This window comes from Arachis hypogaea, chromosome 16 (assembly GCF_003086295.3).
Source record: "Arachis hypogaea cultivar Tifrunner chromosome 16, arahy.Tifrunner.gnm2.J5K5, whole genome shotgun sequence".
NCBI lineage: Eukaryota > Viridiplantae > Streptophyta > Magnoliopsida > Fabales > Fabaceae > Arachis > Arachis hypogaea.
In genome coordinates, this window is record NC_092051.1 from 11,514,077 (window position 1) to 11,585,960 (window position 71,884).

General features: G+C 36.1%; 3 protein-coding genes and 1 long non-coding RNA gene across 4 annotated transcripts; 1 reads left to right on the forward strand and 3 right to left on the reverse strand.

Moving 5' to 3' along the window:
- Positions 1–4,079: 4,079 nt before the first annotated feature.
- On the reverse strand, positions 4,080–6,568 carry LOC112756400 (NADH dehydrogenase [ubiquinone] iron-sulfur protein 5-B). Its single transcript, XM_025804992.3, has 2 exons — positions 6,259–6,568; positions 4,080–4,357 (listed from the first exon to the last, which is right to left on the reverse strand). The coding sequence occupies exons 1-2, from the start codon at positions 6,406–6,408 to the stop codon at positions 4,259–4,261; spliced, it is 249 nt and encodes an 82-aa protein (XP_025660777.1). The 5' UTR covers positions 6,409–6,568; the 3' UTR covers positions 4,080–4,258.
- A 9,430-nt stretch (positions 6,569–15,998) lies between these two features.
- Positions 15,999–19,526, reverse strand: LOC140179980 (uncharacterized). The gene is made up of 3 exons (XM_072220355.1): positions 19,237–19,526; positions 16,906–19,119; positions 15,999–16,797 (listed from the first exon to the last, which is right to left on the reverse strand). Exons 1-3 carry the CDS (start codon positions 19,524–19,526, stop codon positions 15,999–16,001), a joined length of 3,303 nt encoding a protein of 1,100 aa, XP_072076456.1.
- A 26,790-nt stretch (positions 19,527–46,316) lies between these two features.
- Positions 46,317–47,441, forward strand: LOC112758809 (pectinesterase inhibitor 6). Its single transcript, XM_025807580.3, has one exon. It carries the CDS (start codon positions 46,427–46,429, stop codon positions 47,081–47,083), a length of 657 nt encoding a protein of 218 aa, XP_025663365.1. The 5' UTR covers positions 46,317–46,426; the 3' UTR covers positions 47,084–47,441.
- Positions 47,442–58,799: 11,358 nt separating this feature from the next.
- Positions 58,800–60,489, reverse strand: LOC112754146 (uncharacterized). The gene is made up of 2 exons (XR_011873459.1): positions 59,985–60,489; positions 58,800–59,216 (listed from the first exon to the last, which is right to left on the reverse strand). It is a non-coding gene; the product is annotated as an uncharacterized lncRNA (long non-coding RNA).
- Between the last annotated feature and the right edge of the window lie 11,395 nt (positions 60,490–71,884).

A 71,884-nucleotide genomic window follows, 5' to 3' on the forward strand; every position in this document is an offset into this window, starting at 1 on the left:
GTAGCTAAAATCAGACAAAGTCGGTAAAAGAAATTGCAAGTCGGAAATAAGCGAGAAACGCAAAAAGCTACCTAATTGTGACTGGACAAAGGTCGGCGACCCCTGGAGAAATTTTTTAGTATCCAAGTATGGGGCCCTCCCCCACGCTTCTCGGAGGAACCCCACAATGGCTGCTTCTACCTCATTTAAGTCATCCAGACCATATTTCTCGCAAGGGGAGGCCTCCAGCCAATATAAAGGAAATCGAGGAGAAGAATGATCATCCAGGAAAAAGGGATGGTGACCCTCTACAGCTTGCACTTTGAAAAAGTAGTTCTTGAAGTCATGAAAGGACTCGTCAAAAAGGGTAAAAAGTCTCCGACCTTGTATGGCTCGGAACGACACCCACTGTTGTTTATTGTTTAGCCCACTGAAGGGTTTTGTCATATGAAAAAGATGGAAAAAAAATCTTTAAAGAAGTCGGGAACTCTAAAGCCTGGCTGATAAATTGATAAATTTTCAAAAAACCCCAAGAGTTGGGGTGAAGCTGGGTGGGAGCGACTCGACAGTGATGCAAAACAGATATCTCAAAATTTGAAAAAGGAAGAAAAACACCCAAACGGGTGATCATGCATTCATACATAAAGAAAAAATGAGGGGCCGCCTCATCGACTCTTCCAAAACAAACCCGGTCTTCAGGACCCGGGACTACCAATTCATATTTTGGTTCGTCATCCTCAGAAGTACAAATTCTGTGATGAGTGCGAAGGTTGGTAATGAACTCAGAATCGACTGAGGGCTCCTCCCCTAGGACCGTGACATCAACCCAGTGAGAGAGAGCATCTACAGAAGCCATTTCTTTTTATAAAAAAAGGGGGGTAACAAAACCTACAAGGGGAAAAGAAAAATCACCAACACGGTCTCTAAAGGGAGGAGGATGCGAAACTAAAGTCTATAAATCAAATTTATCTACTAAGGCATATTAAAGAACTAACCTTTATCCGGAAATAAGGGTTGGAAGCAAAAAGCCTTCGAAGACGCAAGAACGCAGCACGAACGAATGCAAGAAAAATTTGAAAGATCGCAGAAACGAAACAACGAAAGAGAGGGAAATTATTTATAAGAACGTTAGGGGCATAACGGTAAAATCGGGGCAATCATTAATGAAGATGCACCATTACCAAGGCTATTAAATCCCTACGCACACCTCTAACGGACACGACGCTTGATTGGACGTAACTGTCAGAACCAAAAGGTCACGAAAAATCACGTCGGTTTTCAAACCATCACGTCGGTCCTCTCACAAATCGGCTATGACCCCGAGTTGAATACTCGAACCCAACTCTTAAAAATAAATTGGGCTCGAGTAGGGGCACTGTTCATACCCTGGCCCAATAAATAGGGCCCTGGATCCAAGTAAAGAAGCCCAACCCAAAGGGATTGGCCCTCCCCCAGTACCAGCCTTCATCCCCAGAAGTCGGTACTGAACACGACCTGCTCCAAAGAAGTCGGATACGAGGGTTAGCTGGCAGATAACACTCATTCGAATGAGTAACTGCCCCTAGAAACTCTCTAACCACTTCATAGAGCCATATCTTAACCTCCCTAAGATATGGGAACGGTTATCCACCTAAAAAGGTGGCACTACTTCAGCGGTGGTTATTGGTTCACCACTATAAATACCCTGACATCCCTCAGGTATCACTAAGTCCCAATACATTCTCAACTTGCTCACACTCTTGCTAACTTAAGCATTTGAGTGTCTTTGCAGGTACCACCCCCCATTCTTCCACACACACAAGTCGGACGGAGGAACACCGGGTTTCAGGATCGCTCGATAGTCACCTCCCTCGCGCGTTTGGGCCAACCAACGTCATCCGGCCCACGAATCTCTGGTTACCCACCGTAACACTATACTTTTTTTTATTTTATATATATTTAGCTAATATTTATTTTTAAAGTCATCAATGAAAAAAATTTATATAAAAAATTATAAGATTTATTTTTTTAATACATATGTTATATATTTATTAAAAGAAATTTTTTTAAAATGTATTAGTAACAAAACATTTTTCTTTAATACAATGGAAATTAATTTTTAAAGTTTAATTGATTCCATATCGACCAAAAATTGATAATATAAGAAAGTAAAAATGTAATCATCCTTACTCCTTAGATTATAAAAACACGTGATCGGATTTTTTATTACTTTTACGAAAAATAATATTTTTAAAATTTATTAGGTGTTATTAAGTTGTTTAAAAAAAGAATTTTTTTTTATTTTTTAGGTGTTTGACAAAATTTTAATAGTAAAAATAAAAATTTTAAAAATAAAAAAATATTTTTAAAAGCTATAATTATATATATTTTTTAAATTTATTTATAAAATTAATAATGGATAAAATATTAAATTGGTTTCCTACGTTTGGACGTAATTCTATTTTGGTCCTTAAGGTTTAAATGTCCTATTTGAATCCAAAAAAGTTTTATTTAGTTTTAATGTAGTCTCACCGTGAGGTTAAAGTTAAATAATTAACGGAATGTCCTACATGACAGCAGTACAAGAATAAGGTTGATAATCGGAAGTACAAGTACAAGCTCCAGAGGCGGTCGATAATCTGATTGACCTTGTTCTTATAATGCTAATTATTTAACTTTGACATCACAATAAGACTACATTAAAGCTAAATAAAACTTTCTTTTAGATTCAAATATGACTTTTTAAACCTTAAGGACTAAAATAGGATTACCCTCAAACGTAGGAGACCAATTTAATATTTTTTTTACCCAATAATAAAATATTTTTAACATAATAAAAAAACAAAAAATATTTTTATATTTGTTTTGTCGATTTTTTAGCAAATCGATGGTGGTTCGATTCTAATAGTATAGGAGCGAAATCTACCCCTCTTTTGCGTACCAGTTTTCTAGAAGTGCATCAAAGACCCTCGAATTAGACAGAATTAGAGAAAATGACTGAAGAAACAACAAGTAAATAAAAGGTTTTGAAAATAAGAATGACTGAAATCGAAATGGTTTGCATTGAATTTAAATAAAGCAATAACAATGCGAGAATGTAAATTTGAACAAGGAAATTAACTGTTGTTTGAAAGATAAATTTGCAAGTAAAGTAAAGTTTGCAGAAAATATAAATGAAAAATGAAAACAAGTGGAAGGAACCCTACAGAAATTTGACTCGAAGCAGACTCAGAAAGTCACTAAGAGTGAGATGTGAGTGTGCGTGACTAATTTTTGAAACGAAGTTCCAACCTCGGTATCTTCAAACCTTATAGTATTTATAACCATTTCCGTAACCGATCAATTCGAAGTGACACTCCCGCATGTGCAAAAATGTGGGTAACCTGTTCCCACTCTTTCCCTGATCTGACGATTACAGAATAATCTTCGATTTCCAAAAATCTTCGATCTTCTTTACTCGAGTAACTCCTCGATTTGCTGAACTAATCAAACTCTTACTTAATGTCCCTAAAATACGTCTCCTTCAACACCAACTTCTCTTCCAAAAACTTACTTAATAATTTGAACTTCTCCTTCGAATTCAATAATTTTTTACCAACAGTATTATTTGTATCCAATTATAATTGTTAGATAAAAAATATTTTTACTTACGATATCCAAAACATAAAATTTTTGTTTTTCTAAAAAATCTTTTTAAGAGATCAGTAAAAAAATTTCTTTTTGTAAAAACTCACCTAAATAAACCCTTAATATGAAGTTAAAATAATTTAAATTTTGATATAAATAATCTTGATAAGTTTTAGAATAATTTACATCTTTTTAAATAGTTGATTATTTAAGAAGCATTAGTTAGTTTGTTATTTCAATCATGTTGGTGGCATCCAACTTAATCAAAATACTGTTGTTGGTGATGTTTCTCTTCTCTCTGTTTTTCTTTTTGGTAGAGCCCAGGCAACAAGAAAAAGAAAATGTAAGACTTCATGTAACTGTCTCACTCAACACTTAAAAAGAGCTCAATATCTCGATAAAAGAATTTGATCTTTTAATCCGTTGATTTTCTCCGTTAATGGGATTATAATCCATTTAAGCATTTTGTCCGCAGCTCAAAAGATGCACGCTCATAATTTAATTTGCAGTCCGAAGTCGACCTTTCAATTATTCCACACAAAAACGATGCCCACAATGTTGAAGGGATAAAAAGGAGCGCACACTGAACTTGCAGGAACACCGATCCAAGAAAAAATTACACTGTTTTATCATAATATTTATTCAAAAGCTTAAATTGATAACTGATTGAGTGCTAATGATGTCCTTTAACAGCCTCATCTTCCTTATCTTTCCTAGCAGCAGCTCTTATTTTGCGCTGTTCTTCCTTGTAAATCCTGTTTCTTCGTCGAAACTGCAGGAAACAATAAAAACCAAAATAAGTGATCACACATGTCATAACTCATCACACAAATTTACTTCAGAGTGGCACTGAAAACAAGCCTTGTATCCAACCCAATACACTTATGTTACATTATTTTCACGAATTTAAATCCTCTAAATTTTGAATTTTTACTTTAGAGGGTAAAGTGTGATCTCTCACCCTTGAACAGTTTCTCTCTCATATTTTTTTTTGGTCTCACCTATGAAATAAATGGTGAGAGATCACACTTTACCAACGTAAAATTCAAATTTAGAGGATCCAAATCCGATTTTCACAATGCTGAGGCAAAGTAAATTCACAGCTTTTTCATTTTGTTAAGACTTGGCATTCTCAATTGATATTAATACCTCAACCAAAATGCCAGAAATACATTTTCCACCAAAGTAAGCTTCAAGAGAAAATATTTTAAGGATAAGGTTATAATTACAGTACTGTTATATGCTTAAAATTAGATACTCGATCCTTATTATCATTATTATTTTTTAAAATCCCAAATGAGCTAACAATTTTCAATTTCCACCCATATTTTGGTTCTTCCCAAAAGCACACCTCTTCTGTTCACCACTCCCGATGTATGGGATATTTTATTTTTAAAAAATGAAAGAAGCACTCAAAAGACTAACACTAAAAGTATACATCTAGTTCAAGAGCTACGTTTGAAGCAATTTAACTAGAGACGGAAAACAAGGAATTGACGATAATGGAGCCATGGTACCTGATTATAAGTTTAAAACATTCACAATGATAAGCATGAATGGATTGCTTTAAACAGTTCATGAATGCAAGAGAAGAACAACTTCAAACATCACTCAACGCAATGTCTATATACTATTTCTGTCATTCATAAACCAAGTATATTTGTTTTATGTCAGCAATACTCATCATATGTACCATATGTGAAATTTTCACAAGCTTGGGATTCACGAGGCATACTAGAATGAAAATAAGTCCGATAATCCTTAAGCATCTAATCAAATAGCTAAACAGCACTGTATGATAAATTCAATTAACACAACAAATCTCTGAAATCATCCTATAATCATCAGCATTATACATCCTAGAGTAGTGTGTTGAAGTAAAACTATAAGAGAACTAAATATGATCCTTTAATAATTTTAAGCCATTCAGTTTAGCCTAATAGCTAGCAGAGGATAAGCCATTATCCATTGTTAATGGAATATAAGCAACTTGATATAAGCCATTATCCATTGTTAATGGAGTATAAGCAACTTGATATATATTATGTAAAAGAACTTTACTCTAAAATAAACCTACAGCAAACCCAAGGAAATCCACTGTCCCTGGCCAAATCAAGAATAAAATGGAAGGCAACAAAATGAAGCACGAAAGAAATCAGAGAAGCCGAAGAGATCAGCACAACTCTGCTGTGTCGATATCAACTCAAAGACTGATATGGAATGTATGATTGCTAAAGGGAAAAGACATAATTACAGTTATACCAATATCCCAATACAACATAAATGTGGAAACAGGGCAAAAACACAGGATTTGAAGTGCAATATAGAAATATCATAGTATCGCTTTATTCACCATGTCTAAATGGATTGGAAACTCATGACCATGAGAATTGATAACATTACGAAGAGTAGCATAATTTATCGGGCATGCTCTGATTTTGTGCCCCATAGTACCTGCCTTGGGCGATTTATGAAACCGCTACTTAACAAAATGACCAAAACATGAAGATAACAGATAATATAAAGGCTTAAAGATCTGAAAGCGCAGCACGAATGAAAGTGGAATTGAATAGAGTAATTGGGAATTAGGGTTTTGGAGAATGAAAGAGGAAGGAAGGAAGCAATGAAGAACGAAACAGAAGAACAATAATAATAATAAGAAAGAAAGAAGACCTCTTTGGAGTGATGGAGGCACTCGAGGTAGTCCTCGCGGAGGAGCTCGCAGTCCTTGGGCTCACGGCAGCGAGACATGCATTCGCTGAAGTCAATCCAGAAATCATAGCAACGACCTTTGTTCCCATTGATTCCCCACCCTGACGCCATCCTCACTCAGATCTCTCCTTCACTCTCCTCCTCTGCTTTGCTTTCTTTCTTCTCGCTACTCAACAATGCCTCTGATCTCCTTCACTCTCCTGCTTCAAACCACCATCACCATTACCTCACCCTAAATTACCAAAATGCCACAACCGTTTTCCCCTTCTTCAGTTCTTCTCCCTTTTATCCTCGCCTTATTTATTTATTTATTTATGGGTTAACGAACAAAAATACTCCCAAATTACTTAAATGCTTACAAAAATATACTTAAATTTTATTATCAACAAAAATATTTTTAAATAATTTTAAAATACAATAAAAATATTCATCAGTAAATATATATTTTTAAAATATATTTTGAAGATTGAATTTTAATGTAATTTTTTACAAATATAATTATAAAAATAAGATATTATACTTAAAATTTGGTAATTTTTCGTTAAGTGTATTTTTTTTGTTAACAACTAATAATACTTTTAAAAAATCACAAAACAATATATACTTAATAAAAAATTATCAAATTTTAAAAATAATAATATCTCATTTTTCTAATCATGTTTATAAAAAATCGCATCAAAATTCAATCTCTAATGTATGTTTTGAGAAATATATATTTAATATTAGTTTTTTTCAATGTTCTGAAAACCGGTTCGAACCGGCCGGTCGAACCGGTCGAACCGGGAACCGTTAACAAATACGGTTCGGACAGAAGGCAAAATCGCTAAATTTAAGAACCGAAATTGAACCGCCGAACCGGCCGGGAACCGGTCGGCCGAACCGAACCGTGACCCGGCCGGTTTTTTAAATTTTGTCAAAAACGATGCGTTTTGATCCAGAAACCAACCCTAGCCTTCAGTCTTCGGTCTCCTCACTCTTCAGTTCACTCCCCTGCAGCCCTCCACTCTCGAGCCTCCACCCTGCAGCCCTCCACTCTCGCCTCTCGCACTCAGTGGCCACGTATGCAGTCTCTACCTCGAGCCACCGCCGCCGTCGCAACACCTCCATCGAAGTCACTCACCGTCGCAAGTTCGTGGAGCCAGCTTGGAGATTCGCGCAGCCCTTTCCGTCGAAGTTAGCCGTGGAAATCGCAGCCACCGCCACCACTCCTTGTCGTTGCGCAGTGTCGTCCTGAGTGACCTGAAGCCCTTGCCCCTGTCTCGAGCCCCATTCCTGATTCCTCAGTCTCATACATACTCTCATTATTTCTCCCCAAAACACAACCCTAGCCTCCATCGCGCCCCCGTTGGTCGCACTGTCGCCGCCTGGTTCGTCGTGATCGTTCTTCAATCCTCCTATTTCGTGGTGTTCGAAGGCCCTTCCATTCCCCCAACGCCAATCCTCCTACTGATTAATGATAAATTGATACTGGTTTGTACATGCTTTTATTTTTTTCTGCTGTTAAATTTTGTTAAAGTTTCTTGATTGTACTCATTGCCTAAAGGAATACTTGTATCACATAGCTCACTACTAGTGCCTGCTGTTCGTGTTTATTTTTTTGTTCATAAATTATCAAATTATATTGATTATTGAATGGCTTTTCTCACTACTGCTATGCTGTGTTGTACCCTGGTTTGTGTCTTCTTCGCTGCTGCTGTGCTATGCTTTTTTGGCTCTCTGTTGTTCATTGCTGATTGCCGAGCATTTTTGTGTTTAATTAAGTCAATTAAAACTATGCTTTGGGCTTTATTGTGCTTAGATTGTTAAGTTAGTTAATTCAGCATATGTTCTGCTCTGCTGATGTTGTGTTTTGTGATTTCTTTGCATAGTGATGTGCTGCTGGAAACTGAAGTTGCTGCTGTTTTGTGTGTGTTTGTGGTTGTTTTACTGTTTTGTGATTTAATTATGCTTAAATGGTGACTGTCTTCATGATTTTTTATTTTAGTTATGTAGGATTTTGTGATTTCTTTGCCTAGTGATATGCTGCTGGAGATTGAATTACTGCTGTTAAATTTTTGAAACTTGACAAGTTTGAGGTCTTTGTGGATTCACTGGATTGTAATTTCCCTTTTGTGGATGATAAATTACAAAACTGGTGAACAGGTATATATTATGGAATCAATAAGCAAACTGAAAGCCGGATGATATATATTATTCCATTCCTTAATTTATGACTCCATCCAGAATTAATGGCATGCAGCATTAGTATCAATAACATTGTGATTTATAGTGGATTTTCATGATTGATGATAAGTTTGGATGTTGGAATTTTATGTTTGGTTGTCTTATTTTGTTATTTGACTTTTGAGTTTGTACTTGAATAAGATCATAACATTCTCGTTTATGTAATACTTTAATTTGGATAATATTTTAAGGTTTATATTAGACTATAATTATGTTTTAATGTGTTTATTTATATTTTATTTATTATTTTATTATAAAACGGTTTTTTCGGTTCAACCACGGTTGAATCGGTTGAACCTATGAACCAGTGAACCAGTAACTAGAGCGATTCGATGACCGGTTCGGTTTTCAGAACCTTGGTTTTTTTTGAAAGATTATCTAACATTAAATATGTATTTCTAAAAAAATACATTAGATATTAAATTTTGATACAATTTTTTGCAAGCATTATTTAAAAAAATAAAATATTATTATCCTTAAAATTTGGTAATTTTTCGTTAGGTATATAATTTTTTTGTAATTTTGTTGTTAACAACTAATAATACTTTTAAAAAATCACAAAAAAATATATATACTTAGAAAAAATCACCAAATTTTAAGAATGATAATGTCTCATTTTTTAATTATGCTTGCAAAAAATTACATCAAAATTCAATCTCTAAGACAGTTTTTGAAAATATATATTTACTGTTGGACATTTTTGTCATATTTTTAAATTATTTAAAAACATTTTTATCGATAGTAAAATTCGGATGCATTTTTATCGGCATTTAAATAATTTGAAAGTATTTTTTGTGGTTAACCCTTTATTTATTTATTAAGAGTTTATATTTTGTACTCCCTTTTACTTTTATCGCATGAATAATAAAGATTAAAAATATTTACTTTGTATTTCTTTTATGAAAAGTGCTAAGGATCAGCAAATTTTGTTATTTGTAACTATCAATTAGTCATTATTAATATTTTTAATGGTGTGAAATTTTATTCAATAATATGAAATTACTTACTTTTCTTTTGATAATTAAGTGTTGACCAAATTTTAATAAAAATATTAATTTCCTATACTTTCTCTTCTTGTACTTTATCAATGAAATAAAAAAAAAATCTTAGTAAAAAACTTTATATTAATCCGTCATTGTAAAATGGCTTTACTTTTTTAATGTTATAACTTATAAGTCAATTACTCATAGGGTTATTGTTCTTGTTATGACTATTTATATTATGGGTTTAGTTAATATTAATTTTTAGGGTATATAATACATTTATTATTAATGAAAAGTTTTAAATATTTTTATTTAATAAATATAAAATAAATATATTAAAATTTTAAATTTTTTATATTTTTAATAAAAAAATTAATTTATAAACTTAATATATACTCTTAAGATACAACATAGATAAATTCTTATATTATTTATAAAAAAAATCTTAAATTTCAAATGACGATTTTTTAGTATTTTATTATTATTATTAAAATATTCACTTATATATTACAAAAAATATTTTAGATATAGAAAAAAAAAGTGGTATTTTTGTTAAATATTAGTGTTTGAGATACTTTACAAAAATGTGGAAGTATCAGAAATATTGTTCAACACACAGGTTCTGTGTTAGCTTTTTAGAAAATAAAAGCAGCTTTATCGTATATTCACAAAAGAGATTTGTCACTTGTCGTGTTACCAGGCAACACGCAGGTTGTGTGTTATTTGGGGAATGCTATGGTGCTGAAGAAGAAATTTTTCAGCAAATGCTGAAAGTAGGTGGCGCATTCCAGGAGTTGACGCGTGTGCAGGTTGCTTTGATGATCTCCAACAACTCCTGTAGCATGTTCAATGAGTGATGGAGGTAGACAATAATATAGATGTAGTAATCTTTTGTTAATGATGATTAATTTATTGTTGGGCTTTTTTTGAAGGGTCTAAAATAGATGTTGTATGAAATTTTTGGGAATCCAACAAATGTTGGGTGTTGACATAAAGAAAGATAAAATCCGAAAAAGTAAATAATGATAATAATAATAATAGTAAGAATAGTTATAATTTTTTTTAAAAAAATAAAGTCTGAAATCATAGATTCACTAAATAATAATAATAATAATAATAATAATAATAATAATAATAATAATAATAATAATAATAATAATAAAAATAAAGAAGTTAAATTAAGCCTCATTTATATACAAGAATTCAGGTTTTTAGATTCACTAGTGAGTGAACTTGTTCGATTCGTTATATGAACGATGTTGTTAAAAAGAATTTATGATGGGTTTATATTTATAAAATATGGGGACACACACATATATATATGTTCGGTAGGTCGGTTACCAGACGGTTCGGGTCAGGATCTGGGGTGAAGGAAGGGGGTCGTCTGGTTACGGTCTTCCAGTCCGGGAGATGCGAGGTCCCGAGCACTTCGTGTGAGAAAAAGGGGGGATGCCACCTGCAAAGACACTCCGACGCTCTTGTCAGAATATGTGCAGGCGGAATGAGGGTGGTGTAGGGATGTGACGTACCTTGGGGGAAGAGCCAGTCTTTCCCTTATATACATGTCAGTATTGGGCCCCTCTGGAGGGCAGGCCCATATTCTCAAGGACGCTGTTTCATAGCTGCGGGAGAGCCGTACGGGACGCGTGTCCGGGTCGATTGAGAGGCGCGTAGTCGGGCTGGGTGGAGCTCGGGTCATGTTGACCCGCGGGAATCCAGGGCCGTAACAGTGCCCCCGACGCGCCAGTGATGGTCGTGAGGCGATCGGTGGCGCGTAATGCCCTCGTTCGTGCGTTGTCGCCGAGTCGGCTGACCGTGGGAGAGGCGCGTCTCTTGTGCGCGTGTCTCTTGGTCTGCTGAGGCGTTCGTTCGTCGCTTCGTTCTTCGCGCTGAGCATTAAATGCTCATAATGAGTTTAAAAAAACCCCGCGCGCAAAGACCATTTTGTCCCTGTCTCTTTCCGCGCTCCTTGTGGTGGTTTTTAAACAGTTTCTTTCTCTTTTCCTCTTACCCTTGCTATTTTCACCTTCCTCTCTCCCTGATATCCAAAATTTCCTGTTCGAGCCCTCTCGTGCCTCATTTTTCCTCTCAAGTTCCTGCAACCAATTCAGGTAATTTTTGCTTCCTATTCCCTTGTGTATACGCTATGTTTTACTGCTGCGTAGTTGTTGTTTGCGATTGTTGCATGCTTAGTTTACTTTTGCCGAATGACTTTCCAATGGTGGGGTAGATGAATTAAGGGAGGGGTACCATTCCTGGGTAGGTTTTAGGTGATTTGTGTGATAGGCGTAGCTTTTAACCGTATTCGGCCATGATTTGAGTTTGAAAAGGTGTAGTTTCTGGGTTTCTATGGACTCCCGACCTCATAGTCTAACGGAGTGGTACCCCGCTGTAGGTATGCCTCGCATCGTTTCCCGGTCTTCTGGATCTGGCGCGGCCTACGACTCGTACGCCTGGGTGACTGACGATATAAGGAGCTCGCCCAACCAAATGGATTTGGAGGAGTTGACCGAGTTCCGGCGAGTCGGCTACTTATGTGGGGGGACGGACGAGGAGGCCAACTATGAGACCGTTGTTCCCGCCCCCCACGAGCGTATTTATGAGCTCAACTTCCACTCTCCTTGTGTCCCCGATTGGATTTGATTTTACAAGTCCATGTTCACACAAGTTGGCGTTCGGATACCGTTCTCTGATTTTCAAATGGCGCTGCTGAACCGGATATCCGTCTCCCCCTCTCAACTTCATCCGAACAGCTGGGCCTCGATCCGCTGCTTCGAAATGGTTTGCGAGCACCTAGAGCTGCCGGTGTCAGTGGACGTCTTCCTCTTCTACTTCAGCCTTACCAACCCTTCCAAACAGGGGAAGGCGAGGAAAGGGTTTCTCTCTTTCTGTTCTGCCCAGGGTAGGAGAATTTTTGGCCTTTTTGAGGACTCCTACCATGGTTTTAAAGACAAGTATTTCAAAGTTCGTCCTGTCAAAGGTCGTCACCCCTTCTGGTTGTCGTTGGAGGGGGAGCGCCTTATCCAGACTTATTGGAGTTTTGGGGCGGAGTCGAATCCCTTCATCAAGGTGACGTACAAGAGGTTGGCCAAATAGCTGACGTACTTTTTGCCATTTTTGAAAAGAACCCCGTGAACCCTCATCTTCTTATGGGTGAACGGGAGGCCGCCAGGAGCTATATCCGTGAGTTGTCTTCTTTGTTTGCTTACGTTTGTTTATTGTTATTTTCTTTTCCCGATCTAACGACTAATGTGCCTGTTGTTTGCTGTAGTGGAAATGTCTGCCACCGTGACTGGTCTTGAGAATCTGATGAAGACCTTTTTTGAAGCGAGTGACGACGAGAATGCCGAAGAAAATGATGCCGGTAAGTCGGGGGGTCCTTCTGGGGAGAAGGAGAATCAGGCTGTGCCTTCTCCCCAGGATACCGGCGTGTCGGAGAAACAGACTGCAGGGGTCCAGGCTTCCCCTATTCGTGAGGAGGGGCCCGCTGAAGGGCACGCGTCCTTCACCCCCAAGCCGGATAGCGACGTGGAGCTCATCCATACTCCCAAGAGGCAGAGGATGTCTTCCAGCCCGGAAGGGGCCCTTACTATAATGGAAAGGAACTTTGATGCTACCAAATTTATTGACTCACAGCTGATACCCGGGACGGAGGAGCATTTTCATGGGACCGATTTGTCCGGGCAGGCGAGGTGGATGTACCGGACCTTGCTTCGTGGAGCCGTGATAGCTCGGAAGGCTGAATTCGAGTTATCGGGGATGGAGGCGCTCCGGAGGAAGCTTGAATCCTCTGTTAAAGCGAACAATGACTTCAAGGCCCAAGTTGAACTCCTCCAGGGTCAGCTGTCCGAGATGGGGGAAAGCTTAGTGCTTCTGAGGAGAAAGCGTCATTCGTTGCGGAGAGGTTGAAGGCATCCGATGAGACCGTGGCCCGGCTGCTTGAGCGTGAGATGACCTTGGAGGGTCAGCTGAATGCCGCTCAGGGTCGGGTTGCCGTCTTGGAGAAAGAGCGGGAGCAGGCCGTCTCAGAGGCAAAAACCGCTAAAGTCGAAGCCGCAGAGCTTAAGAAGAAGCTCAAAGTGACCAAGGAGCAAGGGAAGAACGCCATCTCAATGACCGAAGATGCCCTGAAGGCTCAGCTAAAGATCGCAGCTCCTGATTTCGACACATCGTCAATTGGCGTTTTCAAGACTATCCAGGACGGAAAGATTGTTGACATGCCGAGGAAGTGAGATCTTGTAACTTGGGATATTTTGTAACGCATTTGCTGAACAACTTATTGCTCGTTTTTTGTTTTGACTCTTTATAAGTTATACTTATTCAGTCGTTCGGCCGGGTTGCCGTTTACTATATTTGTTGTCGTTATTTCTCTCGGGGGTGGGCTCGCGCCCGTTTTCCCGTTTTATGTTTGTTATGGCTTGGATCGCCGTGGTCGTGTTGTCGTCGTAGTTGGCTCTGGCCATAAGGAAGATGGCCCCCGGGGTGATCAGTCCCGGTCTGCCGTTTTACGGCGCGCTCGTGCGCGGTGCACGTAGGAAAGTGGTAGACAAGTACGAAAATTTTTGACAAGTATGAGTTAATCGTTAGCTAAGCAAATTAATCAATATGGCGAGTATTTGATAAAATAAAAAGGTAGATCATCATGCGAACAAAGCGAGTATTTACTATTTGTTTGGGTTCTCAGGTCGGCGAGTCGTCTGGTCATGAGTAGAACCTTCTTAGGCTACCCGCATTCCATGTTCTGGGTATTTCCTTGCCGTCGAGTCTTTCGAGCTTGTAAGCACCTTTGCCGAGTACCTCCCTTACCCTGTAGGGACCTTTCCAGTTTACCGCCAGCTTGCCTTCCCCTGTGGTCGTCGTTGCGTCGCAGGACGAGGTCCCTTTCCTCGAAATCTCGTTTGAGGACTTTAGCGTTGTAACGCAGGGCTATTCTTTGTTTCAACGCTGTTTCTGATAAGTGAGCCATCTCCCTTGTTTCCTCGACCAGGTCCTTTTCGACCGCTTCGCTCATTCCCGCGAGTAGTAGTCGGGGGCTCGGTTCGCCGATTTCGACGGGTATCACTGCATCGACCCCGTATGTTAGGCGAAAAGGAGTTTCCCCCGTGGCGCTTTGTTCGGTTGTCTGGTAGGACCATAGGACGGAGGCGAGTTCGTCAACCCATGTTCCTTTCTTATTGTCTAGGCGCTTCTTTAGACCAAGAAGGATGACTTTGTTTGCAGCTTCTACCTGCCCGTTTGTTTGGGGATGTTCTACCGAAGAGAACCTCTGTTTTATCCCTAGGCCAGAGAGGAACTCCATGAACTTCTTGTCTGTGAATTGGGTCCCATTATCTGAGATAACGACCTCCGGGATACCGAAACGGGTTATTATCTGCCTCCACATGAACTTCCGGCAGTTGGAGGACGATATCGTAGCCAGCGGTTCAGCCTCCACCCATTTGGTGTAGTAGTCAATGGCGACAATGAGGTATTTGACTTGTCTTGGGCCGATCGGGAAAGGCCCCAGGAGGTCGACTCCCCATTGTGCGAAAGGTCGAGTAGTCGTCAGAGAGCTTAGCTCGGAGGCTGGTGCCTTGTGGAAGTTGGCGTTTTGTTGACACTTTATGCACCTTTTGACAAATTCCCTTGAGTCTTTCATCATTGTTGGCCAATAGTACCCGGCTCGGATGAGCTTCCTTGCTAGGGCTTTGCCCCCGATGTGGTGCCCGCAACACCCCTCATGGACTTCTCTAAGCACGTAGTCCGTTTGGTCGGGGTGCAAGCACTTCAATAGGGGCTGGTTGAGTCCCTTTTTGAATAGTTGTCCCTGTATGATTGCGTATCTGGCCGCCTCCCTTCTTAAAACTTTGGCCGCTTTCTCATCTTCAAGCAACTTGCCGAGTTCCAGGAAGTTAGTGATGGGGTCTAGCCATGAGGGGCTCAACTTCGTCAAGTGGAGGGCGACCGTTGGTTCCTTCACCATGCCTTGGATGAGGGACCGGTTACCCGATCCTGGTTTTGTGCTCGCCAGCTTGGACAGGAGGTCCGCGCGTGTGTTCTTTTCTCTTGGGACGTGTTGGACGATGACTTCCTGGAACTGACTTGTTATTTCTTTAACCTTTTCCAAGTATTTTTGTAGGAGGGGGTCCCGGGCCTGGTAGCTTCCGTTTACCTGCGAGGTGACAACTTGTGAGTCGCTGCATACTTCGACCTTTGTCGCCCCGACTTCCCGAGCTAATATCAGTCCGCCCAAGAGAGCCTCATATTCTGCTTGGTTGTTCGATACTGGGAACTCGAACTTAGTCGATTGCTCATAGATGACTCCTGTTGGGCTTTCTAGGATTACCCTGCTCCCCCAGACGTTTGGTTGGAGGCCCCGTCGACGTAGAGCCTCCATCGTGTGCCTGTTTCCTCTGGGGGGTCTCCCGTCACCTCAACCAGAAAGTCTGCCATTGCCTGGGCTTTGATTGCGTGTCGGGGTTCATACTGTAGGTCATATTGGGAGAGCTCGATGGCCTAGGTCATCATCCTACCAGCCAAGTCAGGTTTTTGTAGTACTTGGCGAATCGCCTGATCCGTCCTCACGACTATACGATGGCTCTGGAAGTATTGTCTTAACCTTCGGGAGGAGATTAGGAGTGCCAGCGCCAGCTTTTCCAGCTTGCTGTACCTCAGCTCTGGTCCTTGGAAAACCCTGCTCACGAAGTAAACGGGTTGTTGGGTCTTCCCCTCTTCTCTAACGAGCACTGCGGCAAGCGCTTCCTCGGTTACTGATAGGTAGAGATAGAGCGGTTCTCCGGCCCGGGGTTTCCCGAGAACTGGTGGTGCCGCTAAGATCTCCTTGAAGTGGTTGAATGCCTCTTCGCACGCTGGGGTCCATTCGAACGTCATTCCCTTTCTCATTAGGTTGAAGAAAGGTAGGGCTCTTGCTGCCGACGCTCCGAGGAATCGGGATAAAGCCGTTAGCCTCCCGGCAAGTCGTTGGACGTCCTTAATACAACCCGGGCTCTTCATCTGGATAACTGCTTGGCACTTCTCGGGGTTGGCTTCCACTCCTCTTTGAGTGATCATGAATCCCAGGAACTTTCCGGCCTCCATGGCAAACGCGCACTTGAGCGGATTAAGCCTCATGCCGTGCTGCCTTAGTGACGAAAAAACGCCATCAAGGTCGCTCAGGAGGTCGTCGGGTCGCGCGGTCTTCGCGAGTATGTCATCCACGTAGACTTCTACTGTTTTGCCTATGAGTTCACTGAATATCTTGTTCATCAGCCTTTGGTACGTGGCCCCCTCATTTTTCAAACCGAAAGGCATTACCCTGTAACAATAGATTCCCCCTGGCGTTATAAACGCCGTTTTCAACTCGTCGGGTCGGTGCATCGGTATCTGATTGTATCCTGAGTAGGCGTCCATGAAGCTCAGATACCGGTACCCCGCCGCTGCGTCGACGAGTGCGTCAATGTTAGGCAGGGGGTAGCAATCCTTGGGGCACGCCTTGTTGAGGTCAGAGTAGTCTACGCACATTCTCCATCTCCCATTGTGTTTTTTAACCAGGACCATGTTCGACAACCAAGTCGAGTAGTCCAGTTCCCGGATGAACCCTGCTTCGAGGAGGCTGGCCGTCTGCCTGGCTACCTCTTCTGCCCTTTCCTGCGACATCTTTCTCCTCCTCTGGGCCACTGGCTTGGTTCCCGCTTTGACGGCCAGATGATGCGATACAAGCCGGGGATCTATCCCGGGCATATCGGCAGGCGTCCAGGCAAAGAGGTCGGCATTAGCCCTGATCATTTCCATCAAAGGCTCCTTCATCTCATGGGGGAGGTTTCTGTTTATGAATGTGAATTTATCGTCCTCCTCGCCGACCCTGAACTTTTCCAAGTCTCCTTCTGGCTCTGGTCTGGGTTTGTCGTCTATCCTGGCGTCCAGGTCGGCAAGGAAGACCCCAGATGCTTCTTTGGACTTTTTCCTGAGAGAAAGGCTGGCGTGGTCGCAAGCGACCGCCGTTTCCAAGTCGCCTTTGATGGATCCTACGGATCCGTCATCAGTGATGAACTTCATCACCAGTAGCTTTGTACTAATAGCCGCCCCCAGGTCATTGATGGTTTTTCTTCCCAGGATGATGTTATTAGACGTGGAATCTCGTAATATTACAAAGTCTGCCATGACTGTTCGTCGCTTCTGCCCCTGTCCCACGGAGGTCGGGAGTGAGATGATTCCATCCGGCTTGATGAAATGGTCCCCTAACCCTACCACACTGTGCTGGTGGGTCGTCAGGTCGGCGTCTCTTAGTCTCAGGACATCGAAAACGTTTCGAAACATGATGTTTGAGTCTGTCCCCATATCTACCAGGATTCGCTTGACGAGGCCCGTTCCGACCCTGGCCGTGATGACCATGGGCGGACTTTCTGGCGCCTCGTCAAACCATTGGTCCTCTGGTCCGAAGGAGATGGGTGGGAACCCCCGGGAACCCCTAACAGACGAGGTGGAGATCGCTAGGACCTTGGCGTCTTTTTTCCATGCCGACCTTGACCTTGGGGCGGTGTTCCTAGCCGTCACCACGTTTACCACCGTGAGGTCGTGGTCGTCACCCTCTGGTTCCTGTCGTCGCCTTATTGACCGGGATCTGTTTTCGCTATCGTGGTCCCGGCTGCGTCTCCTTGGCTCCCTTATAAGGTGGGAGAAATCGGCGAGTTTCCCATCCCTGATAGCTTGTTCCAGGGCGTCTTTTAGGTCGAAGCAGTCTTGGGTCTTGTGCCCATAACCCTTGTGATACTCGCAGTAGAGGTTCTTATTTCCTCCCGTCCTGTCCTTCAGAGGTCGGGGCTTTGACAGTATCCCCTTTTCCGCTATCTGTTGGTAAACTTCGGTGATTGATGCCGTGAGGGGGGTATAGTTGGTGAACTTCCCAACTCGGGGGAACGGTTTGGGTGCTTTACTCGGACCGCCATCCCTGGCGTGTTCCTTTGGTTTTTCTCTGCCTTCATAGTGCCGGCCTTGGTTGTAAGCGGGCTGCCGTTTGTTGGCAGCCATGACCCGGCTGACTTCTTCGTCATTGATGTACTCTTTGGCCACGCACTGGATCTCTTGCATTGTCCAAACGGACTTTGTGGTGAGGTGCTTCCTGAAGTCCTCATTCGAGAGCCCGTTCGTCAAGCACAGACTTGCCACGGAGTCCGTCAGACCGTCGATTTTCAAGCACTCGTCATTGAAACGGTCCAGGTACTTCCTGGTCGACTTCCCGGGTCTTTGTGTCACTCCTAGCAAATTGATTGGATGTTTGGCTTTGACAATCCTGGTCGTGAATTGAGCCAAGAAGGCGTGGCTGATGTCGGAGAATTGGGTCACCGAGCCCTGCGGGAGGTTGTTGAACCACCGTATCGCTGGGCCCGCCAAGGTGACCGGGAAGGCTCGACATCTGACCTCGTCTCCCACCCCTTCTAGGTTCATCCTGGCCTCGAAAGCCGTCAAGTGTTCCAGGGGATCTTGTGTTCCATCGTACTTCATGTCCGTTAGCTTGTCAAAATGTTTCGGCAGCCGGACCTCGAGTACGGAACGGTGGAAGGGGGTCGCTCCTATTATGACGGGTACCCGGGTAGTTCTTCTCAGTTCATCGCTCTCCCGACGGGCGTCCTCTTCGCCCCTGTTCGACGCACAACGCCGCTCGTGTTGGGTGTAGATAATGGGGTCCCGACTTTTTCTTCTGGCCCGCCTCCGCCCTCCCGTGCTCTCCGATTCGTATTAGGGGCTGTGTGTGCGCCTCGAGCGGCTCCTTGAACGGGAGCGAGTGGGGCTCTGCTTCGGGGTGCGCTGGTCGTGTTCTCTTTCTGCTAGCCTGCGTTCCAAGTCTTGCATCCTATGGCATAGCTCTTGCATTATCTTTGCGTGGTTGTCGCCAGTCCCTCCGAAGGGGCGTCTTTCGTGAGTTTGCGTCGTGTCCCTTGGAGGCGACCTCTGTTGTTGTCGAGTTTCCATCGGAACGACGCCTCCTCCAGGCACAGGGGGCGCGGCCTCGCAGCCTGTCCCAGTTTGGACTAGCACGAAGTCCATGGACGTTCCCCACAGACGGCGCCAATGTTCGGTAGGTCGGTTACCGGACGGTTCGGGTCAAGATCTGGGGTGAAGGAAGGGGGTCGTCTGGTCACGGTCTTCCAGTCCGGGAGATGCGAGGTCCCGAGCACTTCGTGTGAGAAAAAGGGGGGATGCCACCTGCAAAGACACTCCGACGCTCTTGTCAGAATATGTGCAGGCGGAATGAGGGTGGTGTAGGGATGTGATGTACCTTGGGGGAAGAGCCAGTCTTCCCCTTATATACATGTCAGTATTGGGCCCCTCTGGAGGGCAGGCCCATATTCTCAAGGACGCTGTCTCATAGCTACGGGAGAGCCATACGGGATGCGTGTCCGGGTCGGTTGAGAGGCGCGTAGTCGGGCCGGGTGGAGCTCGGGTCGGGTTGACCCGCGGGAATCCAGGGCCGTAATAATATATATATATATATATATATATATAAAATATAAAATATTTTTTGAATAAATCATAATAATATTTTGATATTAAAACATAAATTTATTTTTTAATTGATTGTAGTGTCTTATTTTAATTATAGAGAGAATTTAAAGTATTTTTTATTTTAGTGAATAATAATATATACTATTTCTAAATTTATTTCAAAAATACATGTTGCAAATATAAAATTGGACACATTGATACGTAATAATATTTAGGTGTGTCTAAGTATATCTAAAAAAAATTATTATTTTTTATTAAGACACAGTTGAACACATATTACCACGTATATTTCAATTTTTTAAATTTAAACTTCTTATTTCTTAAAGTAGTCCGTTTGTTTAACTTGATTAATTAAAATTACTTATTTTAATATGTTTCTGCAACCTTAATTTTTTAATACTTTTAAAATTAAAAAATATAAAACTTAAAATTATTTGTTTTCAAATATTTAATGATTTTACTAAGGGTAAAGTATATTTCTTGTTCCTGAAATTTGACAAAAATTTCAAAAATACCCCTACATTTTATTTTATTTCAATTTTGTCCCAAGAGTTTTCGTTTTGTATCAAATATATACCCTCCATAGCTAAATCTTCAAAAAGTTTAAGACCAATCTAACAATAATGTATGAAAATTATACTTGGTTTGCTTGTGTTAAAGATTGTTCTTATGAAATTGTTGTTGAATTGGTCTTTAATTTTTTAAAAATTAGCTGTCAGGAGTATATTTGATGTAAATCGAAAATTTTTAGGACAAAATTGAAACAGAATAAAACTTAAGGATATATCCGCAATTGAACCTTCTCTTTTTAATCATATTTCTATGTAAAAAATTCAATAAAAATATTTCTTTCACACTTTTAAACTTATTTATTTCTAAAATTTTTGTAAACCAACTTTTCCTAAATAAAAAAAATAAAAGAATACAAATTAAAATAATACAAAAATAAAAACATTTCCTAACCAACTTTTTTATTTTTTTTATGGACATCTTTATTTTTCGGACATCTTTAATTAAAAAATAATTAAAAAATACTTATTTTTTAATTTAAAAGATTAGTTTATCCAAATTAAATAAAATTGTTGACTTAAATTACATCTATTAATAAAAAGCACAGTAGCATTGGCCTTTGAAAAATTATTGAAAAATTATTTAAATAGATATCATTTAAGTCAACAATTTTATTTAATTTGAATAAACTAATCTTTTAAATTAAAAAATAAGCATTTTTTAATTATTTTTTAATTAAAGATGTCCAAAAAATAAAAATGTCCACAAAAAAATAAAGAAGAAAGCACCTTCTATAAAAAAAAAATAATAATAATAAAAGAAGAAAGTACATTTTGAGCTATACACCTATTCTAATGGAGAAAGTTTTTTTTTAGATTTTCAACTCTTCTTAATTTTAGACAAAAAATTTGACAACTAAAATAATGACGGCTTAAGTGTCTAGTAAAAAATACTTCATTAATTCATTTAAAAAAAATATAGTATTATATATTCAGTAAAAAATATACCAATGAATAAATAAATAAATAAATAATATATAAATATAATACGATGATATTATATAATTAAGTCATTTTAATTAGTAACTAAGTTCAATTAAATTATTTTAATAACTTATGAGAGACACACAAAAAATAATAATTAAATTTAATTATAAAAATAATTTATTCACGTTTTATATATATATATATATATATTAAGAAATGACACAGTATATATAACATTGATTATTTAGTCGGTATCAGGAATATTAAAAAAATTTTATCTGATGAAATTCTTTTATTTAAGAATAACAATAATTAAAAGAACTTTTATTCTATGTATTTTAATATTAAAAATAAATTTTCGAAGATTTTTAATGATCTTTCTTTTATAAGTGAACCAAAATTCTTTAAATTTTGAATCCGAAATCCTAAACATTCAATCGAAATCAATAAAATTTTAACTTTAAATCTCAAATTCTTAACCTTTTAACCTAAAACCCAAATCTTAATACCATAAATGATAAATTTGTTCTACATTTACGTATTCGATTCGCGAATCTGCAGATCTACACAATAATAATTAAAAAATAAATAAATATATGTATATTTGGTATTACATTTACTTGTTTATATGTTTTAGTTAGTAATTATTATTCGTATATTGTATTATTTTATTTTTGTTATTTAGAAAAAGTTGGTTTACAAAAATTTTAGGAATAAATAAGTTTAAAAGTGTGAAAGAAATGTTTTTATTGAATTTTTTATATAAAAATATGATTAAAAAGAGAATGTTCAATTGCGGATATATCCTTAAGTTTTATTCTGTTTCAATTTTCTCCTAAAAATTTTCGATTTGCATCAAATATACCCCTGACAGCTAATTTTTTTAAAAATTTAAAACCAATTCAACAACAATTTCATAAGAACAACCTTTAACACAAGCAAATCAAGCATAATTTTCATACATTATTGTTAGATTAGTCTTAAACTTTTTGAAGATTTAGCTATCGAGGGTATATATTTGATGCAAAACGAAAACTCTTGGGACAAAATTAAAATAAAATAAAATGTAGGGGTATTTTTGAAATTTTTGTCAAACTTCAGGAACAAGAAATATACTTTACCCTTAGTAAAATCATTAAATATTTGAAAACAAATAAATTTAAGTTTTATATTTTTTAATTTTAAAAGTATTAAAAAATTAAGGTTCTAGAAACATATTAAAATAAGTAATTTTAATTAATCAAGTTAAACAAACGGACTACTTTAAGAAATAAGAAGTTTAAATTTAAAAAATTGAAATATACATGGTAATATGTGTTCAACTGTGTCTTAATAAAAAATAATAATTTTTTTTCTAGACACACCTAAATATTATTATGTAACAATGTGTCTAATTTTATTTTATAACATGTATTTTTGAAATAAATTTAGAAATAGTATATATTATTATTCACTAAAATAAAAAATACTTTAAATATTCTCTATAATTAAAATAAGACACTAAAATCAATTAAAAAATAAATTTAAGCTTTAATATCAAAATATTATTATAATTTATTCACAAAATACTTTATCTTTTATATATATATGTGTCCCCATATTTTATAAAATTTTAAAATTTATGTATTGAAATGTTTCGTATCATGTCGTATGAGTCCATCATAAATTCCCTTTAACATCATCGTTCATATAACGAATCGAACAAGTTTACTCAGTAGTGAATCTAAACTTGAATTCTTGTCTACAAATGAGGCTTAATTTAACTTCTTCTTCTTCATTATTATCATTATTATCATTATTATTATTATTATTATTATTATTTAGTGAATCTATGATTTCAGACTTTACTTTTTTTTAAAAAAAAAATTATAACTATTCTTACCATTATTATTATTATTATTATTATTATTATTATTATTATTATTATTATTATTATTATTATTATTATTATTATTATTATTATTATTATTATTATTTATTTTTTTCAGATTTTATCTTTCTTTATGTCAACACCCAACATTTGTTGGACTCCCAAAAATGTCATACCACATATTTTTTTGGACTCCTCAAAAACGCCCAACAACAAATTAATCATCATTAATAAAACATTACTACATCTATATTATTGTCTACCTCCATCACTCACTGAACACGCTGCAGGAGTTGTTGGAGATCATCAAAGCAACCTGCACACGCGTCAACTCCTGGAATGCGCCACCTACTTTCAGCATTTGCTAAAAAATTTCTTTTTCAGCACCATAGCATTCCCCGTGTTACTTTAGTAGAGATTTCGCACAAATTTTTTAGACAACTTTATCAGAAATTTCTAACAAAGATTTGCCACGTAGCAACTGCATACCAACACGCAAGGTATATGATTCCTTTTGCAGAAATTCTTCGCATGTTCCCAAGGTGCATTGATCCGTGGCTCCAAACACGCCAAGGCCACGTGTCTTCGTCCAAGCAGCACGGAACACGCTTGTTGACCGGTGTCTCCATGCAAGAGACAGGCCGTGCTCCGAAAACAGGTGAGGATTGTGAGGGTTGGTGCTGTGGGTGTAAAAAAATCGAGGGGTGGGGGCTTGGGGCTTTATGTTCATTTCATCTAGTAGCCCTATAGTTGAGAGGGAAAGCTTAGATTATACATGATTAAAATGCATGGCTCATGTTCATTTGATTTCATTCATTGGGTTGAGAGTGATAAGTTAGTTTTAGGGTTGAGAGTGAGATTAGAACATCTAAAATAGTACGTGATTATACGTCTTCAAAAGATTATGTTATCAATTATTTGAGACATCCTAATTATATAAATTTATTATTTTTTATTAATTTATTAGTATTTACTTAATTAACATTAGTTTAGTAGTTTGTTATTATTTATTTGGATAATATTAATCTAAATGTACTATTAAATGTTAATATAAATAAATAATATAATTAATAATAATTTTTTTAAATTAATCTTATGCTGATTTTTTTATTCTTGTGTTGTTAGTATGTATATATTATTCTTTTTATCATTTATTAGAATATAATATTTTATATTTTTAATAATTATTATAATTAATGAATAATATACATATTATATTTTTGTTAATTTTAAATTAATAAATAAGACACATATTTTTTTGTATAGGTGGGTCCCATTAATTTGAACTAACGGCTTGCAATATTTGAAAGCTCTTATACATGGACTAAAACTCCAAAATATTCGATGAAGTATTCTAACATCGTCCACCTCTTGACTTCCGATATACAGGGGTCGTATTTCTCTTTGGACTTGTGAACCAGGCATCTTTTGAACCATTGCCAAGAACCACAATGGCAAAACTTGGTAAGATCCTTCCCATCCACCGAAAACCTTGGCTATCGACTTTTACTTTGCCAACCAAGCCTTTTGGTAACTAATGGTGTAGTTGAATCTTGTCTGAACTACTACAATTATAGATTTGACCTTTATGGATGGGTCGAATTCAACCAATGGCTTAATAGCCTCAGCAATCGTGTCTGAGTCTAACTTGGAGTGATCCTGTAAGATTGTTTCCATGGAACACATGTGCCTCCCGTTGTATCTCCGAATCTTCCAACAAGCTTTCTTTTGTATCAAGCCAGTCGCACCCACGTCCATAAGTCTTGCACTTTGTATAGAACGTCTGTGGCTCAAATTCATAAACAATGTAATCGACTCCTCTGGAGATAGCGTAACTCTGAATTGCCGCAATGACTGATTTTCTTGAATTGTATTCCATTTCGATTCTAAACTCCCCATCCTTAGGATTATCAATACCTATAAGAAAACAAATTTGTCACTCATCGATCCGTTAAAACAAAATCAAGTAAACATACTGACGAACCGAATTTCTGCTAGTAAAGAATTTCACAAATAAATCCACACGTTGCAAGTATAGTTTCTAAACTAACAGAAAATTCTTTCGTACAAACGTTTTGGTTGTCACAAGTAACAAAACCCAATAAAATTTATAACCGAAGTATTTAAACCTCGTGTCGTCTCTCAAGGAATTGCAGGGAAGTATGATTTATTATTGGTTATGGAAAAATGTATATTTTTTGGTTTTTGAAATAGGGAACAAGAAAATAAATTAATACTAAATTAAATTAATCATCATAAAAACCATTGCAAAGTATAAGAACTGGAAATTCCATCCTAGTTATCCTTATCAGGTGTGATGAGAGTTGTTTATTGCTCCCACTTAGTTAACCCTTACTAAATAAAGGAAAGGCAAGTGGACTAATCAATTTGATTCCTCAAGTCTTAATCAACTCCTATGGAAAGACTAGCTTTAGAGGGATCCAAATCAATCAGCAAATTCCAATTTTCAATCAACAGCTGAGTTTGATAACTCAAGTGTCACCAATTACTCAACCAAAGCAAAGAGAGAGAAATCTAAATTAAATTAAAGGCATCAATAACATGACTTTGAAGAAAGCAATCTTAAATCTGAAATACCTCAATTTATATTAATTGGAAAATCAAATTAAACATAGGAATTTATAAACCAATTTGGGAAAATAAACAAACCAAAGTAATAGAATAAATAAAAGTAGAAGAGAACATAAATTAAAGGAATATTGAACCTGGAATTGAAGAGAAACAATCCTAAAACTAAGAGAAATTCTAAATCCTAAAACCTAGAGAGAGGAGAGAGCCTCCCTCTCTAAAAACTACATCTCAAACCTAAAATTGTCTGTATTGAATGAATGATTGATGGATGAATTGATTCCCTCATTCTCCAGCCTCTATTATGTGTTTCTGGGCTTGGATTTGGGCCGAAAAAGGGTCCAGAAATCGCTGGGGGCAAATTCTGCAACTTTCTGCACATGGCGTCTGTCACGTATACGCGTAGGTCACGCGTGCGCGTCAATTGGAAGTTTTACTTGTCACGCGTACGCGTCAGTCACGCATACGCATCGTTCGTGCTCTGCGCTAGGCACGCGTCCGCATCGTCCATGCGCGCGCGTCGCTGCCATTTCCTTCAAAACTTCATTTTGCGCGTTCCTTCCACTTTTGCATGTTTCCTTTCTGTCCTCTAAGTCATTCTTGCCCTATAAAGCCTGAAAATACTTAACACACAGATTACAGCGTCAAATGGTAGTAAAGGATAATTAAAATTAACATTTTTAAGGCCTAGGAAACATGTTTTTACATATATCACAGAATAAGGAAGGAATTGTAAAACCATGCAACTTATATGAATAAGTGGGTGAAGAGTTGATAAAAACCACTCAATTGAGCACAAGATAAATCATAAAATAGTAGTTTATCACATACTATCCACTGCTCACGTACCTATGTTTGCAATTTTGCATATTCGAGAAACTCCGGTGCATGCATGGTGTCAAGATCCAAGCTATGCATAAAAGGTGGAACGTCTATCGGTTGACTAACTGCGGCTGGAACCACTAAAGTTTTTGCCACTGCCTCACCTCCCTATCGTCGTCCTCGTCCTCATCATCAGCTTCGTACGTAGCTTCGAACTCCCCATCGCTATCATTATTCATTCTCAAGTACGCTTCAACTGTATCATCTTGCACATCTGTGTCATGTTGAACCTCATCCGCAACTATATGCTCAAACTCAACATATAACTCAATCCTCGGGTGTTGCACCTGGGTTTGCTGGTGAATATGAAATATCCGCTGAATACTTGTTTCATCGACGATTGGCGTAACCTCAAATTGTATCAGGCCGCCTGATAAACCCATATTTCATGAGTTCTTTTGTGCTTAATTAGAATGATTTATTCAACTCTTCACCTACTTATTCACATTAATTGCATGGTTTTACCTTCCCTTCCTTATTATGTCATATTGTGAAAAACATGTTTCCTAAGCTTTAAAATTAACTAATTTAATTACATTTATTTCCATTCGATGCCGTGATTAGTGTGTTGAGTAGTTTCAGATTTTCTAAGGCAGAATGACTTAAAAGATGAAAAAGGAAACATACTAAAATGGAAGGAGGAAGCAAAATGGAGCTTTAAGGAAATTGGTATCCACGCGATCGTATGGATGACGCGATCGCGTGCCAAGCACGAATCAGCAGCGACGCGGCCGCATGACTGACGCGACCGCGCGCCTTAAAACAGAACGCACATGACGCGGTCGCATAACTGACGCGACCGCGTGGAGAGGAAAAGCTCCAGATGACGCGATCGCGTGACCCACGCAGACGCGTGACAGGGGCCATGTATCAGAATTTACAGAATGCACCCCCAGCGAATTCTGAAGCCCTTTTTGGCCCAAATCCAAGTACAGACAGCATAGACCAGAGGTTATAAAGTGTGGGAATGCATCCATTCAAAGGAGAGCTCGCATATTTTACTTTTCAATGATTTAGATTTAGTTGAGAGGGAGATCTTCTCTCTCTCTCTTTTAGGATTTAGGATTTCTTCTTATTTTTAAGAGTAACTCTGGATCCAGGTTTTAATGTTCTTTTATTTTAGTTTTACTTCTATTTATTTATTCCAACATTTGAATTGATTATTATAATTTGATTTATGAATTATTCCATGTCACAGGCAGTTATTTGAATTAATGATATTTGAAGTATTTTCAGTTTATGATTATTCTCTTTGATTTAAGTTACCATTGCTTCCCATCTAAGGATATTCTTATTATTTTAGCAATTTTACTTTTTCTCCTTTTGGTTCTGGTTAAGGATTCAGTAACTCAACAGTTATTAAACTCAACATAATTGATAATCGTTATCTTGCTAATTGAGTTGAACTTAAATAATCCCAACCTTTTCTTAGGAAATAATTAGGATTCAAAGGTCAATTTAATTAGTCCCTTGACTTTCCTTTGCCCTGGTAAAGGATAACTAAGTGGAATTAAGATACAACTTTCATTGTTGTTGAGAGGGATAACCAAGTTGGACTTCTAATTTCCCTTATCTTGCCAAAAGTTGTTTTACAGCTATTATTTATTTTTAATTGCCATTTAATTCACTCTTCATTTAAATTACTTGCTTCTCACCTTCTAAACCCCGGTTACAACCTTTATAACCAATAATAAGAACATACTTCCTCGCAGTTCCTTGAGAAGACGACCCGAGGTTTGAATACTCGGTTAACAATTTTTAAGGGGTTTGTTACGTGTGACACCCAAAACATTTGTAAGAAAGGTTGATTGTTTGGTTTAGTAACTATACTTACAATGAGAGTTTGCTATAACCTCTAAACCATCAATCTTCGGTTCTTCAAAATGGCGCCGTTGCCGGGGAACTGCTAACGTGTGCCTTATTATTGGTTATTGTAAATATTTTTCTTTTGCTTGTTTATTTATTTTTGTTTTTCCTTTTTATCTTTATTTGCTACTATGAACTCTCACCCCTCTCACTTTGAGTTTGGTTCTAATATTGTTAAAGGAAATAGAAGTTACAGCAGGAATGTGTATCAAGGTCAGACCAATCAAGGATGGATGGAACCAAGAGGATCTAATCAACCCTTTTGGCAGCAACACCCTCCGAGATATCCTGGACAAAGACCATTCTACCGTGCATACCCAGCTGAAAGACATGGTGGACAACCTTGTAACTACCAACAAGCCCCACCCCGTGCATATGAACCATCCTTTCAACATAACCTCGAACCACCACACTCACAAGCTTCTCTTCACCATTCGCCATCATATGATCCTTCCTTACCCCAATACTAATCCAATTATTCCCAATCATCACCACTTTCCTTTGTATCATGTCCAAGTCTGGCAAACCGCGAAGCAGAGGATCGCCTAAAAGAAACAGTAATTAAATTTCAAACAACCATTCAACAACTGAAGCAAGCACTAATTCAATGGGCCACTAGGTGCTCAAATATACAAGGATCAACCACAGCCCCATGTGGACAGCCCGATGAAGAGCGTAGCATGAAAGAAATACTAGAGACTCCAGTGGACAAGACAGAGAATGAATTCATACTAGAACAAGTGGAAGAAGCTGTCATTGTTCAAGAAGAAGAATTGGTTGAAGATCTAGGAGATGCTGAACTTCCTTGGGAATCCAGAATTGAGGAAAGCTCCGTCCAAGATGCTACAGTTGATGTTAAGGAAGATACCATACAATCTCCAAGGCAAGTTGTTTACGAAGAATCAGACGGAATAATCCAAGAAGCAAATTTCCTTGATGATGATAGTCACAAGTCTAGTTCTCCTAGTGATGAACTTGCGTCCGCAAGTGAATTCTCTGAGATCGAAGAATTTTCCCCAAGTGAATATGAAGATGATGCGGAGGTAGATTTCTCTCAACCTCCAATCTACGACTCAAGTGATGAAGAAGACACCGAAGACTTTGACCAGGACACAGATACAATTGAAGATCTTTGCAAAGAAGTGGAAGAATTCACAGAAGAGCACAAGGAAACAGAACTTGCAAAACCACCAAAAACACCTATCCCAAGGCCATTACCACCTAATACAAGCTTCAAGTGGGTACAATCCTTAACTTATAATTTTACTTATTCACTTGAATATGGTTTGCTCGAAACAGATGGCCAACTTAGAGCTCTCTGCGGCTTTAAGAGTAAGAGGGAATTGGCTCGTACTCAGAGCTGGTGCACCAGGTTCAATAAGGTTCCACGCTTCACCTCGAAGTACACGGATTGGTATCATGCTCAATTGCATGGATCACGGAATACGTTTGGTCACCACGGTGAGATTCTACTTTTTAACCCGCCCGAATGGAAAGTTACAAATCAAAACGGAGGCGGATCTAAAAACACAGCTTGGGATCATGGATTATATCCTGACATTCGTCATCCAGGGAGGCTGAATATCTGTTTGAAGCTGCTCAGAAGCTTTACATGCCTAGTTTGGGACCCCGGAGGCTATTGGCATTCCAAGCACTGGTGGAAATTTTGGACGAATTTAAACATAAGCCACCATAACAGGATACTCTTCCAATGTCCAACTTAAGGACTTTAACTAAAAGTGCTAGGTGGGAGACAACCCACCATGGTATGGTCGCTTCTTTCTCAATCTATTTCTTGTTTATTGTTTTCAATTTACTTTTTTTTTTTATTTTAACATTAACCTAGAATCATGCATAGCATTCATGTTAATCACTGCATCCTGCATTTTTCAGTTAAAAAAAAAAGGGGGCACGACGCGACCGCATGCCCCATGCGATCGCATCATATCGCGGAAAACACCACCCGCGCGACCGCGTGACCCACGCGGCCGCGTGATATATATATCGGCGTAAGGATCCAACGAACAGAAAGTTAGGCTGGAATCGTGCGGCCCCTGTGCGTTTCGCACAAATTGGCCCACGCGATCGCATGCCCCATGCGACCGCGTCACTTGCACAATACCAATCCCACGCGACCGCGTGAGCAACGCGATCGCGTCGCATGGATTGCACATCACCCCAAAAGGAGACAGAGAGTTGAGCTAAAACGGCGCTGGAGTCGTGCGTTTAGCACAAATTCCAGTGATGCGATCGCGCGACTCACGTGATCGCGTCACCCTTCTTCCCCCCTCTCATGCGATCACGCACCCCACGCGATCGCTTCACTCCCATTTTCGTCCCAACCACGCGACCGCGTGCCCCACGCGGCCGCGTGGATTCGAAAATATAACCCCCCAGCCCGCGAACCCTATCAGTCGCGAGCCCCCCAACCCTCTTCTCCCTCTCTGCTCCCTCTCCCTCTAACCACCACCCAGCACCACCCAGCCGCCACCGCCGCCACCCCGTACGCCGCCGCCCCAACCCCCTCCCCTTCTCTCTTCTTTCTTCTTCCTCTCTCCTCCCCTCTCCACCACAACCACCTCCGCGAGCGCCACCCAGCCACCGCCGGTCATCCAGCCGCACCCCCCTCTCCGCCACCCACCCCCTTCAGCCAGCAACAACCACCCCCTTCCCTTCCCCTATCCTCTTCCTCTCTCACTAACCCTAACACCTCCCTCCGCCACTACCCCCTCAGCCGCCACCGCGACGCCGTGCAGCACCACCGCGCCGGACGCCGCCGCAGCCACCTTCTTCCCTGTTCCACCCCTTCCGCTTACCAGGTTCCGCAACACGCAACCCTTTTTATCCGTTCGTCACTTTTCTGTATTTTTTATTCCGTTTATGTTCTTGATTAGGATAGCTAGACTTGCATGTTGTAGTGGATTTTTAGGTTGTTAGGTAGCTTAGGCTGTGGTTAGTGGATCTAGGTCTGTTTACTTGTACTGTTCTTACTTATGTTTTATCCTATGTGCAAATATGTTGCTACTATAATCATGTTTCATATGCTGCTTTCTTGTATGTTGCTGCTGTTTACATTGAGTTTTTATGTTTATTTTATATCTATGTACATGCAGCTTGATTTTTTAATTCATATGAACTAATATGATTGCTGTTTATTTTCCGGGACAATCCAATTTTAGCCGGAATGCTGCCCAAATTTTTTTTTTAAAATTGTTTTCATTCATGTTTTGGTTTGGCATTTCTGAAATCTGTTTTACTCTGCTTTACCCAAACCATTACATGAATGCTATGGCAGACTTTCTTATCCTCTTTGATTTCCTGGTTCATAACCTGCATTTATGATTCACTGATTCCAATCTCTGATTTCTTTATTTCTTTTCGAATCAGCATCACCTTGTTTTCTTTATTCGATTATGAGTACTTCTATTCTTACCTGTGAATCCTTGTTATATGGAATTTTTTTTCTATGCCACTTACTTTCCTAACTCACTAATTTTAATTTACTAATTTCTTTTTAACCATACTAACTCTTTTGATCTCTTTTCTAATTATTTTCACTTTCCTCTAACTTTCTAACCATGGCATATTGCTTATTTTCTTTCCATTTAACATTAATTCAATCACATTTCAATTACTCATTTTCCTTATTCTATTTCTCCCTTACCGCTTTGAGTTTCCTTTGTTTAATTGCCTATTTGCTTTCCTATTTTTTTTATCCATTTTCTGGTTTTCTGTTTTTCAGGATGTCTGCCTCACAAAGGAAAGGCAAAGGCAAGGCTACTGGCAAGTGCAAGAGAGGAGATTCCTCCCAGTCCATCATTGCTCTAATGCACGATTCCTCATGGCGGGAGAAGAACTTCACACAGCAGGAAAAAGCTGACCAGCTGCTCCCTTCGACTGATCCTATAAAATTTGCAAACCGGTACTGTGAGCTGATGTACCCGACTTTTGCAAACTCCAGAAATCTATACCTGGAACGTACCTTGAAGATTCCAGAAGCCCTCCAGCAATACACTACTGAGCAAATCAAGCAACGAGGCTGGTTCTTTCTGGAGAGACCACTGACAGAGGTCAATGCATCTTGGGTCCGGGAATTCTATTGCAATTACTACCTTACTACCCTAGATGCAGTGAACCTGGGGGGAAAGCAAATTCTGGTCACTGAGGAGGCCATAGAGACCATTCTCCAGCTCCCAGCCAAGTCCGATCAGCCAGATGGTTTTGCACAGGCTGAGGAGGACATGGGCCAGATGCAGTTTGACTGGGACGCCGTGAAGGCACGGAGAGCTCTCGACCCTGCTGTTCCTTGGGAGATGGGTCAGAACACCACTATGCCTAGAGGGATCAAGAGAGTGTACTTAAATGATAAGGCTCGACTATGGCATCAGATCTTGAGTAATTTTGTGATGCCGAGTACTCACGAGACGGAGATCCCGGCTACCATGATCACCCTCCTTTGGTGTGTGCTGGAGGGTAAGGACCTTTATCTGCCACGTTTCATTCGGCACTATATGGCCAGGGTCCATGTCCGAGGCACCCTCCCCTTTCCTTATCTGGTTACACGGCTAGGCCGTTAGGCTGATGTACCTTGGGAGGATGCCGATGAGCGACCACCAGCAGCGGACTGCAGGAAGCTCATCCCTCACAGCAGGAACTTCCTTGCTTTGGGCTACAGACCACCATCTGTCACTGCTACTGATGAGATAGCCCCTCCATCTGCTGGACCCTCTTCATCCACAGCTGCCCCAGCTGCCCCTGCTGCCACCACTGCACCTCCACCCGCCTCTGAGCCGATTTATCGCCTCGTGCACCGTCTATTCCGCCAGCTCGATCAGATGGAGCACCGTAACAGGCGCCGGTATGAGAGATTGGAGCACCGCAGCAGGAGACGCTATTCCCATCTGAAGCTGATGATCATACAGGGCGCCGACATCCCCTCCGAGCCCGACACACCATCTGAGCCATCAGAGGAGGAGGAGGATGAGCACGAGGAGGAGCCTCATTCCCATGCGGAGACTCATCAGCAGGCAGGCACAGAGCACGCTACACCACAGCAGGAGGCCCCACATCAACTTGAGGCTGCAGATCTGGAGATCCCGATCCAGTCAGTCCCCCCTCTACAGCAGCCAGACTCTCCGCCCACCACCGCCACAGAGACCCCAGCTACCATCCCTACCAGTGATGACACTCCAATGCTTTATTTTAAGTGTGGGGAGGTCGCCATCTCTGGCGTTTATTTTGGTGAACTACTACATACTTTTTCTTTTATTTTGGATATTTTTTCTGTATTTTTATCTTTTTCTTTTATTGTTATTTTCTGAGTACTCATACATTGCTACTTGTGTATTTTACTCTATTTTCTGCATTTTGCATTTTTTGTTCATATTTTAGTTATTTAGTTCATTTTAGTTTAGTTTGCAATTCTGATTTATTAGTGGATTAATTAGTATAGTTTACCCTTTTTAGCATAAGATAGTATAGTTTAAATTGAAAAATATAAAAAGGAAGTAAGCTAGGAAATTGAACATAACAGATTTAAATCCACAAAACTTGTATATAGCATTACATGATGTAGTTAAGCTGACAATATTTCATCAAGGAGGAACATTAAAACTTTAAAAGCTACCCTAAATAATTTTTTTATGAGAATAATGGGAATTTTTAACTAAACCTGCATACAATATATAAATGACATATGATGATTGAGTTAGAGAACACACAGCTTGTGAGTTTTGAGCTTAAACTGTATGGTTGCATTCAAACCATAATTTCATTTCTGTGTGTTACATTTCTTTTTATTCTGATGTTCTTTCCTTTGCTTTAATCTATATGTCCAATTATAGAATATAGAATAGATACATACCAAGAGAATGATTGAGGCCATCAATTGATTTTAGCTCACTCACCCCAAATTAGCCTACCTCTTACATCACCCTTGTTAGCCCCCTTGAGCCTTTTAAAACCCCTTTATTCTATTTAGCCAAATTACTAGCCTTAAGCAGAAAATCAAAAGAAAATCCCAAGTGAATCCTTGGTTAGCTTAAGATAGAAAATTATAAATAGAGTGGAATGTGGGAAACCTTTTGGGAACATGGATGATAGAAACAAAAGGTAGAAAAGTTAAAAGGAATAAAATAAAATTTGGGAAGCATGCTCATGAGAAAATCTAAGTGATTCAATTACCATGTGCATTAAAAAAAAAAGGAGAAAGTTATTTTTTTTCAGCATTTGAATAAAAGGGGATACAAAAGAAATTCCCCAATGCAAAATAAAAACAATGCACATGGGATAAAAATAAAAGAGTGAAACATGAGCATGTAACAATAAGTGGGATAATATGGGAGAATAGGTAAAGAAGTTTTATCTTGCTAGAAACGTATGTTAGGTGAGATCTTAGTCTAATTAAGGATTCGCTTATTAGCTCACTTAACCCTATACATAAATCCTTACCTTTACCTTGGCCCCATTACAACCTTAATTAAAGACCTCATGACTTTTTGGTATGACTATATTCTATAATTGTTGATTGGTTAGATGAAGAACAAAGCTATAGAAATTAAGAATAAAAAAAGAAAGATGGAGCGAATAAACCCAATAAACACTGAGTGACTAGAGAGTAAACACAAAACCCAGTAAGGGTTCAATAACTCATCAACATATATCTGTACTTAATTTACTAATTGGTTTGCAAGTTTGTACAATGTTTTCTTTCCCATCTCATTTGCTAAAATGCTTTATTATTTAAGGGTTGGCTATATATATACATGACTCCTTGAGAACGTGGATTAACTTGACTACATGTAAGCTTTATATATGAGTGAATAAATTAGAGTTGCATGATGCATCATTCATTTAGGTAGTTGCATTTAGCATAGGTTGCATTTCATAACATTCCATCACTTTAAACCTTAATTATTTACCTTGGATTTAGCATGAGGACATGCTAGTGTTTAAGTGTGGGGAGGTTGATAAACCCATATTTCATGAGTTCTTTTGTGCTTAATTAGAATGATTTATTCAACTCTTCACCTACTTATTCACATTAATTGCATGGTTTTACCTTCCCTTCCTTATTATGTCATATTGTGAAAAACATGTTTCCTAAGCTTTAAAATTAATTAATTTAATTACCTTTATTTCCATTCGATGCCGTGATTAGTGTGTTGAGTAGTTTCAGATTTTCTAAGGCAGAATGACTTAAAGGATGAAAAAGGAAACATATTAAAATGGAAGGAGGAAGCAAAACGGAGCCAAGCACGAATCAGCAGCGACGTGGCCGCATGACTGACGCGACCGCGCGCCTTAAAGCAGAACGCACATGACGCGGTCGCATAACTGACGCGACCGCGTGGAGAGAAAAAGCTCCAGATGACGCGACCGCGTGACCCACGCGGACGCGTGACATGGGCCACGTATCAGAATTTACAGAATGCGCCCCCAGCGAATTCTGAAGCCCTTTTTGGCCCAAATCCAAGTACAGACAGCATAGACCAGAGGTTATAAAGTGTGGGAATGCATCCATTCAAAGAAGAGCTCACATATTTTACTTTTCAATGATTTAGATTTAGTTGAGAGGGAGATCTTCTCTCTCTCTTTTAGGATTTATGATTTCTTCTTGTTTTTAAGAGTAACTCTGGATCCAGGTTTTAATGTTCTTTTATTTTAGTTTTACTTCTATTTATTTATTCCAACATTTGAATTGATTATTATAATTTGATTTATGAATTATTCCATGTCACAGACAGTTATTTGAATTAATGATATTTGAGGTATTTTCAGTTTATGATTATTCTCTTTGATTTAAGTTACCATTGCTTCCCATCTAAGGATATTCTTATTATTTCAGCAATTTTACTTTTTCCCCTTTTGGTTCTGGTTAAGGATTCAGTAACTCAACAGTTATTAAACTCAACATAATTGATAATCGTTATCTTGCTAATTGAGCTGAACTTAAATAATTCTAACCTTTTCTTAGGAAATAATTAGGATTCAAAGGTCAATTTAATTAGTCCCTTGACTTTCTTTGCCCTGGTAAAGGATAACTAAGTGGAATTAAGATACAACTTTCATTGTTGTTGAGAGGGATAACCAAGTTGGACTTCTAATTTCCCTTATCTTGCCAAAAGTTATTTTACAGCTATTATTTATTTTTAATTGCCATTTAATTCACTCGTCATTTAAATTACTTGCTTCTCACCTTCTAAACCCCGGTTACAACCTTTATAACCAATAATAAGAACATACTTCCTCGCAGTTCCTTGAGAAGACGACCCGAGGTTTGAATACTTGGTTAACAATTTTTAAGAGGTTTGTTACGTGTGACACCCAAAACGTTTGTAAGAAAGGTTGATTGTTTGGTTTAGTAACTATACTTACAACGAGAGTTTGCTATAACCTCTAAACCATCAATCTTCGGTTCTTCACCGCCAAATACGACAACCGAACTCTTGTAGAGGATGTTGGCCACCCTCTTTAAAATATCAGTCTTTATGTTTTGATAGAGCTTGTACTGTAGTTCTGCGAACGTTATAGTGCAAGAAACCACAAATAAAATTATATTCTCACACACAAAACTCACCCCCTCATATGTATTTCTTATGATCTCATCGTTGTGGTAAACCACTATATTTGCAGTGTCCTCCATCGCATCAATTCTAGAGGAAAACACCTCTCTCACAATGAAGCAAAATAGTTACGAGTTTTAGTTTTTATAGGCAGAAGACTCACCTCGCAGATTATGTGTTGCAACGCCATCCAACCAGCATCTGCCACGTGTACAACACGCAGAATGCGAGTTGTTTGCCATGCTTCCACGTGTCAAACACAGATGGTACATGTTGCATTTGATTTGGACAAGTGTCCAATACGTTGGGTGCGTCCCGAGTCAGCACATTACTTGCGTGTTGTGCATGCACCTCTACAACATCCACCCATCTGTATATACACCAAAAACTTTCATTTTTAGCAAAAATACACCTCTTTATTCCATATTAAAATTCTTTAGCCCATATATATATATATATCGAACATATTTCATCAAATTTAGATCTTCTAAAATGAGAAAATTAGTAAAATGGTAAAATGAGGAATTAATCATTATTAATTTTGTAACTTTTATAATATTTGTGTTCTATTATTTTAATTTAAGAGAAATTAACTCTTCATTTTATTCATTCAGACTGTGTTTGGAAGCCTGAGACTTGAACTAAAATTTCAGTCTCCATCTCCAAAATTTCAATCCCTTCAATACCTCCAAAAAGTGAAAACACAGAGGACTAAAATTTTTGAAAACGGAATCTGAAACTTTAATAATATTTTATTCCTAAAATATTTTTATCCCACCTCTCACACATTCTTTTTTCTCACTCCCTTTTTCAACACACCGTCACTCATCATCATTACTGTTAGCCTCCATCTGTCACTTTTCTTCATCACCGACCACCCCTCCAATCAGCGCCAAAACCAGAACCAGCGACGCACAGAACGAGTGAGGTGCAGTTCAAGAGTTTGTACCATCATTGAAGAGCCCTAGTGGAAGCTGCTGTCTTGTCGTTGCCACCACGACCACCACAACCTCGTGGTTCGTGTATCGCCGCTTTTGTGGCCTCGGCATTGCCAGATCAGTTAAGCAGAACCAGCCAGAAACTCGCCCAAGTTCGTGCGCCATTGTCGTCTCTTCTTGCCCTCAATATTGCTGTTGTTTGCTCGCCGACGTCGCCATCTCGCCTCCATGGCTGCTTGCCATGTTCTTGGTGATTGTGAGTCCCCTTGATAAACCCCAGTTTGAGGGTTTATATTGTGTAGAATTTGGTGGGTTTTATCAATATTTTTCACACTTATTCATACAAATTGCATGTGTTTGTGAATTTCTCCTAATTTGTGCTTAAGAGTGAAAACATGCTTTTTAGCCCTTTAAATTGCTAATTTTAATTCACTTTAATTCCATTCGATACCTTGATATGTTTGTTAAGTGATTTCAGGTTTAGAAGGCAAAGATTGGGTTGAAGAAATGAAGAAAAAGCATGCAAAAATGGAGAATTCATGAAGAAATGAGATTTTGGTAATCTGTCCAGCGACGCGCGCGCGTCATTCACGCGTATGCATGACACTGGTCACGTGACTTCATTAAGGCTGCGTTTGTTTTTGGAGACAGGACACGACACTAAGACAAAGACAATAGAATGGGGACATTAAAAATTATTTTTTGTGTATTGTGTTTGAATACGATGGACAAGACACTAATGTAATGTCCTGTGTTACGTTTGGATAGACATGGATAGAACTAAGATATTATGCGAAATGACTAAAATAGTCATGTGATTCCAAATTTTTTATATCAAGTATAAATTAATTTAATAAAAATAAGAGTAAGCAAGAGTACAGAAAATTACAAGAAGAATTGATTTATAAACCAATAAGATAAAAATGGTATTAAAGTAACAAAATTAAGAATAAATAAAGTAACATAAAGTAGAAAAGTGAATTAACTCTCCATTAATACAGCATGCCATAGAGAAAAGAATGAACGATAAAAAGGAATAAATTAATTATACAGTCAAGTAAGAAATTCTACCAAAAAAAGAGGGTATCTGAAAAAAAAAAGAACGCAGAGAAAGAAGACTACGATGTAGAAAAGAAGTTAAAATTAGGAAAAATAAGAAGGGATAATAGTAGAATAATAAAAAAATATCTATGGATAGAAAGGGAAAAAATTTTGATAAAAATGTCCGTGTCCACCTTCTCAAATCCCGTATCCATTATTATCCTTCGTAAAAGAGTGGACACAAAAATATAAAATATTGTCCTGGAGACAATGTGTTCCGTGTCCATGTCTTTGCCTCCAAATACGTTTTAAATATTTGTTGTCCATGTCTTTGTGTCTTGTCTCCGAAAACAAACATTACCTAAAGGAACACGCTGGGGGCGATTTCTGAGCTCAAGGAGGCCCAAATCCAACTCATTTCTGATGCTTTTGAACCCAAGAATTGGAGGGGAATGAACCAAGTAGTCATAATTTAGTTTTTCATCATGTTTTAGGTTAGAATTTTAGAGAGAGAAGTTCTCTCTTCTCTCTAGAATTTAGGGTAGTTTAGGTCAAATTTTCTTAGATTTGAGTTTTAATCCTTGTTTTAGTTCAATTCCCTTTACATTCCTATGTTCTATTGTCTTAATCTTCTTAGCTTTCCTTGTTAATTTCTTATTTTGCTCTCTTTTATGTTTATGAACGCTTATTGGATTTGGATTTCTTTTAATGCAATTTATGTTCTCATGAGTATTATTGCTTTTTTTAGTTGTTATTGCTAATTTCTTGCAATTGGTAGTTGTTAGATTTTATTATTGTTGCAATTTTATCATGCTTTCTTTTTGTACCTTCCAAGCGTTTGATAAAATGCTTGGTTGGATTTTAGTGTAGAATTTTATACTCTTGACCTAGGCTAAGAGAATTGAATGACCTTGAGTCATTGTGTCTAATTGAATTGATGATTTGGGTCCCTTGTTGATTAATTTGATGTCCATTGACACTAACCTATTATTAAGCTAATTAATGGCTAGGTTGGAACTTATGGTTGATGTTGATCACGCCTATTTGACGTACTTCAAGTATAGAAGTAGACTTGATGGGTTGGTCCCTCATAATTGTCAATATTTGGTTGTTAGATAAGGACTGTGATCTCAATTTCTATGCCTTAGCCAAGAGTTCTTTTTGCCATCTAATTTCCATTTTTGTTACTTTAATTGCTTTTCATTTAATTTCTTGCATGCTTATTTACTTTCTTGCAATTTACATTTCTTGCTTATTTCAACCAAAACCCCGAGTTCCTTTATAGCTAATAATTGAGCACTTCATTGTAATTCCTTGTGAGACGACCCGAGGTTTAAATACTCTTGGTTTTTATTGAGGTTTGTACTTGTGACAACCATATTAAAACTTTGATTGAGAATTATTTGTCGGTTAGGAACTATACTTCAATAGAATTATTTGTGTGAAATTTCTAACTGACGAAAATCTTCTTTCACCCCTGTTCCCTCTTTTCCAATTTTTCTGTTACAATTTCTTGCCTTACCTAATTAATTACTTTGCCAGCTTGCTATAATTTTAATAACAAAGTTGATTTAGGTTTTAAAGTTTTGATAAGCTAATCAATTTTTTATTTTGTTATTACTATGATTGTTATAAAATTGATTTAGGTGTAGTTGTTGTTGTGATTGTTGTTGTTGCTATTGCTGATTTGCTGTAATTGTTGTTGTTGCTGTTGATTTTTGGTGGACTTTTTCGTCATAGATAAAGTCGACGCCGAGGAAGAGAGTGGCGTCGGTGAGAGACTAGAATTTGGAAATGAGAAAGGGAAAAGGGAAAGAAAACTAAGATTCTATTTTTTGTTTTTAATTTTTTCATTTAATATAATAAGGATAATTTAGTCATTTTATGTATTTTAATTTTTTACTTTTATCTCAAATCAAGCAGAATATTTGAGACATAACTCAGTTTTTTATATTTTCACTAATTACAATACTAAAATTTATTTTAGTCTTTATCTTTCGATCTCTCTTCCAAATGCTACTTTATTAACGGGCTCATTTTAGAGGATCTTAACTCTATTTCATCCATCAAATGAGGAAAAATTCAATTTCAAATGTATTAATAAATCCAAAAAGAGTTTAATTATTGTGATACAATTTTTTTCAAAAATTTAAACGGATAGGAAGAGACACTAAATGATTATATCTACAACACGTTTTCTTACGCAAGAATTTTTTTTGAGTTTGTGAATATCATGTTATAATATTACTCCAAAAAATTTAAGATGATAGAATGAAGTATATAAAAGATTATATCTTTAACTCATCTTTTTACAGAAAGAGTTTCATGAAATCACTTCTCCCAAAAAATTAAAATATTAGAAGAAGACACATCTATCTAATATACTCTCTTAAACAAGATTTTATTTATTTATTTAAATTTTTGTGTAATTTTTTTTTCTTTTTTTTTAATTTACAAAAGGGTATATTATAATTTTCGCATCTCTTAAGAATACAATCTTTAAAAGATTTAAAGGTGCAAGATATCTCTCACCTCATGAGCTAACTTGTGAAGTTGAGTTACTTTCATTCAATCTCAATTATAATACAGTATCAAAACCTATCTCATCTAATGTTATTAGGCCACTCACTTGCAATGTTTGTATTCCATATGATGATTTCTAAACGTGATAAAGAATTTATAAATATAAGACATCCTTCGTCTTATACACTAACTTTTGAAGTTAAATTAGATACACTCAAACGCAATTCTAAACATATATTATCAATAAATTTAAAAGTACTTACATAATTTCTTTCTATTCATTGCAATATTAAATTTAAAATCCAAATCCAATTCTATATATCAAAGTGACAAGCCAACAAGAAAAGGCAGGCAGAAAATAAAACTAAATGAGTTTATAAGATGTATCTTATAACACATTTCTGATAAAATTGTCCCAAGAAGTAGAAGACTTTGCCTCTTTAATCTTTATCGCTGTTCTCTCTGTATTGTTTATTACGGCATCCTATTCCTTGCATCTACCTTATTACATTTTTAATCACCATATGAAATTATGAATGAATAACAGAGTACAACGTAACATGCATATTGAAACAGAACAGTGTTTCTACTTCACCGTGCATGCCGTTTTCTTTAGAGATTTGAACAACGATTGGAAGTTGGGACTTGCCTTAAAGAAGAGATTTCATTATTTTCCTCATATTATATATATAGCTGATTTAACTGCTCACATGCTTTGCACAGCACATGTACATGTACTACTATATATGCTAAGGGTTCCTTGTTGCTTTAATTTTCAGTTTTATGTTGTGTATGATTATTGCATAGAATTTATCTTTTGTGGGACATATACAAAACTTGATATGTTTTTCAGAGTTCTTCAACACTTGTTTATGGCTTCTACGTTAAGCCTTCGAGTTGGAATAGCCAAAGACATTAATGGGGTTCTTAGAAGATTGCCAACAGCTGAACCTAGTCTTGTAAAATTTTCAATTTCAACTTCGAGATCGAACATGTGTTCTTCAATTCTCTCGATAAAAATGATAATTTTTTATAAATTTCCTTGGGCTACTACGTACTGAACAAGAACAATTCCCATATTTTCCTTCAGCATTATTTCTTGATCATGCATTAGTTGGAATATTTTATTTTTTTTAGAAAACATGCAAAACATTATGGAAAAGTCTAGGGGCAACAACTTTGTTAAATTCTGACCAGCATATAACCAGCAAACAAAATTGAGTCATTGGATGAAATCTTACACTAATCTCACACCATTAAAACCATCATTGATAACTATTTGATGGCTACAAATCACAAAAGTTGCTGGCCTAGCATTCCTCAAATAATATCATGATATATCGCCACCTCAATAAGCTTAAGCCATGGATTTTGCTTTTCTGCACAAAATCATGTGCAGCTAATAATAACGGAAAATTATAGGTAGACAATGAGAATATTAAACAATGTGAATAATGAATATATTGGATGTTTAATTAAATAGGTATGCAGATGATTATGTTCATTATTTTTAATTAGATGGTTATTTCTTTAGATTTGATTTACTCATGCATAGTTAATAATGACTGGATGTTCAATTTGTGTAGATGGTTATTCTAATATTAAGGTTTAAGAAGAATTTTAGGGATGGAGTATTTTTTTATTTTATTTTAGAACTCATTATTCACATTATTTACAAAAGTAATTGTCTACCTAGCAAAACCCAATAATAACCAACTCATTAATGGGGTTTAAAGACTTTGTTAGGTAGACAATAGTTTTTGTAAACAATGGGTTCTAAAATTAACCCAATAAAATAAAAATGAGAAAGTATATAGGGAGCCAATGACTTAGAAAGTATTAGAGATATGATTATTAGTGTTACATTATTCTGTCAAGTTACGCTTTTGGGATGAATGGTTTCAGGACATGGTATTAGAATTTTAGATCAAATTAATTTTTTATAACATGAGATGTTTATTATCCCTGGTATCCGGATGGTTATTCTGGATAGTATAGGTGATGTTCATTTTATTCATAAACCAAAGATTTAGTCTATTTTACACATTGTACGCTTAGGTCATTGGCTCCCTAGCACTACTCAATAAAAATACACTACACTTCTAAATTATCCACCTAAATCTTAATATTAAAATAACCATCTACACACCTAATAAATTAAACATCTAATATATTTATTATTTACATTATTTAATATTTTTATTGACTACTTATATTTTTTCTCAAAAATAACCAACTCAAATAATTTTAGCCCACTAGTACTTGGTAAGACATGTGCTAGTGCAAATCAATATCCAAATTTGCATCTTCCGAGGAAAACGATAAGATTATTTCTCCCTAGCATGCATGTGTTACAACATATAATGGAGTTTATGACCAAATTATAATAACATCTATTACTGGAAAAAGCCAAAAAGGGAGTCATAGTCTTATAGATCGATATTTTGGTTATCAATATCGCATTAATTAAACGATAGCTATATGGACTAATCATAGAATCTAGTTATTTGGCATTTTAGTTAGGTGTGCCTGAAGATCAAATTTTTCTTCTCACCTTCTTTCTTGTGGAAAAGAGTTAAGAGCGAAAAAGACATTATATAATTATAAATTATAAAAAAATTTAAGACCAGCATTTTTATTAAAATATAATTAAAATTTAATCAATAAAAAATAAATAATTTTATATTATTAAAAATATTAATAATAATTAATTAATAATTATAAATCACAAAATTTATTAATTTTTTAGTATTTTTTATAAATTATTTAAGCTGCATTGTTTATAATCAGAGAACAGAGAATATTAGACAAAAATACAGAAATACAAATAGAATATGAGATATAGATAAAAATATTATGTTTATTTTGACAAAAAAAACTTAAAAATATTAACAACGTGATTTATTTTTTATTTTTTTAATTATTTTAATTAATTTTTTATAATTATATATATTTTTTAAAATTTTTAAATAAAAATGAATTAAATATTTATAATTTATTTTAATTTATTATAAATAAAATATAAAAATATTAATTTTTGTATTTCTATTTTTTATATCTTGTTTTAGATGTCTAATCTTGTTTCGTTTTGAGAAGCAAACGCAACATTGGGGAATAGGGATCGTTCGGCTACCGACTCGTCTTCTTCGTCGCGTAATAGTTTCATTTTCGTTATCGTTAAACATTATCATCATGTTCGGCCATTGGCTTCACATAGTATAATTGGAAGTTCGTTCTTTGTAGACCTCGAAATAGTAATAAGAAGACGTTAAGGGCAAATAATGGCAATATGATATTAACATTGTGGTTAGGTGGACCCAATATCGATATGCAAGAAACCTACTTAGCAATGGAGGAAAGAAAATCGTGAAAGTAACATGCTTCAATTTAAGTATGGTAATTTATTATCTCATAAATACTTATTTTTAGATGTTTAACTAATATTATACTGCACGAAAAATATACAATCGTGTATGATTGGGACATATTCATTTTCGCTTCTTATTATTAGTAGTTAAGGTTGATAAAACGATTATGTGTAGTAATTTATTGATCAATGTTTAAATTTTTAAACAAAATTTAAATTTATAATAAATTAGTTTTTAGACAGTTAGATTAAGAATATTATAAAAAAAAATTAGTTACAGATGGTAATTAGTTTATAACAAATATTCAATTATGTTAGATATATATTAAAATCAGTTATTAAAATATTAATGTGTATTTATATTAATATATTCTATGTATTTTATTTATGATGTATGAATACTGACATAGACACGAGACATGACACGATATGGAATACACAAACATACGAATTATAAAATCTTATAAGATACGTGAATGCGACATATATACACAATATAAAGTATTTTTTAAATAGTTACAATGATGTTTTAATTTTTTATTGATATTAAAATATAAAATATTTTTTAAACCGTTTTTAATGTCTTTCTTTAATTATATAAAATATTTAAAATATTTTTTGTTTTAATAAATAATAATATATTATTTTTAAACTCATTTTAAGAATACATGTTAAGAATAATACTGGATATACTAACACGTAATGGTATTTAGGTATATTTAAATGTGTCTGAATTTTTTTTATTAGGACACAATTGGATACGACAGCCAGATGAGTGTCTTATACAAAATGTGTCCAACATGCGCAATTCAAAATTATTAGTGTTCCAGAGTATTTTATATTGATAATTGATTTTGGTATACACGTAGGATAGCCAATTTTTTTTTTATACAAATCACTTGTACGATGGTAACTAAGCGTAATTATCTCTTATTCTTGATCTTTATGATATTGATGAATGAGAAAGTAGAGAAATTTCACAGTAAGAAAGATTGAGTATATCTGATTCTTATCCAGACTAGTGAGGAACTCACATGTTACATACTTTTCTCATCTAGCTATTTCAGTTTACCACACTTTATCCCTTTTTTTAATTGCACTCACTAGCCCCTTGCCTATGCACCAGCTTCTCCCTAGAACAAGTCCAAAAAGTGAAACATAACATGGTACTTTTTAAAGTCCCCACCACCCCTACCTTCTTAAGCCAAATCTCACTATAAAGATACAACAATCTGAGCATTCCTCACTACTCTTTTCTTCATTCTCTTGTTTATAGCACCATACCATATACAAAAGAAAAAAAAAATGGTCATAATATCACGCCTTATGTTACCCCATGCATTATTATTATTGTTCCTTTCATCATTCCTAGCAAGCAGTGGCCAAATGGTGGTTGCAAAAGGGAACAAAAATGGTTATGTTAGAGAAGCTTGCAGTGTAACAAGGTACCAAGACTTGTGTGTTCATTCACTAGCACAATTCTCCAACACTGCGGGAACAAGTCCTAGCAAATGGGCACGTGCTGGGGTATCAGTGACAATAGGCGAGGTAAAGAAAGTTCGAGCATACTTGGCACAGTTGAAAAGAAACGGAGGATTCATAGGAAGAAACAGAGCTGCACTTTCAGATTGTGCTGAGGTTTTTGATGATGCACTTGATGAGCTTCATAGATCACTTGATGTGCTAAGAAAGCTTAGCAAAACCACGTTTAGCACACAAATGGGGGATCTTAATACGTGGATTAGCGCCGCGCTAACCGATGAAGACACTTGCCTTGATGGATTTTCATTTCAAGTCCAAGATGATAATAATAATAATAATCATAACAATAATAAGAAGAAGCAGATCAAGTTGCTGCAGAGGAGGGTCCAGAATGTTTCTTACATAACCAGCAATGCTCTAGCTCTTGTTAACAAGCTTGCTACCACAGGTATTGGAAGCTTTGAACAAGACAAGTCCTGAATTGGGTAACAGATACTTGTGCTACATGTGTAATATATATACATATACTTTTTCTTTATTTTTCTTTGGTTTTTGTCTATATCAAATGGGAACTATAAGAAGAAATAAAGCATAATGTTCTGTTAGCAAAGGTGTTACAGTATATGTTTGAATACTTATTAGTAATTAAGGTTTCAGCAAGAAATATGAATTAGGTGTTGCTTGCTTGTGTAAATATGATCATGATATGAAATTTATCCCACAAGCTGTAAAAATAGTTGAAGATCTTTTACTTAGTAATTCTGTCTTGTGAATTTGTGAATGATTTGACTACTGACTATATGCAACTATGGTATGTTGTTTGTTCTGTTGCTCAAAATGACTCATAAATGGTACTCCTTCTCTCTGTTCTTTTTTTTTTCTTCTCATCTACCAATGTCACTTTTAATATTAATGTAGAATTAATATGATATGAGCAACGATTTAAATATGATGCTTTTGAATTTAAAATGAGTGTCATATTCTAAGATCTTTGATAAGGCAGCTAGAAACTCTCATTAACTCTTGGCCGATGCCTTTGGTGTTGTAATTAAGTGGTCAAACACTCAAACCTTTTAATGTTTTCGGTAATGACTAATGAAATCTTGGACAATCTACTGTAAAGAGGATCAACCACTAAGACCATCCCACCCAAAACAAGTCAAAACAATTCATTATATATAACTTAGTAGTACCTACTAAAGCACAGTACACACCATACCCTAATACACATTTGAAACAAAATATCATTCATAACCTTTTTTTGTTTTGAAAAGAAATGTTTATTTACAGTTTAGATTTCCATTTATGTTGAGCAATATGTATTAAATTCTTAAATTTAAATTTTAGTGGCAATACTTTTTTTTTTCTTTTGGTTGTCTGAAAGAAAGGAACAAGGCAAAAGGGCCAGAAAAAACATAGCAGATTCTCAAGCAAAGTGATTCCATTATTTAAAAATGATTTTTACGTTTAAAATAACATAATTGTTTTTTTTTTTCCCTTTAAAACACTATTAGAAAATCTCTGAAACCTTATGACAAAGTGATCATATATGAATTATAAGTAGCCATTAGGATCGAATCAATACTTAGAAGTTTTAGTAGTATGCAAGAAATTTTAGAGATGAATTAATGACTTAGCAGATATTACCGTGTTTGTTCAATCGCTTTTTTGTTATTTTTAAGGTTAAGTACTGAAATCGTCTCTAAGGTCTGGGGTGAAAATCAAAATCGTCCCGACCTTTTTTTGTTATTAAAATCATCCTCAACGTTACAAAACGTTATAAAATCGTCCTTTTTATTTTATTTTACCAAATTACCCTTATCAATTAATAAAAATAATATTAAAAAATAAAAAAAACCCTCCCCCTCCACCTGCACCCCCACTTCCTTATCTCTTCCCTTTCTTCTCTCCAACTACTGCCATTAACTTCCAACAACCCGTCTCTTCTTCTTCGTCTTCTTTAGGTACTCTCAGCTTCCAGAACATGCTGCAGCAAGTACCACCTCCAAACTACCCTTCTCATCAACATCATCATGCTGTTTTTGTTGCCATCCAAGTGGGACTGAGGCAACAAGCGCATCTTAACAACAACGTGAACAACAAAAACAGGTTGATGAGTAGCAGTAGTAATGATTCATCAAGGGAGGAATGGGTCCAGAGAAGAAGTGATGGTCAAAGAGAACCAATGAACTTAACCCCTTAATTGCCCAAAAATTCAGTAACCATACAAAGAAACAAATAAAAAAGCCAAAATTGATTATCAACTAATTATAAAAACAAACAAACAAGAAGAAGAGAACAAACTTCTCAATTGCTTGAAACTGCGATTGAGTTGTGCCTGATTGATCTGGAGCATCTTGTCACGAGCAAATTAAGAAAAATAGAATTAGAGGCTGACCAAGCAATGAGGGGCAAACTTGGCACTGAATACAAGATAAATTCTGTTATGCAAAAGGGACACTTGGCAGCAAATACGGTTGAGCAGCTGAGGAGAGGCAGCAGAAAGAAATGCTCTAATGCTCGGCTGCGTGACTATGTTTGTTAGGCAACTTTTGGTAATTCAAATTCTCTCTCCTTCTATCATCTCTGTTCCTCCTCTGACAATATTCTTTCTTTCTTCCCTTACCTGCATTCTCTAATCCTATCTTCCTCACTCAGGTACAAATTGCACACGGTTGAAGACACTGATTCGAGCATCATCACTCCCCTTTATTATTCTTGCTCCTTACTTACTTATACTTTCCTTTCATAGACTTTTGTACTCGGTCTGCACTATTTCATTGGTTTTTATACCTGTTTGTTCAGTTGTGTTTTTTTATTATTTTTATAAAATTAATTGTATTTATTTTTTAGTATATTATTCATCCTTTAATTTGTTAATTAAGTTTTTCATCATTTTAATATTATTGTGACCTTATTTATATTATTATTTTTTTAAATAAAATACTAAAAAATTAAAGACTTTTAAATATTAAATTATAAAAATTCACAATAAACATATATCTATTTTATTAAAAATAAATAGTTCAAAAATTAATAGTTATAATATTATTTTAATAAAAAAATAAATATAAAGCAAAATACATATTAGTTATTTACAAAAAAATAAATTATACTTAAATATTATAGATATTTATCTTTATCTTTATCTTTTAAAAATGTTAGATCAAAATATAGATCTAAATTTAAAAATTTTTTCATTGTCCTACAAATAGTGAAAAAGTAAAAAAATAAATTAGTTTTTTTTTTATGATTATTCATGCCGTATAAAATAAATAATAATTATTTTTATTGTCTTAACAATATATAATTGGATATATATATAAAATTATTTTTATATATAGAATTTATGAATGGTTAAATTTTAAAAAATTACGAAAAAGATGAGATTTTAACATTTATAAATATTTTAAAAATAAAAAATTTAAATTGTTTAATAAGTATTTTTAAGACACTATTAAGTTTTAAGTAATATTTATAAAATAATATTACTAATAACTATTTCCTTTCTTTCGATCTCCCAAACTACTCTCTTATTTTTTATTATTTTTAATTCTATTATATTTATTATTAGATTTGAGTTCAAATTTTAAAGAAAATGTACATTTAATGTTTATCGTTGATATTTTATGTTAGATTTATCTTTTTTATTCTAGTCCTAATCTAATCTGTTAGGTTGATATATCATTATACATACAAATCTGAATAGGTATGTTATATGTAACAAATTTTGTCACAAAAAATAATACTTTTTATTCTAATATTGTTGTCTATTTCAAAATTTTTTCTTTTTTATTTATTTTTGTTGACATCATATATAATATAAGTGTCGACTATGCTATTATCATTTACATTCAAGTAGTTAAAAAAAAATAGAGTGAACTATTAAAATAGTATTCGAAATTTTGCATCGCTGACAAAATAAACCTCAAAAGATGCTAACGATAAATAAATAATGCTGACTATGGGTAGGGCAAGGTAGAATAGGGTAGAGTTTAGACTCTATCCTAACCCTACCTGCATTTTAAAATTCTCAATCCTACACTACTCAACCCTACCAACCATACCAGTAAGAAAATCAATTTTTTTAAGCAAATATCAAATTCAATTATTTCATATTTCATACATATTAATAAAATAGAAAATAAAAAATTAAGTTCAAATTAAAATTAAAAACAATAAAATCTTTGAAAAATCAAACATAAAATTACAAATAACATGATCATTAAGTTCTTAATAAAATTAAAATAACACAAACAAAGATAAATATCTTATCACTCTTCTTTTAACTCCAAATTTTTACAGCATTACTCTTTAAATAACAAACATACTAAATTAATAATTTAAATAATTAGCTTAATAGTTGATTTGAGTTTTTACAAAAAGGAAGTCGTGGGTTCAATACCCACTTTGGTTGATTTAGCCAACCCTATCCGATCAGGTTGGGTCGAATTTGGTACTCGTAGATAAGATACATGTTGCCAACCCTACAAATAAGGCCAAAAAATTTAAAAACACGACCAATTTTTACAATTATTATTAGAAAAAAATCTTTTCATCCTTGAATTTTGGTAATTTTTTATTAAGTGAATTTTTTTTAAAAAAAATCAATATCAATGATCAGATTTTTTTGAAAAATAAAAAGAAAATATAGAGATCAAATTTTGTTTCGAATTTTTGTGCACATTCTAAATATTTATTCAAATGCTACCACAAAAATTTAGAAAATATATTTTTTTGTTATTTATAAAACTTATGATATTTATTAGTTCTTTTTGTCGTATTTTTAAATCATTTAGAAACTATTTTGTCGATAACATCTTTTAGGAATCTATTTGTCAGCTACTAAATTTTTCGGATACCAAATTAGTAATTAATCCTAAATTTTATAAGTAATGACATCATGTATAAGTAATAACGTCATGATATATAAAATATGATAAATATTTTTAATAAATTATTTTTCTATTAGCTACTATGTTCTTGTATTTTTTTATTTGTAATTAAGAAAATAATATAAAATAAACTGTAAAAACTTTCTTAGTAATTCTTAATTTTTAAAATATTCATTGATTTAAAAAAATTCTTTTTAAACAAACTTAAATTTTTTATATAATTCTTAATTTTTATTTGTATTTATTTTAAAAAAAGTTCACTGTTAAATTCTTTTCCTACCAAAAAAAAACTTTTATTCTCTTCTTTGATTTTGTATTAATACGATTTAATATTATGTGTAAATGGTCAAATAGGTCAGATACACATATAAATTTTTGTCCGTTGTCTAAATTTATTAAATATTAAATAAAATAAAATATTATTATTTTTAGCATAAATTGAATAAAAAAATAACTTTTAAAATAAAAAATTTAAAATTTTAAAAATAAACAAATAAATATTTATCTATTTAATATATTAATAATATTTTTTTTTCTTGAAGTTACACGTTAGGCAAACTTATTATCTGCAAATATATTAATTTTGTAGGATGATAAATTAAAGACTATAACATTACTTGATGAAGATAAAGCTTAAAAGTAATACCGGCCTCGGATAGTTTCTTCTTTGCTCTTAGCTCCTCATGAGTATTATAGGCATTTGATATTCTCATTAATTATAGTAAGGAGAGAATGGTGAGAATGGTGTTTGCAGTGACAAAAAGAGGCTCTTTTTAGATTCTATAACAAAAGAATAGTAAAAAATTGGAGCAAACACTATGCGAGAGAAAAATTCTAAAAGAAAAAAAATAGTTAAAGATAAAATCACATGCTTTTATTATTAATTTATTATCATCATATATATATATAAAGAAAATTTATAGCGTACAGAGGTTAACATGTAAAGAAATAAAGATATTCGCTTTAGTTAAAGGGTTTGTTGACAAGTGGCATCAAACTTGTTGCAAAGGGGCAGCTTGGCAGAGATGTCTGATGCATTGTTGGGACTGAGCTTTCATGGAACCGTGCTAAGTGGTGAGGAGTTGTAAAGGTCATAATGAACTTTGGTAGTAGGTTCAGTTATGCTGTATGAATAGAGCATAGAGATTGGGCTGTGTGCAGGGCTTGTTAACAGGTTTAGAAAAGAAGTGTTTTAAGATTTTTTATTCCAAAAAGAAGAGTTTTAGGCTTTTAACATTTGAAAGGATACAAGATATAACAGACATGGTAGTTAAGTATGGAAAAACATGATCCTACCAAAATTAGGGCCGTCAAAATGGGCTAAACTTATCGGGTCAGTCCGTTTATCCATTTAAATGTGTGGATTTTACCTCTAAAATTAAGCCCATTTAAATTTTGGGTTAAACGGGCTGAATCTGATTAACCCGAAAAAAATAACGGGTTAAACGGGCTAGCCCCGCGGGCTAAACGGGTGGTCCATTTAATTTTTTTTACATTTTTAGCACTTTTAGCCGATATGTCTTCTGATCCGACATGAAAATCCGACCCATCAATTAAAAAATTATTATTTTAAAAAGTTTTTGACCTAAAAATGGTATTTTTTGTTAAAATATTTTTTAAAAAATAAAATTAAATGATAAACGAGTTGGTCCGTTTAATCCATTGGGCTGACCATAAATGATCCGGACTAGAAAATTCTGACCCACGAATAAAGCGGGTTTAAACGGGTCAGCCCATTTAACCCACGGATTTAACGGACCGGGTCTAAGTGGGCTGGACTAGCCCGTTTGACAGCCCTAACCAAAATAGAAGCCATGAGAATACTAAGCTTAATTTTGATTGTATTCTTCTTGGTGTAGGTAATTTTGTTTAGCAATGATGCTTTAAATGGAGAGAAATACTATTTATAAATAAGGATAAAGTATTATAAAATATATATTAAAATTTAATTTAACTTTTTTATTTTGTAATAAAAAATATTTTTTTGTTTTATTTTGTATAAATTAATTATTATTATTCATACCCTAACCCAAATGCTTAAAGCCAGTCCGCTAAAGAATGAAGGCTCCAATCCAAGAGAGGGTTGGTCTTCACATTTACCCAACCTCTTTAAAGAAGTCGGACATCATCACGGAAGTCTAGCTCTATTTGCCCAAAGCAAGTAACTGCCTCCGTGAATCTCTCCCCTCCGTCTAGAAGAGTAATTTCAACAAGCTCCCAAGATAACGAGAACAGTTACCCACCAATAAAGATGGAACTACTCCGATAAAGGTGGTTAATACTCTACTATAAATACTTTGACACCCGTCAGGTATAATTTATGTTCTAATCTACTAAAAACCTGCCTAAGGTCATTGCTAACTTAAGTGTAAGAACCGAGAATAATTAATCATCTAATTAAATAATTAATATTGCCCAAAATAGGATCCAAAAATTTAGAAAGAGAATTAGAGGATTTAAATATGATTTTTGGACTCAATAGGGCCCCGGTTTGTTTTCTTCCTTCTTATGAATGGTGTGCGAAATATACAATAACGGTTTCTAGAAGGAGCAAACGTTTTAGCTCAATCGAAGGGCGGTCACAAGCAATTCATCTGAGTTTTGTTGATTGTTCTTGGTGATTAGGGTTACGGATTTAAGGTCTCTTGTAATTGAAAATAAATTTGGGAATTACTGATTATTGTAATTGGATCTGCCTTTTGCTAATTGAAGAAGAATAGTTTTGGTTCTAAGTTTTGTGGATGCTTATGAATTCTGACGACGATGATGATTTTCTTGTTTCTTATTAAACACAATGGTTTTGGGGATGCATTGTTGTTTTGGTTTTGAACTGTGTGTAGTTGTTGTTGTAGGTTAGATATTTTTTCTGATAAGGGAACAGATGGTGATCAGGTGATAGTCAGTGGGGTGATGCGGATGGTGATGGGGTGGGGTTAGGGGTGGAAAAAGGCCAGGCGGCCTGCCAGGGGCCTGTAGCCTGGCCTGTGTTTGGCCTGGTCTGGCCTGGCCTGTTATAAAATAGGCACAGGCCCAGACTCTTTTAAAAGCCTTAATACGTTAATAGGCCAGGCCCAGGCTCGCTAATTAGTCTTATTGGCCTGTCAGGCCTGCCTGGGCCTGTTAAAATATAATTAAATATATAAATAATTATTTATTATAACAAAATTATGAGATATTTTAAATCTATTATATTTTATTATAAATATTTTTGTATATTTTAAATACATTAAAAGTTTAAAATTTTTTTAAATAATATTTTTATTTTTGTAAAAAAAATATATCAGGCCTTTTAACAGGCTTCAGGCCAGGCCAGGCTGAATAACAGGCCAGGCTTAGTACCTTATAAAGAGCCTATAACAGGTTGCAGGCCAGGCTCAGGCCAATTAACTGTATGACAGGCCAGGCCTGTTAAGAGCAAAGCCTGGCCTGGCCTGGCCTGTTTCCACCTCTAGGTGGGGTGATACTCAGCCGCCTAGGAATACAGAAGGCTTTGGTTGAAGAAGATCGAAAGAACCACAAGATCCAAACTCTTCCCATCATGATTCATGTTTATGAATTCAGGTACGCTTCCGCATTCAAGTATTTTATTTCTTAATGATTTAACATGGATAATCTTTGGATTAAGGAATTTTGAAAAGATTCCAACATCTTTGACTTAATTTACCTCACGCGCTTCTTCTTCTTCTTCTCCTTCTTCTTTTTCTTCTTCTTCTGCTTTGCCACCCCTGATACTTCGTTATCGTCGACACGAACACCGTCATCTCCTCCTCCTCTTCCTCTTCCTCTTTCTTTTTTCATTGGAATTTCTTCTCCTTCCTTTTCTTCCTTCTCCATCATCTTCATCCTCCTTCCTTTTCCTCATTCTCCTCCATCATCTTCATCATTATGATAATTATCGTTATAGTCATCGTAGTCTTCTTCTTATACGTATCGTCGTTATCGTTGTCGTCATTATTGTTATCGTTATTGTAGAATTTTTGCCATATTGATGACATTGCTTGATTCAAAATTGATTTGGATGTGTTTTCATTGATAATCAGTCATTTTTGCGGATGAAATCTTTTGGCATTCCTTGTGTTCACATAATATGTGTCTTGGTGTATCTAAGCATCATCTTTATCCCTACTAAGCTAATAGTTGAAAGGTGGACCTATTGATAGTAAGACATATAGCACATGCATGAGTGGAAATTAGGGTAGTCTAAATAGACATTGCATGAAATGTAAGATCTCGGATTATTTTTGAAAATTAAATAGTAAGTTATTTATAATTTATTATATTTGTTGATAATTTTATTTAAAGAATTTTTTTTATTTATCTCTAATTTTAAATTAGAGTACTTAATTAAAAATAATCTATAGGTTAAAAAATAAATAATATTCTTAAAGTTAATTATATTGAATTAAATTTAATTTTAAGTTAATCTTCTACTCGAACCCTAATTTTACCTAACCTAACCCTAATACCCTCTCACCCTTCCTTTTCACCAGTCAGCCGCCGAAGCCCTCACCCTCACCAACAGATAGGGGTGTTTGCGGTGCGGTTTGGTTTGGTTTTTGAGGGAAAAGCCATCCGATCCGATCGTCTAATTAAAGTGCGGTTCGATTTTTTTGTCAAGGTCATCCGAACCAAACCAAACCAATTAAAATCGGTTTGGTTTGGTTTGGTTTGTTCGGTTTTTCAATCAAATCAAAAAAATTCTACCATACTATTATGCAAAGTCGTAACATTGAAATTGACAAACCGAAATACACAATAGCTAACAAAGTCTTGATCTAACGAAATTTAACGACAACATAATTCAAATATGACAATTAAAGAAGTTCAATAGTTCAACAGTCAACACAACTGAAAATAAAAATAAATTGTCATTAATCTGATAGCAAAGTTATGGTGTCTTCTCCAACAAAATAGCTAAACTTCTTAATGCACACCAACTTGAAATAAAAAAAAAAAACAGTTACATAATAAGAACAACAACAACAATAATAATTATAATAATAATAATAATATAAGGAGAACAATTCCTACCATAACAAGATGTACTCAATCAGACTCAACACCATAATCTTCTTCATTGGGATCAGGAGTGGGTGCAACTTCTACAAAATATATAAATCAAGAAACAATCATAACAAATAATATATATTAATAAAAATCAAATTAAAGTAAAGAAAATTATAAGTAGAAACTTAACCATACCTAATTCCAACTTCTCCAATTCCTCGATGAGTTCCTCAAGAACAAGTTTTGGAGAGTTTCGGAGCCAATTTTATGTACAAATTAACGCTTCAGCTGTCATCGGAATTAGAGAACTCCTATAATTATTCAACACCCTTCCTCCAGTACTAAATGCCGATTCTGAAGCAACTGTGGAAACTGGTATGGCTAAGACGTCTCTTGCAATCTGCCCAAGAATTGGATATTTAGTGAAATTCACTTTCCACCAATTTAGAATGTCGAATTGCACGCCACTCTTCTCTAATGCCTCCATAAGATATAACTCCACCTCATTCTTGTTAACACTCTCATTGAATTGCATTTCCTTCTCAAATTCTATAGCAAAAGAAGTTTCATGTGCCTCAAGCTCGTGTGTGCTAATTTCAGGAGGATCTTGCCGAGTAGATCTTTGATAGTTACCAACCAGCAGCAATCCAGCAATACCATAAACCAGCAGCAATCCAACAATACAATAAACCAGCAGCAATCCAGCAATACCAATTACCAAGTTATCAAAACTTAACAATAAATCAATAACCAGCATCAAGCAATAAACTGAAAAATAAATCTATAACCAGCAATCCAACAATACCAAATTATCAATAATAAACTGAACAATACACTAATCTCAATACACTGAACAATAATTCAATAACCGGCAACTTAAACAGCAATAAACAGCAATCATATTGACTTGGAATGGTTCAAATTAAACAGCAATAAATAGCAACCATAAACAGCAATAAACACTAAACAGCAACCACCAGTAAACAGCAAATAGTTTATATTGACTCGGACTCCATATTGACAGTAAACAACCACCAATAAACAACCAGTAAACAGCAATAAACAACAAATTACCTGAATCGGTGGCTCGGGCTCCATGTTGACTTGGGAGGAAGGCTGACTGGGAGACTCGGTTAGGGTTCTGCCGTGCTGGGAGTGAGTTGAACTGATGATAGTGGCGCTGAGTGGGAGAGCCCAGAAACATTGCTGGCGCTGGGTGGTGGCGTGTCAACGGCGACAGCGTGGTGCTGTGCGTGGGCAACAGCGTGGTGCTATGCGTGGGCGACGGCGTCGTGCTGTAGGTGGCGTCTCCGCGAAGAGGAAGGCTTCGGCGTGGTGCTGTGGTGGCGTCGTGCTTTGGGGATTTGGAGAAGAGAGAGCGAGAGCAACTGAGTAGTGAGTAGTAGAGACTAGAGAGTAGAGAGCGTAGCCGCAGGTTAGAGATTGGGGATTTGGGGGGTTAGGGTTAGGGACGGCTGGAGGGGGAGGCGCTCTCACACTCGCGCAGCAGGCATCAACTTTGTTCGTTTGGGGGGTGGCGGTCTAGGGAGGTGGGGTTAGGCATTTTTAGGGTTTTTTCCGAATCGGTTCGGTTCGGTTCGGTTAGGGTTTTCAGAGTCAAAATCGAAAACTGAACCGAACCGCACAAAAAAGCAGCAAAATAGGTTTTTTTTCGATTTTTTTGGTTTTCAATTAATTCAGTTATCAGTTTTTTCAGTTCGGTTCGTCGGTTTAGTTCGGTCCGGATCGATTTTGAACACCCCTACCAACAGATATACACACAGAAGAAGGAAAAAAGAAAAGAGAAGAGAGAGAGAAACAGAAGAAGGAGAGGAATGGAGAAAGACGGTGCCGATGGGCGTCACTGGCACCGTCGCCATCGTCGTTGCCGTAAGGGAGAGAGAGAAAGCGTCATTGAGAGAGAGAGAGCGAGCAGCCGTGGGAAGCGTCATCACTGACAGATTTTCAAATAAGACAAATTATAACTATTTTAGCTCCCTTTTTCTTTTTGTTACCAAATATTTCCATCGTGAAATTTTCAAAATTTTTGCTGAATTTTTCTTTCAAAGTTGCAAATTTAGAGAAGAAAATCCAATAAATGGATATAAAATCAAAAGCATTGGAACAAAAAATTAATGGTTACTTATTACATATCAAAGAAAAAAGAGATATTTATTCTATAGATTTTACGATACAATTTTCCAAAGCCACAAATTTTATTTATATTACTTGACATATGATAAATTATTTTAGTTTAACTATAACTAAATATATCTTGGAAGCCTTTTCCGTAGAGAAAAAAACACTCTTGATAAATAACTATAACTAAATATATCTTGGATATCCTATATGTTAAAACAAGTCTCCCAGTACAAAAATAATCAATAATATCAAAGATACAAACAAAACGCTAGCACCTATTGGCAAAAGAAAAGAAGAAAAAAAATGCTCACTTCTGTAGTATCACATCAGACTTTGAAAGGAGCTGAAATGCTCTGTTGGAATTGTTTAAGGCAGAGCACGATCTCTTGACTGACATGATTTTAGATATTAACAAATAACATGATTAACAAGCATTATCAGAACAAATAAAGGATTTTAGAAACAAACTGCAAACCATTATCAGAATAGATAATTTTAGATATTAACAAGCAACATGATTTATTTTAGCCTTCTCCTTCCTCCCTTCATAGTGAGGCAAGAAAACTTGTCTGCAAAAGAATTATGCACTTTTACATACATATGTAAACTATCATGCATCCAATAATATGTTTCTTCAATTTGTAGCTAGCATTAATAAACTTATCCAATCTTTGATCAGTTTTTCAAAACTTGTTACTTTTCTATATTCTCTACCTAATTTAATGGTTCACTTGAGAAATTCAACAAAATTTCAAAAGGTAAAAAGAAAAAAGAACAAGAACAATAAGCGGCTTAATTGAGATTATAGTAGGAACCAACACAAGCAGGAATGGCAGTCATATTCTATTAGAGTATTAGGTGAATTTGGTATGCGTGAGATCCACTTCTTATTATGAACAATATCATTTCACACTAGCACGACCCAATATGTTATATGATTAACGACTTGCACTAAAAGCAACAAGAAACCAAAGACATCTACTTGTTCAGTGACATCAATTAGGCCTATATATGTTGGGATTATGTAATGGATTTACCAACTTTAAATTCGAGCAAATTTTTATCAAACCTACACAGAGCATAAAAACCAAAACCTACTACTCCCTAAATGCACGCTGGTTAGGCACATGTTGTTTTTCAAACACAAAACAAATTGACTTTCCTCATCAGGGGGCCAAGATTCTTAGGCGATGAAAGCATTAGTAGTAATAAAGATGTTTTGTTTTCTAAACGATTTCTGCTTATGTGACTGGATACGGATGGTTTATTATTAGTTTATTACTCTATTATTAGCAGAGCCAAAGCTAATGATTTAATGGACAGAGCAACTTTGTTACCTTCTCGTCACAAGCATGGCAGACGATGAGCACGATGAGGGATGGTGGAAAAAGACCGATTGAGCAAGATGAGGGGTTATAGGCCGCGACGACTCGAAAACTATCCCAACGAAGCTCGCGACCGGCGATTGAGGTGCGGGCGTGGAGCAGGACGAACAGAAGAATATCTCCGGCGTCAGAAGTCCAACGGCGGCGGTCGCGGTGGAGGAAGCTAGGGTTTCCCTCCAGAGATGCTTGTTCTTCTCTGAGCAACTGGGCATGGTGAGAGGAGGAGAGAGAACTAAAGACCCAACCCAACCTGTTTCAATCATTTTTGTTTTCTGAAACTACTTCCAAGGACCAATAAGGCCAACCCATGAAGCTGGACTCACGGAACCCACTACAATGAAATCCCGTTCTTTGTTCAACACACTGACTCGGCTCAGCGAACCCTTCCCATGAGCTCCCATGTTTTGTTCAGAGCCTGCTCCATCCTACAAAATCAAGCAACACATGTGGGAAGGAGATGTAGGTAGAGAGAATATCTGTATAAATATGAAAATTGATCTGTACAGTAGATTAACCCATAAAAAAATTAGAGTACTCAAGGAGTACCTAATTAATAAAGTAAAATACTAACTAATTTTACATAATTACATATACTAATTTTATAATACTATTATTAATATATAGTCTCATTAATTATGTTGGGTTGATCTAGTGGCTAATTCACTAATCACTAATCCGCTTAAGCAAGTGTGAGAATTCAAATTTCGCCTTGTGCATGTAACAATTCATTGGCTAATAATCACAAACACATTGACATTTCTCCTACTCTGTTATTGCTTCCACCCACACAGTACTGCGGACGTCCGCCTCGCCAGTCGTGAGATAGCCGGCATTTCAAGTTGGTCGTCCAAAACACCTGTTTTGAAAAAAAAGTAAGAATAATGAGAATAATAATAACAATAAACCGGTGGTACTTCTCTGAGCAACTGGTCATGGTGAGAGGAGGAGAGAGAACTGAAGACCCAACCCAACCTATTTCAATCATTTTTGTTTTCTGAAACTACTTCTAACGAGCAATAAGGCCCAACCCATAAAGCTGGACTCACGGAACCCACTACAATGAAATCCCGTTCTTTGTTCAACACACTGGCTCGGTTCAGCGAACCCTTCCCATGAGCTCCCATGTTTTGCTCAGAGCCTGTTCCATCCTACAAAATCAAGCAACACATGTGGGAAGGAGATGTAGGTAGAGAGAATATTTGTATATCTGTATGGAAACTGATCTGTACAGTAGATTGACCCATAAATAAATTAGAGTACTCAAGGAGTACCTAATTAATAAAGTAAATTACTAACTAAATTTATATAATTACATATACTAATTTTATAATACTATTGTTAATATATAGTCTCATTAATTAAGTTGGGTTGATCTAGTGGCTAATTCACTAATCACTAATCCGCTTAAGCAAGTGTGAGAATTCAAATTTTGCCTTGTGCATGCAACAATTCATTGGCTAATAATCACAAACACATTGACATTTCTCATACTCTATTATTGCTTCCACCCGCACACTACCGCGGACGTCCGCCTTGCCAGCCGCGACATAGCCAGTATTTCAGGTTGGTCGTCCAAAACACCTGTTTTGAAAAAAAGTAAGAATAATGAGAATAATAATAACAATAATTCGGTCGTTCTTCTTTGAGCAACTGAGCAACTGGTCATGGTGAGAGGAGGAGAGAGAACTGAAGACCCAACCCAACCTATTTCAATCATTTTTGTTTTTTGAAACTACTTCCAACGACCAATAATGCCCAACCCATGAAGCTGGACTCACAGAACCCACTACAATGAAATCTCGTTCTTTGTTCAACCCACTGACTCGGCTCGACTCAGCGAACCCTTCCTATGAGCTTCCATGTTTTTCTCAGAGCTCAGAGCTTGCTCTATTCTACAAAATCAAGCAACACATGTGGGAAGAAGATGTAGGTAGAGAGAATATTTGTATATCTGTATGAAAATTGATCTGTACAGTAGATTGACCCATAAATAAATTAGAGTACTCAAGGAGTACCTAATTAATAAAGTAAATTACTAACTAAATTTACATAATTACATATACTAATTTTATAATACTATTGTTAATATATAGTCTCAATAATTAAGTTGGGTTGATCTAGTGGCTAATTCACTAATCACTAATCCGCTTAAGCAAGTGTGAGAATTCAAATTTCGCCTTGTGCATACAACAATTCATTAGCTAATAATCACAAACACATTGACATTTCTCCTACTCTATTATTGCTTCCACCCGCACACTACCGCGGACGTCCGCCTTGCCAGCCGCGACATAGCCAGTATTTCAGGTTGGTCGTCCAAAACACCTGTTTTGAAAAAAAGTAAGAATAATGAGAATAATAATAACAATAATTCGGTCGTTCTTCTCTGAGCAACTGAGCAACTGGTCATGGTGAGAGGAGGAGAGAGAACTGAAGACCCAACCCAACCTGTTTCAATCATTTTTGTTTTTTGAAACTACTTCCAACGAGCAATAAGGCCCAACCCATAAAGCTGGACTCACGGAACCCACTACAATGAAATCCCGTTCTTTGTTCAACACACTGGCTCGGCTCAGCGAACCCTTCCCATGAGCTCCCATGTTTTGCTCAGAGCCTGCTCCATCCTACAAAATCAAGCAACACATGTGGAAAGGAGATGTAGGTAGAGAGAATATATGTATAGATATGGAAATTGATCTGTACAATAGATTGACCCATAAATAAATTAGAGTACTCAAGGAGTGCCTAATTAATAAAGTAAAATACTAACTAATTTTACATAATTACATATACTAATTTTATAATACTATTATTAATATATAGTCTCATTAATTAAGTTGGGTTGATCTAGTGGCTAATTCACTAATCACTAATCCGCTTAAGCAAGTGTGAGAATTCAAATTTCGCCTTGTGCATGCAACAATTCATTAGCTAATAATCACAAACACATTGACATTTCTCCTACTCTGTTATTACTTCCACCCGCATAGTACCGCTGACGTCCGCCTCGCCAGCGGCGACATAGCCGGCATTTCAGGTTGGTCGTCCAAAATACCTGTTTTAAAAAAAATAAGAATAATGAGAATAATAATAACAATAAATCGGTTATCACTAACCAGCCGAACATATAAGCATAATAATAATCAAAATAATAAGAATCAATATCAATAATTAAAAAAAATAATAAGAATAACAACTAAATCCCCTAATTGGGAAAATAAAAAGAATAAAAAATAAAAAAATAAAAACAAAATAATAAATATAGTTAAGGATAAAATTATATGTTTTTATTATTAATTTATTATTATCATCTATATATATACACTTATATAAATTAGAGTACTTAAAGAATACCTAATTAATAAAGTAAAATATTAATTAAATTTACATAATTATATATACTAATTTATAATTATATTATTAATTTTGTCTTGTACATACAATAATTTATTGACTAACGATAAATTTTTAAATAAAGTTTAACAATGTAATTATTCTAAATATACTTCAAGATTTTTTGCAAACACCTTCGAAAAAAAATTTTGAAAAAAAAAAGAAAGAGAGATATTTAAGAATAAAATCACATGTTTTTATTATTAATTTATTATCATCATCTATATATATATATATCTATATACCTATATAAATTAGAGTATTTAAAGAATACTTAATTAATAAAATAAAATACTAATTAAATTTACATAATTACATATACTAACTTATAATATTATTATTAATATCTAGCTTCAATTATAGTATACGTGTAAATAAAAATGTCAATTTCAGAGAGATGATACCTCTCCTTAGAATTAGGAAGTGACTCCATTGACAAGGCAGAACTTAAAGAGCCGATCAAGAAGACAAGATAATGCAAACTATAGACATGGACATTCACACACAACTACATTGTTCAGTTGTTCCGTATCTAATCCTTCACGTTAGAATTCATATATTTAGTATACTATAATTGAAGAGGTAGTGGAAATAGAAGATGTTGAAGAGGAAGAGGACATACAGAACATGGCTGAAAAAGAAGCTCAATCACAGGAAGAAGAACCAAAGGGCGTAAACACTGCAAAGAATGCTACTCCTATTTCATTTCCACAACTTGCAAGAAAGCCCAGGAAGCAGCTGGAACCTGATCCCAAAATAGTAGAAATATTCAAAAAAATTGAGGTAACTGTTCCCCTTTTTGATGTTATTCAACAGGTACTTAAATATGCAAAGTTTCTAAAAGATTTATGTATACATAAAGACAAAATTAATGAATTAGAAACTATTCCTTTAGGAAGTTCCATATCTGTTTTAATGGGAGGTTTACCTGAAAAGTGTAGTGACCCAGGTCCATGTATAGTTAATTGTACTATTTGTGGTGTGATATTTTCTGACTGCATGTATGATTTAGGAGCATGTGTGAGTATAATGCCTTTGTCTATATATGATATTTTGAGGCTCCCTCCCTTAAAAAGGTCGGCAGCTCGTTTTGTGTTAGCAGATAAAAGCATTATTACAGTGGCTGGAGTTGCTGAAGATGTATTAGTGGGCATTAAGGGGCTCACATTTTTCATTGATTTTTATATCCTGGAGATGACCCAAAATAACTCAGAGAAGCCATTATCAATCTTACTAGGAAGACCGTTCTTAAAGACCTCAAAGTTCAAATTAGATGCTTTTTCAGGAACATACTCTTTTGAAATAGATGGCCGAGTAGTAAGCTTCAATCTGAATGGAACTATGAAGTATCCTCCGGAGGATCATTTTATCCTCCAGTGTGACATCATAGATGAAACCGTGACTGAAGTTCACCAGGAGAAATTTGAAGAGAACCTCAAATAACATTAATTAAGAGAATTATCTGTGATATAGAAAAGTTCATAAATTAAATTGAGAAGATAATAAAAAAGAAAATTGAACCTGATAAAAAGGGGCAATCATGAAAGCAAGAAAAATCCTAAATCCTAATCCTAAGAGAGAGAGGAGAGAACATCTCCCTAAAAACTACATCTAAATCATGAATAGTGAATAATTGGAGACTCTCCTTGAATGGATGCATTCCCCCACTTCATAACCTCTGATCTGTGACAAAGACGAAAATAAAAGAAGTCACATGAAACAAACATAATTGAAATAAAATGAAATAAAATCTTTCTATATTAGTGTATATTTTATTTATATCTAAAGCATTTTTTTAAAAAAAAATATCGTTTAACATATTAATTTTAAATTAAGTTTAATTTATTTTTTTATTCATGTAAATATTAAATAATAGTATGTAATAAAAAATGCATAAATTAATTAGATTAATTAAAAAATGTATAATATATAATAATTTGTGAGATAATAAAATTATACCATTCATGTTTAAATGTCTTTTATATCTGTTCTTGCAGGGATACTGTGCCTGATCTATATGTTGGTATGGTTGTTCAGCAAATCCGTCTGAGCTAACGATGTCCCTGTGAACTCGAACCCGAACGTGGTACCTGCAAAAGGGACTCCGACACTCAAGTTAATAAGAGAATAAGTTAAATGAAGAACGAGTATATAAGATCGGAGATAGATAATTTCAGAATGGGTTTTGGGGTAATCTTCTTGGGCAGAAGTGTTTGTGTCTTGTGTGTTTTCTAACTCTCTTCTTCGGATTTATAGATTTAGCGTGTAGCTTAACGGTAAGTGAAATCTGAGATTTCGGTGAGTGAGCTGGTCCGATATATTGGCGTGTAAGCTAGTTCTGAGGTTTTGGTATGTGAACAGTTAAAAAGTAACCGTTACGTCGAGATATAGCTCGGATTGGGTCGAGATCCTTGGGTATAGTATAATATCTATATACATTTTTTCTAAATTCCTGTACTTTACAAAAACTCCATTAATAAAAAGTGTGGATTCATAATTTCTATTTGAAACTCTAATTATTTAAAAAAAAAAATTATAAGATAATATATTATTTAATATATATATATATATATGACTAAAAATATTATTGAAAAGAAATAGGTATTTACCGTCAAAACTCTTAAACTTTTCGAATTGCAGCTATTTGAGTGATTTTGCATGTACTTAATGAACTATCGTACAAAATTTTTTCACAATGTGCATGATCAATTTAGGTCGGAAAAGTCTAGGGGCCAGCAATTTTATTGCATTTTGGCCAGCATGTAACCAGCAGAGAAATGTGAGGCATTAGATGATATCTTACATCAATCTCACACCATCAAATCATCATTGATGGCTAGTTGATGGCTACCAATCACAAATGTTGCTGGCCCCCTAGCATTGCTCATTTAGGTCCACATCTATACCACATAAAGACAAAATAATAAAACTATTGCAATTTTTCTTAACGGATTGCATCTCATTAAATTCTAGCACAACAAAAGAATAAGACTTCCAAACTTACTAGAGATTTCTAAATTTTCTTTTTCATTTAGAATTTTAAATGTACAAAGTGTTATTATCTTAAAAAATTATTAAAATAAATTGATACCATCAATTTTAATATGAATTATACAATTCTTACCTATTAAGTACGAGTTTTTTTTTTTTGTTGAGTATTTCTTTATACTATTCAAAGCAAAACGAATTTATTGGAATCAAGGAGTCTTTAACTGAATGAAAAATGGTATCTTTTCTGAAGTAAACCTTATGTTCATGTTCGATTAGCTTGAACCTAATATTACTTTGATATATGCTAAGATTAGTCATAACATAAACACTTTCTTTAGAAATTTTTTTTCCAAATAGGGATACTGTTGGGATTTTTTTATTGTGCATTGTATATGAAAACCCTTGTAAAATAATATCACAATAAAAAAATAAAAAATAGTAAATTAATTTTAAAAAAAATATATAATTCTATATTACGTCTTTATCAAGTAGAACAATTTCGATTAGAGCTTTTTGTGTATGTATTTTAAATTGTTTGACACTCCATAATCAAATTATTCTAACCTTAAATTTTTAAATTTTATGTCTAAATGTTACCTTAAGATCCTTAATAAGATCATACCTGCAAAGAAATTAAGATAAAATAAAAGGACAAAAGAATGTAAGTAAAAAGCTAATTTACAAATTATATTTAACATTATATTAAACTCAAAGTTAGAATATAATCTAGTAGTCATGACAATTATCAAGAAAAATATAAACTTCAGATATAAAAATTTATAATCATTCAAGTCCTATGGGCATATCAGACAATTCGTCATTCAACAATGGGGGAATATCCTTTTCGACTTGCCTATGGGATGGAAGCAATGATTCCCATTGAAATTTCTGAAGAGTCACCTAGAGTTATATTTTACAATGAAGGGTCAACACTACGATACAAAAGGAAGAGCTCGATCTCCTTCCTGAGGTCCGAAAAAGAGATCGGATAAAAAAGGAAGCCCTGAAACAAAAGACGGCTGTAAGGTATAACCAAAAGGTAATAAAAAAAAGTTTCACCACTAACGACCTCATCCTGATTAGAAATGACATCGGAGTTCAGAAGTCGGGTGAAGGAAAGCTAGCGACGAACTGAAAAGGACCTTACAGGTAGGGGTGTGCAAAAAAACCGGTTTCACTGAACTGAATTGAAACTAAACTGAAACTGTTTTAAATAAACCAGTTTTTTTCAAATAAAAAAATGAACTGAAACCATATTTTTTTATGAAAACCAGTTTATTAAAAATCAGTTTTTATGGTTCAGTTTAGTTTTAAACCAAATTAAAACTGGTTTTATTCAAACTCCAAAATTACTTTTTACATACTCTTTCTCTCTCTCCTCTCCTCTTTCTCCCCCTCCTCTCTCCCTTCTCACTCTCTCTCTCTCTCTCTCTCTCTCTCCCTTTCTCTCTCATTTTTCTCTCTCCCCTTCTCTTTCTCCTTTCCCCTTTCTCTCTCCCCTCTCCCCCCCTCTCTCCCCCTTCCTTCCCCTCTCTTCTTCTTCTTCTTCTTCTCTCTCTCTCTCTCTCTCTCTCTCTCTCTCTCTCTCTTCATCTTTCTCTCCATCTTCTCTCTCTCTCTCTCTCTTTTCCCTTCTCTCTCCATCTCTCTCTCTTCCCTATCCTTCCCCTCCCTCTCTCTCTCTCTCTCTCCTTTTTTCTTTTTCTCTTTCTCTCTCGCTCCTCTCTCTCCTTTCTTCTTTCTCTCTCTCCTCCTCTCCCTCTCTTCCTCCTCTCTCTTTTCTCTTTCTCTCTTAACCTTCTCTCACTCTTTATCCCTCTTCTCTCTTTTTCTTCCTCTTCTCTCCAAAGCGAGAGATGGAAAGGAGAGAAGAGAGAGAGAGAGAAAGTGGAGATAGAAGAGGAAAGAAAGGGGTGGAGAGAGAGAAGGGAGGCGAGAAAGAAGGCAAGGAGAGAGAGAGTAGAGAAAGGGGAGAGAAGGAGAGAGAGAAGGGGGAGAGATAAGGAGGAGAGAGTATGGAGAGAGAAGGATAAAAAGAGAAGGGAGAGAGAAAGAAAGGGGAGGGGAGAGAAAGAGAGATAGAGAGAGATGAGGGAGAGAGAGAGGGAGAGATGAAGACAAAGAGAGGGGATGGGAAGAAAGAGGAGAAGGGGAGAGAAAGAAGGGGGGAGAGAGGGAGGGAGGGAGAGAGAGAGAGAGAGAGAGAGAGAACATAGGGATTGAAGGGAGAGAAGGATAGAGAAAGAAGGGAGAGAGAAAGAATGGGGAGGGGAGAAAGAGGGAAAGGGGAGAGAAAGAGAGATAGAGATAGAGAGAGAAGAGGAGAGAGAGAGAGAGGAAGACAAAGAGAGGGGATGGGGAGAAAGAGGAGAAGGGGAGAGAGAGAGGATTAAGAGAAGGAGAGAGAGAAGGGAGAGAAGGAGAGAGAAAGAGAGCATGGGGAGAGAAAGGGAGAGAAAGATAGAGAGGAAGAGAGGGGATGGAGAGAGAGAGAGAGAGAGAAAGAGAGAGAGGAGGGGGAGAGAGGAGAGAGAGAGGGGGGAGAGAGAGAGTGGGTGGAGAGAGAGAGGGGATAGAGAATATAAAACTATTTTTTTATAAGTTAAAACTAGTTTCATCCTATAAACTAGTTTAAACTGGTGGAATATATTGTAAACTAGTTTAAAACCAATTTCTTATGTGATAAAGCAGTTTGGTTCAATTTCTAAACTATTTAAAATGGTTTACTGCAGTTTCAGTTCAGTTTATGAAAAAACTGAACTATGCACACCCCTACTTACAGGATAGTTGAGGTCCTTGGTAAAGATCACTACAAAGTGTCCGACCTCCAAGAAAGCGAGCTCCCGAGGTCTTAGCATGCTTGTAACCTGAAGAAGTACTACCATTAGAAAGCAGGCCTTGCTCCCTGGTGTACTCTTTTTTCCAGCCTTAAGGATTTTTTTCCAAGAGGGTTTTTTTTCTAAAGGGGGCTTTTAACGAGTCACCAAAGTAAGGGGCTAAGGGTAGCCAAGCCCTTAGTAAATAGGCTTATGTAAAGAAATTTCTCACTTATCAATAAAATTCCTATTTTGCTTTCAAAGTTTTCTATTAAAAATGCATTAATTTATGCTCGATAAACCGCAAAAATTATTGCACAACCTAAAAGGGTCGGAAAGATGAAGCGATGAGGTACAAATTAATGTAAGAAGTTATAAAAATAACTCGTGAGAACTGACTTCAATTATAAGTCGTATAAAAAATGAACTGTATAAGTAACTTAATAAAGTCTGACTACACGAAGTCGGAGCTCGAAAAGAAAACTTGTAAATATCTCTCTTATACAAGACAGCAACACAAAAGCTACTAAGATATACAAAACCAATCTTTTCTAAAGAAATAAAGTGGAAAAGATTGAGAGAAAGCTTCAAAAATAATTGAATACGAAAAGTTGTTAAAAGATACAACTAAATAAAGTGTTCAAAAACTAAATAGCTATTACAAAAATAGGAAATCGTCTAAAGACCCACAAACCGGCCATCATAAAAAACAACAAAATAGAAAAACTAAGACTCAGGGCCAATAAGAGGGTTTAGGTCCCCACCGGCTTCCACATCGTCACCCTAAGCCGTAGGGGTCGGAGGGAGAACTGAGATTGGGACAACATCAGTAACCCAGACCGGGAAAGAAGGAGGCTCAGCGATAACTACCTCAGGACCATGGGAGGTCTGACCGACCTCTACCCCCAAAGTCTTTGGATCGGGGACAATCTTCCCATCCACCACTATGTTGTCCGTGCTAAAAAGGGAGAGATCAAGGTCGGGAGCGAGGACTTTGACCTGAGCCTCCAGATTTTCCAACATTTCATCAATCCCCTCGGCAACTAACTCTTTAAGCTCAGCATATTTTTCCTTCATCTTCTCCAACTCCTCCTGAAGATATAGTTTTTCCCCAAAGACACGGGTGTAGCTCTCCTCAGCTCTCTTCTTTATCCCCTCGGCCAATGCAGCAGCAGCCTCCGACTTCTTTGCCCTCTCCCGGGCTCTTTCCAGGTCGGCCTCAAGGTATCCCTCTCCCCTTCCAGATCCTTCTTAATCTCATTCAATCTCTCCAAATCAGCTTGGGCGGCCACGAGAGCATTGGTCATGCTTGGATCGGAGTGCTCCTCAGCTCCCTAGCTAGAGATGCACACACCCGACTATGCGAAGCCCGCCACGGGCCAACGTCTGGAGATGATTTTGGAGGACGACGTCATCCATGCTCACGTGATGGTGGGGGAGAATATTCTTTTCATCCTAAGCTAAAGCATCCAAATTTTTATTATATATGCTATCCCCCTCGACTACTTTCTGTTTCTTAGGAGGAGGCTCAGTAGAAGAGGGACACTGAGGAGGAGAGTCAGAGCCTATAAACCTGGAGACAGGGGGTAGGAATAATGTTCTTCAAGGTGGAGGGGCCCAACTCCGACTTCCTTGGAGAAGATTAGACAGAGGATGTACCGAGCTCTTTTTGCTGAATGTTTCGAGCTACAACATTCTTTGTTGTATTCCAGAGTGTTCTTATAGCAGCGGATTTTGGGGCCATACTCTCTGCAAAAACAAGTTACAGCTAAGTTAATAACGACAATGATAATAACAAAGTTCAAAAAAGTAAAGGGAAAGAGGGCTACCCAGCTCGGACTGTAGAAGGCTAAGGTTCCCTAAAAATCTCTTTGTATCCAGGTAAGGAGCTCGACCCCAAGTATCTTGAAAGAAGTCTACCACATTCCTCTCAAGGTCATCCAAGGCATTTACATCATGTCTAAGGATAACAATTTTATCTTGCCAATACAAAGGAAAATGAGGCCCCTGGTTGTCATCTAAAAAGAAAGGTCTTACCCCCTCAACATTCCGAACCTTAAAAAATTGATTCTTAAAATCATGAAAAGAATCACCAAAGATGGCGAAAACCTTCTGACCTTGAATAATTGAAAGGATATCCATTCTGACTTCTTTGAGGAGCTATATAGTTTGGTCAAAACACATAGATAGAAAAACACCTTTAGAGAAGGTCGGACATCCAGTACCCGACATAGGAGCTGATATATTTTCAAAACGGCCCAAGAGTTAGGTACAATTGTATAGGTGTAAGGTTACAAGACCAAAGAACATTAATTTCAAAGCCGATAAAAGGAAACCTCACACCTAACCTAGTAAAGAATTGTCATATGCATAAAAAAAAGGTTGCTTAAACTCTTCCAGAGGAGGAAACACACCTTCTCTTCTGGATCGGGGCCTACCAACTCATAGTTCCTCTCATCTTCCTTATTCTCACATATGCTATGGTGCCTACGGAAATTCTCACAATATTCCTTATCAGTAAAAGGGACACAAGAAAGGGCAGATGTGTTTACCCAAGTTAGAAGACTAGGAAGAACTTTGGTCGACATACTTGTAATAACAAAGCGCGACATAAAAGCTATAGTTACAAACAAAATAGAAACAAATGTCACT

Coding starts and splice junctions, on each gene's coding strand:
- LOC112756400 (XM_025804992.3), bottom strand. CDS start 6,408: ATGGCGTCAGGGTGGGGAATCAATGGGAACAAAGGTCGTTGCTATGAT. Junction 4,358..6,258: donor GCCTCCATCACTCCAAAGAG/GTCTTCTTTCTT, acceptor TGTTTCCTGCAG/TTTCGACGAAGAAACAGGAT.
- LOC140179980 (XM_072220355.1), bottom strand. CDS start 19,526: ATGGACTTCGTGCTAGTCCAAACTGGGACAGGCTGCGAGGCCGCGCCC. Junction 19,120..19,236: donor CGTTCAAGGAGCCGCTCGAG/GCGCACACACAG, acceptor TGCGTCGAACAG/GGGCGAAGAGGACGCCCGTC. Junction 16,798..16,905: donor GACGCAGCGGCGGGGTACCG/GTATCTGAGCTT, acceptor CTATTGTTACAG/GGTAATGCCTTTCGGTTTGA.
- LOC112758809 (XM_025807580.3), top strand. CDS start 46,427: ATGGTCATAATATCACGCCTTATGTTACCCCATGCATTATTATTATTG.